General features: G+C 49.3%; 1 protein-coding gene and 1 long non-coding RNA gene across 2 annotated transcripts; one reads left to right on the top strand and one right to left on the bottom strand.

The window, feature by feature from the left end:
- Nucleotides 1–24106: 24106 nt before the first annotated feature.
- Nucleotides 24107–32643, bottom strand: LOC142917322 (uncharacterized). The gene is made up of 4 exons (XR_012936967.1): nt 32471–32643; nt 29653–29712; nt 24615–24712; nt 24107–24171 (listed from the first exon to the last, which is right to left on the bottom strand). It is a non-coding gene; the product is annotated as an uncharacterized LOC142917322 (long non-coding RNA).
- Nucleotides 32644–59985: 27342 nt separating this feature from the next.
- Nucleotides 59986–70350, top strand: LOC142917303 (neuronal cell adhesion molecule-like). The gene is made up of 10 exons (XM_076061934.1): nt 59986–59996; nt 60508–60740; nt 61207–61329; nt 62056–62223; nt 62924–63032; nt 63845–64047; nt 65715–65849; nt 66356–66499; nt 67856–67967; nt 70179–70350. Exons 1-10 carry the CDS (start codon nt 59986–59988, stop codon nt 70348–70350), a joined length of 1410 nt encoding a protein of 469 aa, XP_075918049.1.
- Nucleotides 70351–72089: the final 1739 nt, after the last annotated feature.

The raw sequence follows: 72089 nt of genomic DNA, 5'->3' as shown, positions 1-72089 counted from the left end.
CGCTAATAAACCGTACAGTGGAACCGGCATTGGCCGAACATCCAAACGTTGAAACATTTCCCGCAAATTAATATTGCACGCAGCAAACCCTGAGGCCCGCGTGACTGCAAACAAATTAATATTACACGCAGCAGACCCTGAGACCCGGGTGACTACAAACAAATTAATATTACACGCAGCAGACCCTGAGACCCGTGACTACAAACAAATTAATATTACACGCAGCAGACCCTGAGACCCACGTGACTACAAACAAATTAATATTACACGCAGCAGACCCTGAGACCCGTGACTACAAACAAATTAATATTACACGCAGCAAACCCTGAGACCCGTGACTACAAACAAATTAATATTACACGCAGCAGACCCTGAGACCCGTGACTACAAACAAATTAATATTACACGCAGCAGACCCTGAGACCCGTGACTACAAACAAATCAATATTACACGCAGCAAACCCTGAGACCCGTGACTACAAACAAATTAATATTACACGCAGCAGACCCTGAGACCCGCGTGACTACAAACAAATTAATATTACATGCAGCAGACCCTGAGACCCGCCACTACAAACAAATTAATATTACACGCAGCAAACCCTGAGACCCGCGTGAATACAAACAAATTAATATTACACGCAGCAGACCCTGAGACCCGCCACGACAAACAAATTAATATTACACGCAGCAAACCCTGAGACCCGCGTGACTACAAACAAATTAATATTACACGCAGCAGACCCTGAGACCCGCGTGACTACAAACAAATTAATATTACACACAGCAGACCCTGAGACCCGTAACTACAAACAAATTAATAATAGACGCAGCAGACCCTGAGACCCGCGTGACTATAAACAAATTAATATTACACGCAGCAAACCCTGAGACCCGCCACTACAAACAAATAAATATTACACGCAACAGACCCTCAGACCCGTGACTACAAACAAATTAATATTACACGCAGCAGACCCTGGGACCCGTGACTGCAAACAAATTAATATTACACGCAGCAGACCCTGAGACCCGCGTGACTACAAACAAATTAATATTACACGCAGCAGACCCTGAGACCCGCCAATACAAACAAATTAATATTACACGCAGCAGACCCTGAGACCCGTGACTACAAACAAATTAATATTACACGCAGCAGACCCTGAGACCCACGTGACTACAAACAAATTAATATTACACGCAGCAGACCCTGAGACCCGTGACTACAAACAAATTAATATTACACGCAGCAAACCCTGAGACCCGTGACTACAAACAAATTAATATTACACGCAGCAGACCCTGAGACCCGTGACTACAAACAAATTAATATTACACGCAGCAGACCCTGAGACCCGTGACTACAAACAAATCAATATTACACGCAGCAAACCCTGAGACCCGTGACTACAAACAAATTAATATTACACGCAGCAGACCCTGAGACCCGCGTGACTACAAACAAATTAATATTACATGCAGCAGGCCCTGAGACCCGCCACTACAAACAAATTAATATTACACGCAGCAAACCCTGAGACCCGCGTGAATACAAACAAATTAATATTACACGCAGCAGACCCTGAGACCCGCCACTACAAACAAATTGATATTACACGCAACAAACCCTGAGACCCGCGTGACTACAAACAAATTAATATTACACGCAGCAGACCCTGAGACCCGTGACTACAAACAAATTAATAATAGACGCAGCAGACCCTGAGACCCGCGTGACTACAAACAAATTAATATTACACGCAGCAAACCCTGAGACCCGCCACTACAAACAAATAAATATTACACGCAGCAGACCCTCAGACCCGTGACTACAAACAAATTAATATTACACGCAGCAGACCCTGGGACCCGTGACTGCAAACAAATTAATATTACACGCAGCAGACCCTGAGACCCACGTGACTACAAACAAATTAATATTACACGCAGCAGACCCTGAGACCCGCGTGACTACAAACAAATTAATATTACACGCAGCAGACCCTGAGACCCGCCAATACAAACAAATTAATATTACACGCAGCAAACCCTGAGACCCGTGACTACAAACAAATTAATATTACACGCAGCCAACCCTGAGACCCGTGTGACTACAAACAAATTAATATTACACGCAGCCAACCCTGAGACCCGTGTGACTACAAACAAATTAATATTACACGCAGCAAACTCTGAGACCTGTGACTACAAACAAATTAATATTACACGCAGCCAACCCTGAGACCCGCCACTACAAACAAATTAATATTACACGCAGCAGACCCTGAGACCCGTGACTACAAACAAATTAATATTACACACAGCAAACCCTGAGCCGGCGACTACAAACAAATTAATATTACACGCAGCAGACCCTGAGACCGTGACTACAAACAAATTAATATTACACGCAGCAAACCCTGAGACCCGTGACTACAAACAAATTAATATTACACGCAGCAAACCCTGAGACCCGCCACTACAAACAAATTAATATTACACGCAGCAGACCCTGAGACCCATGACTGCAAACAAATTAATATTACACGCAGCAGACCCTGAGACCCGCGTGACTACAAACAAATTAATATTACACGCAGCAAATCCTGAGACCCGCCACTACAAACAAATTAATATTACACGCAGCAAACTCTGAGACCCGTGACTACAAACAAATTAATATTACACGCAGCAGACCCTGAGACCGGTGACTACAAACAAATTAATATTACACACAGCAAACCCTGAGCCGGCGACTACAAACAAATTAATATTACACGCAGCAAACCCTGATACCCGTGACTACAAACAAATTAATATTACACGCAGCAGACCCTGAGACCCGCGTGACTACAAACAAATTAATATTACACGCAGCAGACCCTGAGACCCGCGTGACTACAAACAAATTAATATTACACGCAGCAGACCCTGAGACCCGCCAATACAAACAAATTAATATTACACGCAGCAGACCCTGAGACCCGTGACTACAAACAAATTAATATTACACGCAGCAGACCCTGAGACCCACGTGACTACAAACAAATTAATATTACACGCAGCAGACCCTGAGACCCGTGACTACAAACAAATTAATATTACACGCAGCAAACCCTGAGACCCGTGACTACAAACAAATTAATATTACACGCAGCAGACCCTGAGACCCGTGACTACAAACAAATTAATATTACACGCAGCAGACCCTGAGACCCGTGACTACAAACAAATCAATATTACACGCAGCAAACCCTGAGACCCGTGACTACAAACAAATTAATATTACACGCAGCAGACCCTGAGACCCGCGTGACTACAAACAAATTAATATTACATGCAGCAGACCCTGAGACCCGCCACTACAAACAAATTAATATTACACGCAGCAAACCCTGAGACCCGCGTGAATACAAACAAATTAATATTACACGCAGCAGACCCTGAGACCCGCCACTACAAACAAATTGATATTACACGCAACAAACCCTGAGACCCGCGTGACTACAAACAAATTAATATTACACGCAGCAGACCCTGAGACCCGTGACTACAAACAAATTAATAATAGGCGCAGCAGACCCTGAGACCCGCGTGACTACAAACAAATTAATATTACACGCAGCAAACCCTGAGACCCGCCACTACAAACAAATAAATATTACACGCAGCAGACCCTCAGACCCGTGACTACAAACAAATTAATATTACACGCAGCAGACCCTGGGACCCGTGACTGCAAACAAATTAATATTACACGCAGCAGACCCTGAGACCCACGTGACTACAAACAAATTAATATTACACGCAGCAGACCCTGAGACCCGCGTGACTAAAAACAAATTAATATTACACGCAGCAGACCCTGAGACCCGCCAATACAAACAAATTAATATTACACGCAGTAAACCCTGAGACCCGTGACTACAAACAAATTAATATTACACGCAGCCAACCCTGAGACCCGTGTGACTACAAACAAATTAATATTACACGCAGCCAACCCTGAGACCCGTGTGACTACAAACAAATTAATATTACACGCAGCAAACTCTGAGACCTGTGACTACAAACAAATTAATATTACACGCAGCCAACCCTGAGACCCGCCACTACAAACAAATTAATATTACACGCAGCAGACCCTGAGACCCGTGACTACAAACAAATTAATATTACACACAGCAAACCCTGAGCCGGCGACTACAAACAAATTAATATTACACGCAGCAGACCCTGAGACCGTGACTACAAACAAATTAATATTACACGCAGCAAACCCTGAGACCCGTGACTACAAACAAATTAATATTACACGCAGCAAACCCTGAGACCCGCCACTACAAACAAATTAATATTACACGCAGCAGACCCTGAGACCCATGACTGCAAACAAATTAATATTACACGCAGCAGACCCTGAGACCCGCGTGACTACAAACAAATTAATATTACACGCAACAAATCCTGAGACCCGCCACTACAAACAAATTAATATTACACGCAGCCAACCCTGAGACCCGTGACTACAAACAAATTAATATTACACGCAGCAAACTCTGAGACCCGTGACTACAAACAAATTAATATTACACGCAGCAGACCCTGAGACCGGTGACTACAAACAAATTAAAATTACACACAGCAAACCCTGAGCCGGCGACTACAAACAAATTAATATTACACGCAGCAAACCCTGATACCCGTGACTACAAACAAATTAATATTACACGCAGCAAACCCTGAGACCCGCCACTAAAAACAAATTAATATTACACGCAGCCAACCCTGAGACCCGTGACTACAAACAAATAAATATTACACGCAACAGACCCTGAGACCCACGTGACTACAAACAAATTAATATTACACGCAGCAGACCCTGAGACCCGTGACTACAAACAAATTAATATTACACGCAGCAAACCCTGAGACCCGTGACTACAAACAAATTAATATTACACGCAGCAGACCCTGAGACCCGTGACTACAAACAAATTAATATTACACGCAGCAGACCCTGAGACCCGTGACTACAAACAAATTAATATTACACGCAGCAGACCCTGAGACCCGCGTGACTACAAACAAATTAATATTACATGCAGCAGACCCTGAGACCCGCCACTACAAACAAATTAATATTACACGCAGCAAACCCTGAGACCTGCGTGAATACAAACAAATTAATATTACACGCAGCAGACCCTGAGACCCGCGTGACTACAAACAAATTAATATTACACACAGCAGACCCTGAGACCCGTGACTACAAACAAATCAATAATACACGCAGCAGACCCTGAGACCCGCGTGACTACAAACAAATTAATATTACACGCAGCAAACCCTGAGACCCGCCACTACAAACAAATAAATATTACACGCAGCAGACCCTCAGACCCGTGACTAAAACAAATTAATATTACACGCAGCAGACCCTGGGACCCGTAACTGCAAACAGATTAATATTACACGCAGCAGACCCTGAGACCCGCGTGACTACAAACAAATTAATATTACACGCAGCAGACCCTGAGACCCGCGTGACTACAAACAAATTCATATTACACGCAGCAGACCCTGAGACCCGCCACTACAAACAAATTAATATTACACGCAGCAAACCCTGAGACCCGCGTGAATACAAACAAATTAATATTACACGCAGCAGACCCTGAGACCTGCGTGACTACAAACAAATTAATATTACACACAGCAGACCCTGAGACCCGTGACTACAAACAAATCAATAATACACGCAGCAGACCCTGAGACCCGCGTGACTACAAACAAATTAATATTACACGCAGCAAACCCTGAGACCCGCCACTACAAACAAATAAATATTGCACGCAGCAGACCCTCAGACCTGTGACTACAAACAAATTAATATTACACGCAGCAGACCCTGGGACCCATGACTGCAAACAAATCAATATTACACGCAGCAGACCCTGAGACCCGCGTGACTACAAACAAATTAATATTACACGCAGCAGACCCTGAGACCCGCGTGACTACAAACAAATTAATATTACACGCAGCAGACCCTGAGACCCGCCAATACAAACAAATTAATATTACACGCAGCAAACCCTGAGACCCGTGACTACAAACAAATTAATATTACACGCAGCCAACCCTGAGACCCGTGTGACTACAAACAAATTAATATTACACGCAGCCAACCCTGAGACCCGTGTGACTACAAACAAATTAATATTACACGCAGCAAACTCTGAGACCCGTGACTACAAACAAATTAATATTACACGCAGCCAACCCTGAGACCCGCCACTACAAACAAATTAATATTACACGCAGCAGACCCTGAGACCCGTGACTACAAACAAATTAATATTACACACAGCAAACCCTGAGCCGGCGACTACAAACAAATTAATATTACACGCAACAGACCCTGAGACCGTGACTACAAACAAATTAATATTACACGCAGCAAACCCTGAGACCCGTGACTACAAACAAATTAATATTACACGTAGCAAACCCTGAGACCCGCCACTACAAACAAATTAATATTACACGCAGCAGACCCTGAGACCCATGACTGCAAACAAATTAATATTACACGCAGCAGACCCTGAGACCCGCGTGACTACAAACAAATTAATATTACACGCAGCCAACACTGAGACCCGCGTGACTACAAACAAATTAATATTACACGCAGCCAACCCTGAGACCCGCCACTACAAACAAATTAATATTACACGCAGCAGACCCTGAGACCCGTGACTACAAACAAATTAATATTACACGCAGCAAACCCTGAGACCCGTGACTACAAACAAATTAATATTACACGCAGCAAACCCTGAGACCCGCCACTACAAACAAATTAATATTACACGCAGCCAACCCTGAGACCCGTGACTACAAACAAATTAATATTACACGCAGCAGACCCTGGGACCCGTGACTACAAACAAATTAATATTACACGCAGCAGACCCTGAGACCCGCGTGACTACAAACAAATTAATATTACACGCAGCAGACCCTGAGACCCGCGTGACTACAAACAAATTAATATTACACGCAGCAGACCCTGAGACCCGCCACTACAAACAAATTAATATTACACGCAGCAAACCCTGAGACCCGCGTGAATACAAACAAATTAATATTACACGCAGCAGACCCTGAGACCCGCGTGACTACAAACAAATTAATATTACACACAGCAGACCCTGAGACCCGTGACTACAAACAAATCAATAATACACGCAGCAGACCCTGAGACCCGCATGACTACAAACAAATTAATATTACACGCAGCAAACCCTGAGACCCGCCACTACAAACAAATAAATATTACACGCAGCAGACCCTCAGACCTGTGACTACAAACAAATTAATATTACACGCAGCAGACCCTGGGACCCGTGACTGCAAACAAATTAATATTACACGCAGCAGACCCTGAGACCCGCGTGACTACAAACAAATTAATATTACACGCAGCAGACCCTGAGACCCGCGTGACTACAAACAAATTAATATTACACGCAGCAGACCCTGAGACCCGCCAATACAAACAAATTAATATTACACGCAGCAAACCCTGAGACCCGTGACTACAAACAAATTAATATTACACGCAGCCAACCCTGAGACCCGTGTGACTACAAACAAATTAATATTACACGCAGCCAACCCTGGGACCCGTAGGACTACAAACAAATTAATATAACACGCAGCAAACTCTGAGACCCGTGACTACAAACAATTTAATATTACACGCAGCCAACCCTGAGACCCGCCACTACAAACAAATTAATATTACACGCAGCAAACCCTGAGACCCGCGTGAATACAAACAAATTAATATTACACGCAGCAGACCCTGAGACCCGCGTGACTACAAACAAATTAATATTACACACAGCAGACCCTGAGACCCGTGACTACAAACAAATCAATAATACACGCAGCAGACCCTGAGACCCGCTTGACTACAAACAAATTAATATTACACGCAGCAAACCCTGAGACCCGCCACTACAAACAAATAAATATTGCACGCAGCAGACCCTCAGACCTGTGACTACAAACAAATTAATATTACACGCAGCAGACCCTGGGACCCATGACTGCAAACAAATCAATATTACACGCAGCAGACCCTGAGACCCGCGTGACTACAAACAAATTAATATTACACGCAGCAGACCCTGAGACCCGCGTGACTACAAACAAATTAATATTACACGCAGCAGACCCTGAGACCCGCCAATACAAACAAATTAATATTACACGCAGCAAACCCTGAGACCCGTGACTACAAACAAATTAATATTACACGCAGCCAACCCTGAGACCCGTGTGACTACAAACAAATTAATATTACACGCAGCCAACCCTGAGACCCGTGTGACTACAAACAAATTAATATTACACGCAGCAAACTCTGAGACCCGTGACTACAAACAAATTAATATTACACGCAGCCAACCCTGAGACCCGCCACTACAAACAAATTAATATAACACGCAGCAGACCCTGAGACCCGTGACTACAAACAAATTAATATTACACACAGCAAACCCTGAGCCGGCGACTACAAACAAATTAATATTACACGCAACAGACCCTGAGACCGTGACTACAAACAAATTAATATTACACGCAGCAAACCCTGAGACCCGTGACTACAAACAAATTAATATTACACGTAGCAAACCCTGAGACCCGCCACTACAAACAAATTAATATTACACGCAGCAGACCCTGAGACCCATGACTGCAAACAAATTAATATTACACGCAGCAGACCCTGAGACCCGCGTGACTACAAACAAATTAATATTACACACAGCCAACCCTGAGACCCGCGTGACTACAAACAAATTAATATTACACGCAGCCAACCCTGAGACCCGCCACTACAAACAAATTAATATTACACGCAGCAGACCCTGAGACCCGTGACTACAAACAAATTAATATTACACGCAGCAAACCCTGAGACCCGTGACTACAAACAAATTAATATTACACGCAGCAAACCCTGAGACCCGCCACTACAAACAAATTAATATTACACGCAGCCAACCCTGAGACCCGTGACTACAAACAAATTAATATTACACGCAGCAGACCCTGGGACCCGTGACTACAAACAAATTAATATTACACGCAGCAGACCCTGAGACCCGCGTGACTACAAACAAATTAATATTACACGCAGCAGACCCTGAGACCCGCGTGACTACAAACAAATTAATATTACACGCAGCAGACCCTGAGACCCGCCACTACAAACAAATTAATATTACACGCAGCAAACCCTGAGACCCGCGTGAATACAAACAAATTAATATTACACACAGCAGACCCTGAGACCCGTGACTACAAACAAATCAATAATACACGCAGCAGACCCTGAGACCCGCATGACTACAAACAAATTAATATTACACGCAGCAAACCCTGAGACCCGCCACTACAAACAAATAAATATTACACGCAGCAGACCCTCAGACCTGTGACTACAAACAAATTAATATTACACGCAGCAGACCCTGGGACCCGTGACTGCAAACAAATTAATATTACACGCAGCAGACCCTGAGACCCGCGTGACTACAAACAAATTAATATTACACGCAGCAGACCCTGAGACCCGCGTGACTACAAACAAATTAATATTACACGCAGCAGACCCTGAGACCCGCCAATACAAACAAATTAATATTACACGCAGCAAACCCTGAGACCCGTGACTACAAACAAATTAATATTACACGCAGCCAACCCTGAGACCCGTGTGACTACAAACAAATTAATATTACACGCAGCCAACCCTGGGACCCGTGTGACTACAAACAAATTAATATAACACGCAGCAAACTCTGAGACCCGTGACTACAAACAATTTAATATTACACGCAGCCAACCCTGAGACCCGCCACTACAAACAAATTAATATTACACGCAGCAGACCCTGAGACCCGTGACTACAAACAAATTAATATTACACACAGCAAACCCTCAGCCGGCGACTACAAACAAATAAATATTACACGCAGCAGACCCTCAGACCTGTGACTACAAACAAATTAATATTACACGCAGCAGACCCTGGGACCCGTGACTGCAAACAAATTAATATTACACGCAGCAGACCCTGAGACCCGCGTGACTACAAACAAATTAATATTACACGCAGCAGACCCTGAGACCCGCGTGACTACAAACAAATTAATATTACACGCAGCAGACCCTGAGACCCGCCAATACAAACAAATTAATATTACACGCAGCAAACCCTGAGACCCGTGACTACAAACAAATTAATATTACACGCAGCCAACCCTGAGACCCGTGTGACTACAAACAAATTAATATTACACGCAGCCAACCCTGGGACCCGTGTGACTACAAACAAATTAATATAACACGCAGCAAACTCTGAGACCCGTGACTACAAACAATTTAATATTACACGCAGCCAACCCTGAGACCCGCCACTACAAACAAATTAATATTACACGCAGCAGACCCTGAGACCCGTGACTACAAACAAATTAATATTACACACAGCAAACCCTCAGCCGGCGACTACAAACAAATTAATATTACACGCAACAGACCCTGAGACCGTGACTACAAACAAATTAATATTACACGCAGCAAACCCTGAGACCCGTGACTACAAACAAATTAATATTACACGTAGCAAACCCTGAGACCCGCCACTACAAACAAATTAATATTACACGCAGCAGACCCTGAGACCCATGACTGCAAACAAATTAATATTACACGCAGCAGACCCTGAGACCCGCGTGACTACAAACAAATTAATATTACACGCAGCCAACCCTGAGACCCGCGTGACTACAAACAAATTAATATTACACGCAGCCAACCCTGAGACCCGCCACTACAAACAAATTAATATTACACGCAGCAGACCCTGAGATCCGTGAATACAAACAAATTAATATTACACGCAGCAAACCCTGAGACCCGTGACTACAAACAAATTAATATTACACGCAGCAAACCCTGAGACCCGCCACTACAAACAAATTAATATTACACGCAGCCAACCCTGAGACCCGTGACTACAAACAAATTAATATTATACACAGCAGACCCTGAGGCACGTGCCTACAATCAAATTAATATTACACGCAGCAAACCCTGAGGCACGTGACTACAAACAAATTAATATTACACGCAGCCAACCCTGAGACCCGCCACTACAAACAAATGAATATTACACGCAGCAAACCATGAGACCCGTGACTACAAACAAATGAATATTACACGCAGCCAACCCTGAGACCCGTGACTACAAACAAATTAATATTACACGCAGCCAACCCTGAGACCCGCATGACTACAAACAAATTAATATTACACGCAGCCAACCCTGAGACCCGCCACTACAAATAAATTAATATTACACGCAGCAGACCCTGAGACCCGTGACTACAAACAAATTAATATTACACGCAGTAGACCCTGAGACCCGCGTGACTACAAACAAATTAATATTACACGCAGCAGACCCTGAGCCGGCGACTACAAACAAATTAATATTACACGCAGCAGACCCTGAGACCCGCATGACTACAAACAAATTAATATTACACGCAGCCAACCCTGAGACCCGCCACTACAAACAAATTAATATTACACGCAGCCAACCCTGAGACTCGCGTGACTACAAACAAATAAATATTACACGCAGCAGACCCTGAGGCACGTGACTACAAACAAATTAATATTACACGCAGCAGACCCTGAGGCACGTGACTACAAACAAATTAATATTACACGCAGCAAACCCTGAGGCACGTGACTACAAACAAATTAATATTACAAGCAGCAGACCCTGAGACCCGCCACTACAAACAAATTAATATTACACGCAGCAAACCCTGAGACCCGCCACTACAAACAAATAAATATTACACGCAGCAGACCCTCAGACCTGTGACTACAAACAAATTAATATTACACGCAGCAGACCCTGGGACCCATGACTGCAAACAAATCAATATTACACGCAGCAGACCCTGAGACCCGCGTGACTACAAACAAATTAATATTACACGCAGCAGACCCTGAGACCCGCGTGACTACAAACAAATTAATATTACACGCAGCCAACCCTGAGACCCGCGTGACTACAAATAAATTAATATTACACGCAGCCAACCCTGAGACCCGCCACTACAAACAAATTAATATTACACGCAGCAGACCCTGAGACCCGTGACTACAAACAAATTAATATTACACGCAGCCAACCCTGGGACCCGTGTGACTACAAACAAATTAATATAACACGCAGCAAACTCTGAGACCCGTGACTACAAACAATTTAATATTACACGCAGCCAACCCTGAGACCCGCCACTACAAACAAATTAATATTACACGCAGCAGACCCTGAGACCCGTGACTACAAACAAATTAATATTACACACAGCAAACCCTCAGCCGGCGACTACAAACAAATAAATATTACACGCAGCAGACCCTCAGACCTGTGACTACAAACAAATTAATATTACACGCAGCAGACCCTGGGACCCGTGACTGCAAACAAATTAATATTACACGCAGCAGACCCTGAGACCCGCGTGACTACAAACAAATTAATATTACACGCAGCAGACCCTGAGACCCGCGTGACTACAAACAAATTAATATTACACGCAGCAGACCCTGAGACCCGCCAATACAAACAAATTAATATTACACGCAGCAAACCCTGAGACCCGTGACTACAAACAAATTAATATTACACGCAGCCAACCCTGAGACCCGTGTGACTACAAACAAATTAATATTACACGCAGCCAACCCTGGGACCCGTGTGACTACAAACAAATTAATATAACACGCAGCAAACTCTGAGACCCGTGACTACAAACAATTTAATATTACACGCAGCCAACCCTGAGACCCGCCACTACAAACAAATTAATATTACACGCAGCAGACCCTGAGACCCGTGACTACAAACAAATTAATATTACACACAGCAAACCCTCAGCCGGCGACTACAAACAAATTAATATTACACGCAACAGACCCTGAGACCGTGACTACAAACAAATTAATATTACACGCAGCAAACCCTGAGACCCGTGACTACAAACAAATTAATATTACACGTAGCAAACCCTGAGACCCGCCACTACAAACAAATTAATATTACACGCAGCAGACCCTGAGACCCATGACTGCAAACAAATTAATATTACACGCAGCAGACCCTGAGACCCGCGTGACTACAAACAAATTAATATTACACGCAGCCAACCCTGAGACCCGCGTGACTACAAACAAATTAATATTACACGCAGCCAACCCTGAGACCCGCCACTACAAACAAATTAATATTACACGCAGCAGACCCTGAGATCCGTGAATACAAACAAATTAATATTACACGCAGCAAACCCTGAGACCCGTGACTACAAACAAATTAATATTACACGCAGCAAACCCTGAGACCCGCCACTACAAACAAATTAATATTACACGCAGCCAACCCTGAGACCCGTGACTACAAACAAATTAATATTATACACAGCAGACCCTGAGGCACGTGCCTACAATCAAATTAATATTACACGCAGCAAACCCTGAGGCACGTGACTACAAACAAATTAATATTACACGCAGCCAACCCTGAGACCCGCCACTACAAACAAATGAATATTACACGCAGCAAACCATGAGACCCGTGACTACAAACAAATGAATATTACACGCAGCCAACCCTGAGACCCGTGACTACAAACAAATTAATATTACACGCAGCCAACCCTGAGACCCGCATGACTACAAACAAATTAATATTACACGCAGCCAACCCTGAGACCCGCCACTACAAATAAATTAATATTACACGCAGCAGACCCTGAGACCCGTGACTACAAACAAATTAATATTACACGCAGTAGACCCTGAGACCCGCGTGACTACAAACAAATTAATATTACACGCAGCAGACCCTGAGCCGGCGACTACAAACAAATTAATATTACACGCAGCAGACCCTGAGACCCGCATGACTACAAACAAATTAATATTACACGCAGCCAACCCTGAGACCCGCCACTACAAACAAATTAATATTACACGCAGCCAACCCTGAGACTCGCGTGACTACAAACAAATAAATATTACACGCAGCAGACCCTGAGGCACGTGACTACAAACAAATTAATATTACACGCAGCAGACCCTGAGGCACGTGACTACAAACAAATTAATATTACACGCAGCAAACCCTGAGGCACGTGACTACAAACAAATTAATATTACAAGCAGCAGACCCTGAGACCCGCCACTACAAACAAATTAATATTACACGCAGCAAACCCTGAGACCCGCCACTACAAACAAATAAATATTACACACAGCAGACCCTCAGACCTGTGACTACAAACAAATTAATATTACACGCAGCAGACCCTGGGACCCATGACTGCAAACAAATCAATATTACACGCAGCAGACCCTGAGACCCGCGTGACTACAAACAAATTAATATTACACGCAGCAGACCCTGAGACCCGCGTGACTACAAACAAATTAATATTACACGCAGCAGACCCTGAGACCCGCCAATACAAACAAATTAATATTACACGCAGCAAACCCTGAGACCCGTGACTACAAACAAATTAATATTACACGCAGCCAACCCTGAGACCCGTGTGACTACAAACAAATTAATATTACACGCAGCCAACCCTGAGACCCGTGTGACTACAAACAAATTAATATTACACGCAGCAAACTCTGAGACCCGTGACTACAAACAAATTAATATTACACGCAGCCAACCCTGAGACCCGCCACTACAAACAAATTAATATTACACGCAGCAGACCCTGAGACCCGTGACTACAAACAAATTAATATTACACACAGCAAACCCTGAGCCGGCGACTACAAACAAATTAATATTACACGCAACAGACCCTGAGACCGTGACTACAAACAAATTAATATTACACGCAGCAAACCCTGAGACCCGTGACTACAAACAAATTAATATTACACGTAGCAAACCCTGAGACCCGCCACTACAAACAAATTAATATTACACGCAGCAGACCCTGAGACCCATGACTGCAAACAAATTAATATTACACGCAGCAGACCCTGAGACCCGCGTGACTACAAACAAATTAATATTACACGCAGCCAACCCTGAGACCCGCGTGACTACAAACAAATTAATATTACACGCAGCCAACCCTGAGACCCGCCACTACAAACAAATTAATATTACACGCAGCAGACCCTGAGACCCGTGACTACAAACAAATTAATATTACACGCAGCAGACCCTGGGACCCGTGACTACAAACAAATTAATATTACACGCAGCAGACCCTGAGACCCGCGTGACTACAAACAAATTAATATTACACGCAGGAGACCCTGAGACCCGCGTGACTACAAACAAATTAATATTACACGCAGCAGACCCTGAGACCCGCCACTACAAACAAATTAATATTACACGCAGCAAACCCTGAGACCCGCGTGAATACAAACAAATTAATATTACACGCAGCAGACCCTGAGACCCGCGTGACTACAAACAAATTAATATTACACACAGCAGACCCTGAGACCCGTGACTACAAACAAATCAATAATACACGCAGCAGACCCTGAGACCCGCATGACTACAAACAAATTAATATTACACGCAGCAAACCCTGAGACCCGCCACTACAAACAAATAAATATTACACGCAGCAGACCCTCAGACCTGTGACTACAAACAAATTAATATTACACGCAGCAGACCCTGGGACCCGTGACTGCAAACAAATTAATATTACACGCAGCAGACCCTGAGACCCGCGTGACTACAAACAAATTAATATTACACGCAGCAGACCCTGAGACCCGCGTGACTACAAACAAATTAATATTACACGCAGCAGACCCTGAGACCCGCCAATACAAACAAATTAATATTACACGCAGCAAACCCTGAGACCCGTGACTACAAACAAATTAATATTACACGCAGCCAACCCTGAGACCCGTGTGACTACAAACAAATTAATATTACACGCAGCCAACCCTGGGACCCGTGTGACTACTAACAAATTAATATAACACGCAGCAAACTCTGAGACCCGTGACTACAAACAAATTAATATTACACGCAGCCAACCCTGAGACCCGCCACTACAAACAAATTAATATTACACGCAGCAGACCCTGAGACCCGTGACTACAAACAAATTAATATTACACACAGCAAACCCTCAGCCGGCGACTACAAACAAATTAATATTACACGCAACAGACCCTGATACCGTGACTACAAACAAATTAATATTACACGCAGCAAACCCTGAGACCCGTGACTACAAACAAATTAATATTACACGTAGCAAACCCTGAGACCCGCCAATACAAACAAATTAATATTACACGCAGCAGACCCTGAGACCCATGACTGCAAACAAATTAATATTACACGCAGCAGACCCTGAGACCCGCGTGACTACAAACAAATTAATATTACACGCAGCCAACCCTGAGACCCGCGTGACTACAAACAAATTAATATTACACGCAGCCAACCCTGAGACCCGCCACTACAAACAAATTAATATTACACGCAGCAGACCCTGAGATCCGTGAATACAAACAAATTAATATTACACGCAGCAAACCCTGAGACCCGTGACTACAAACAAATTAATATTACACGCAGCAAACCCTGAGACCCGCCACTACAAACAAATTAATATTACACGCAGCCAACCCTGAGACCCGTGACTACAAACAAATTAATATTACACGCAGCAACCCCTGAGACCCGCCACTACAAACAAATTAATATTACACGCAGCAAACCCTGAGACCCGTGACTACAAACAAATTAATATTATACACAGCAGACCCTGAGGCACGTGCCTACAATCAAATTAATATTACACGCAGCAAACCCTGAGGCACGTGACTACAAACAAACCAATATTACACGCAGCCAACCCTGAGACCCGCCACTACAAACAAATGAATATTACACGCAGCAAACCATGAGACCCGTGACTACAAACAAATGAATATTACACGCAGCCAACCCTGAGACCCGTGACTACAAACAAATTAATATTACACGCAGCCAACCCTGAGACCCGCGTGACTACAAACAAATTAATATTACACGTAGCCAACCCTGAGACCCGCCACTACAAATAAATTAATATTACACGCAGCAGACCCTGAGACCCGTGACTACAAACAAATTAATATTACACGCAGTAGACCCTGAGACCCGCGTGACTACAAACAAATTAATATTACACGCAGCAGACCCTGAGCCGGCGACTACAAACAAATTAATATCACACGCAGCAGACCCTGAGACCCGCATGACTACAAACAAATTAATATTACACGCAGCCAACCCTGAGACCCGCCACTACAAACAAATTAATATTACACGCAGCCAACCCTGAGACTCGCGTGACTACAAACAAATAAATATTACACGCAGCAGACCCTGAGGCACGTGACTACAAACAAATTAATATTACACACAGCAGACCCTGAGGCACGTGACTACAAACAAATTAATATTACACGCAGCCAACCCTGAGACCCGCGTGACTACAAACAAATTAATATTACACGCAGCCAACCCTGAGACCCGCCACTACAAATAAATTAATATTACACGCAGCAGACCCTGAGACCCGTGACTACAAACAAATTAATATTACACGCAGTAGACCCTGAGACCCGCGTGACTACAAACAAATTAATATTACACGCAGCAGACCCTGAGCCGGCGACTACAAACAAATTAATATTACACGCAGCAGACCCTGAGACCCGCATGACTACAAACAAATTAATATTACACGCAGCCAACCCTGAGACCCGCCACTACAAACAAATTAATATTACACGCAGCCAACCCTGAGACTCGCGTGACTACAAACAAATAAATATTACAGGCAGCAGACCCTGAGGCACGTGACTACAAACAAATTAATATTACACACAGCAGACCCTGAGGCACGTGACTACAAACAAATTAATATTACACGCAGCAAACCCTGAGGCACGTGACCACAAACAAATTAATATTACAAGCAGCAGACCCTGAGACCCGCCACTACAAACAAATGAATATTACACGCAGCAAACCCTGAGACCCGTGACTACAAACAAATGAATATTACACGCAGCAAACCCTGAGACCCGTGACTACAAATAAATTAATATCACACGCAGCCAACCCTGAGACCCGTGACTACAAACAAATAAATATTACACGCAGCCAACCCTGAGACCCGCGTGACCACAAACAAATTAATATTACACGCAGCAGACCCTGAGACCCGCCACTACAAACAAATTAATTTTACACGCAGCAGACCCTGAGACCCGTGACTACAAACAAATTAATATTACACGCAGCAGACCCTGAGACCCACGTGACTACAAACAAATTAATATTACACGCAGCAGACCCTGAGACCCGCCACTACAAACAAATTAATATTACACGCAGCAAACCCTGAGACCCGTGACTACAAACAAATTAATATTACACGCAGCAAACCCTGAGACCCGCCACTACAAACAAATTAATATTACACGCAGCAAACCCTGAGACCCGTGACTACAAACAAATTTATATTACACACAGCAGACCCTGAGGCACGTGCCTACAAACAAATTAATATTACACGCAGCAAACCCTGAGGCACGTGACTACAAACAAATTAATATTACACGCAGCAGACCCTGAGACCCGCCACTACAAACAAATGAATATTACATGCAGCAAACCCTGAGACCCGTGACTACAAATAAATTAATATCACACGCAGCCAACCCTGAGACCCGTGACTACAAACAAATTAATATTACACGCAGCCAACCCTGAGACCCGCGTGACTACAAACAAATTAATATTACACGCAGCAGACCCTGAGACCCGTGACTACAAACAAATTAATATTACACGCAGCAAACCCTGAGACCCGTGACTACAAACAAATTAATATTACACGCAGCAAACCCTGAGACCCGCCACAACAAACAAATTAATATTACACGCAGCCAACCCTGAGACTCGCGTGACTACAAACAAATAAATATTACACGCAGCAGACCCTGAGGCACGTGACTACAAACAAATTAATATTACACGCAGCAGACCCTGAGACCCGCCACTACAAACAAATGAATATTACAAGCAGCAGACCCTGAGACCCGCCACTACAAACAAATGAATATTACACGCAGCAAACCCTGAGACCCGTGACTACAAACAAATGAATATTACACGCAGCAAACCCTGAGACCCGTGACTACAAATAAATTAATATCACACGCAGCCAACCCTGAGACCCGTGACTACAAACAAATAAATATTACACGCAGCAAACCCTGAGACCCGCGTGACCACAAACAAATTAATATTACACGCAGCAGACCCTGAGACCCGCCACTACAAACAAATTAATTTTACACGCAGCAGACCCTGAGACCCGTGACTACAAACAAATTAATATTACACGCAGCAGACCCTGAGACCCACGTGACTACAAACAAATTAATATTACACGCAGCAAACCCTGAGGCACGTGACCACAAACAAATTAATATTACAAGCAGCAGACCCTGAGACCCGCCACTACAAACAAATGAATATTACATGCAGCAAACCCTGAGACCCGTGACTACAAACAAATGAATATTACACGCAGCAAACCCTGAGACCCGTGACTACAAATAAATTAATATCACACGCAGCCAACCCTGAGACCCGTGACTACAAACAAATAAATATTACACGCAGTCAACCCTGAGACCCGCGTGACCACAAACAAATTAATATTACACGCAGCAGACCCTGAGACCCGCCACTACAAACAAATTAATTTTACACGCAGCAGACCCTGAGACCCGTGACTACAAACAAATTAATATTACACGCAGCAGACCCTGAGACCCACGTGACTACAAACAAATTAATATTACACGCAGCAGACCCTGAGACCCGCCACTACAAACAAATTAATATTACACGCAGCAAACCCTGAGACCCGTGACTACAAACAAATTAATATTACACGCAGCAAACCCTGAGACCCGCCACTACAAACAAATTAATATTACACGCAGCAAACCCTGAGACCCGTGACTACAAACAAATTTATATTACACACAGCAGACCCTGAGGCACGTGCCTACAAACAAATTAATATTACACGCAGCAAACCCTGAGGCACGTGACTACAAACAAATTAATATTACACGCAGCAGACCCTGAGACCCGCCACTACAAACAAATGAATATTACATGCAGCAAACCCTGAGACCCGTGACTACAAATAAATTAATATCACACGCAGCCAACCCTGAGACCCGTGACTACAAACAAATTAATATTACACGCAGCCAACCCTGAGACCCGCGTGACTACAAACAAATTAATATTACACGCAGCAGACCCTGAGACCCGTGACTACAAACAAATTAATATTACACGCAGCAAACCCTGAGACCCGTGACTACAAACAAATTAATATTACACGCAGCAAACCCTGAGACCCGCCACTACAAACAAATTAATATTACACGCAGCCAACCCTGAGACTCGCGTGACTACAAACAAATAAATATTACACGCAGCAGACCCTGAGGCACGTGACTACAAACAAATTAATATTACACGCAGCAGACCCTGAGACCCGCCACTACAAACAAATGAATATTACAAGCAGCAGACCCTGAGACCCGCCACTACAAACAAATGAATATTACACGCAGCAAACCCTGAGACCCGTGACTACAAACAAATGAATATTACACGCAGCAAACCCTGAGACCCGTGACTACAAATAAATTAATATCACACGCAGCCAACCCTGAGACCCGTGACTACAAACAAATTAATATTACACGCAGCCAACCCTGAGACCCGCGTGACTACAAACAAATTAATATTACACGCAGCCAACCCTGAGACCCGCCACTACAAACAAATTAATATTACACGCAGCAGACCCTAAGACCCGTGACTACAAACAAATTAATATTACACGCAGCAGACCCTGAGAACGGTGACTACAAACAAATTAATATTACACGCAGCCAACCCTGAGACTCGCGTGATTACAAACAAATGAATATTACACGCAGCAAACCCTGAGACCCGCGTGACTACAAACAAATTAATATTACACACAGCAAACCCTGAGACCCGCCACTACAAACCAATTAATATTACACACAGCCAACCCTGAAACCCGCCACTACAAACAAATTAATATTACACGCAGCAGACCCTGAGACCCGTGACTACAAACAAATTAATATTACACACAGCCAACCCTGAAACCCGCCACTGCAAACAAATTAATATTACACGCAGCAAACCCTGAGACCCGCCACTACAAACAAATTAATATTACACGCAGCAAACCCTGAGACCCGTGACTACAAACAAATTAATATTACACACAGCAGACCCTGAGGCACGTGACTACAAACAAATTCATATTACACGCAGCAAACCCTGAGGCACGTGACTACAAACAAATTAATATTACACGCAGCAAACCCTGAGACCCGTGACTACAAACAAATTAATATTACACGCAGCAGACCCTGAGACCCGCCACTACAAACAAATGAATATTACACGCAGCAAACCCTGAGACCCGTGACTACAAACAAATGAATATTACACGCAGCAAACCCTGAGACCCGTGACTACAAATAAATTAATATCACACGCAGCCAACCCTGAGACCCGTGACTACAAACAAATTAATATTACACGCAGCCAACCCTGAGACCCGCGTGACTACAAACAAATTAATATTACACGCAGCCAACCCTGAGACCCGCCACTACAAACAAATTAATATTACACGCAGCAGACCCTGAGACCCGTGACTACAAACAAATTAATATTACACGCAGCAAACCCTGAGACCCGCGTGACTACAAACAAATTAATATTACACGCAACAGACCCTGAGACCCGTGACTACAAACAAATTAATATTACACGCAGCCAACCCTGAGACCCGCGTGACCACAAACAAATTAATATTACACGCAGCAAACCCTGAGACCCGTGACTACAAACAAATTAATATTACACGCAGCAGACCCTGAGACCCGTGACTACAAACAAATTAATATTACACGCAGCCAACCCTGAGACCGGCGTGACCACAAACAAATTAATATTACACGCAGCAGACCCTGAGACCCGTGACTACAAACAAATTAATATTACACACAGCCAACCCTGAGACCCGCGTGATCACAAACAAATTAATATTACACGCAGCAAACCCTGAGACCCGTGACTACAAACAAATTAATATTACACGCAGCAAACCCTAAGACCCGTGACTACAAACAAATTAATATTACACGCAGCAAACCCTGAGACCCGCGTGACTACAAACAAATTAATATTACACGCAGCAGACCCTGAGACCCGTGACTACAAACAAATTAAAATTACACGCAGCAGACCCTGAGACCCGCGTGACTACAAACAAATTAATATTACACGCAGCAAACCCTGTGACCCGTGACTACAAACAAATTAATATTACACGCAGCAGACCCTGAGACCCGCGTGACTACAAACAAATTAATATTACACGCAGCCAACCCTGAGACCCGCGTGACTACAAATAAATTAATATTACACGCAGCCAACCCTGAGACCCGCCACTACAAACAAATTAATATTACACGCAGCAGACCCTGAGACCCGTGACTACAAACAAATTAATATTACACGCAGCCAACCCTGAAACCCGCCACTACAAACAAATTCATATTACACGCAGCAAACCCTGAGACCCGTGACTACAAACAAATTAATATTACACGCAGCAAACCCTGAGACCCGCCACTACAAACAAATTAATATTACACGCAGCAAACTCTGAGACCCGTGACTACAAACAAATTAATATTACACGTAGCAGACCCTGAGACCCGTGACTACAAACAAATTAATATTACACGCAGCAAACCCTGAGACCCGTGACTACAAACAAATTAATATTACACGCAGCAGACCCTGAGACCCGTGACTACAAACAAATTAATATTACACGCAGCCAACCCTGAGACCCGTGTGACTACAAACAAATTAATATTACACGCAGCCAACCCTGAGACCCGCCACTACAAACAAATTAATATTACACGCAGCAGACCCTGAGACCCGTGACTACAAACAAATTAATATTACACGCAGCAGACCCTGAGACCCGCCACTACAAACAAAAAGACTTGTTGGGACCCTCCTGGAAAAAAATGTGTGACTCGGTCAAGCTTTCACGGATAAGCAAGTTGCAATAATAATAATAAAATAACCGTCTAGGACAGGGGTCACCAAACTACGGCCCGCGGGCCGGATTCAGCCCGCGACATCAGTCCATCAGGCCCGCCGACGGTACTTGAATCTGGTTGAAAAAACGTACGGATACAATTTAAATATTATGTTTAGAATACTGGAAGATCTTCACGCGTGCGGAGACCTCCTTACTGCTATGTGCCATAAATGTACTATATTAAATTGTAAATTATTGCATCTAGATGTTCCTGTTTATTGTAACGTTTGCTTATTTCGCGCCATCCCAAGTGGTAGCTCCGCCTACGCTCTGACGTTACCGTGGTTTCCATGGCAACGTCATGGCAACACGTTACCATGGTTTCCATGGCAACACGTTACCATGGTTTCCATGGCAACACACACACAAACACGCATCTTTCCCGCCCCCCAAGTATTGAACGGAATGTTTATGCGGCCCGCGATCGTCATTCTATCAGTTATCCGGCCCGCTGTGAAAAAAGTTTGGTGACCCCTGGTCTAGGACAAAGGGCTGCACTTATTCCGTGAGAGTTCCGATCAGATTAGTTGTCCCAAGGACATCCTGCCCATTGCACAGAATAAAACTTGGGGATAATTTAATTTAAAGTTAATGCAACAAAATGTGCCGGTTATGTTTTTTCCCTGCACATCTCCGGCCAAGGCAAGACGTGCACGTGGGACACTTACCGGTTGTTCCATCTTAATTCTCTTCTCCTTAAGCCGCTGACGCTGCTTCAGGATCAGCTCATTCACTGCGGACAAAACGCGCGTGGAACAAAAAGCCGTTAAATATTCAATGATGCGAGCATCTTTCTTTCGGTAAAGTCACGTTGAAAGGAAACAATAAAATAATAAAATATATATAACAATAAAAATTCTCACGACGTTTCGACCATAACACAAACGGTTGTCATCAGGTGTGTCATGCAAACCGACACACCTGATGACGGCCGTTTGTGTTATGGTCGAAACGTCATGAGAATTTTTATTGTTTAATATATATTTTATTATTTTATTGTTTCCCTTCAACGTGACTTTACCGAAAGAGCTAAGAATATGAATAACTGCAGTCACGAAAGCTTTAAATCAAAATTTAATGCGAGCATCGTTAATTGAAGGCGTGTGTTGCATTGTGGTGAAACAAATATATGCAACAAAAATGCAGGTGGAAGGAAGATAAGTGAAAACAACTCACAGAGGAAGTTGGGAAATATGTGGGTTGGATGCTCAATGAGGTATCTGCAATTTGGGCAACGATTCGTCTCCTCCAGACTCCGACGGATGCATTTGCCACTGAAACAGACAAAATGCAACGGCGAGGAAATTGGCAATCATCGTTATTAGCATTTTCGGAAAGTTTACAAATCACCGAATATTGTCGTGCATTCATCAGACGGCGGAGCAAAAAATGGAACGCAATAACAAACTACTTCAGCATCCGCATTGCGTTAGCTCTAACCGGGCGAGACTCTGGCACAAAAGCCAAATTAAAGGGGCTGCAGTGCGTTCTATTCGGCTTGAACAAAAAAAACAAGTTTCCCGGCAATTATCGGACGTGCGAAACGCAAACCGTGCCGCGCCACTCGAAGCCAGCACAACCGCAATTGTTGGCAGGCAACACGGGGAAGGAGCGTGGGAAGCAGTGGTTAGGCAACTATGCGGTGAACCCGGCAGCCCGAGTTGGATTCTAGGCCAAGGCTAACATCAGTGGCACGTCATATCCAAACCGGTCCTGGGGACCTGAGAACTAACTTCAATAAGCACTCTGACCGGAGTGGCAACGTACAGTAAAACAAACCCCCCACGACCGACAACACATGGCGAGGCCTCCATCCAGCAGTGAATTGAAAAGGGCTGTGAATTCGTGAGTTTTAATAGGAGGTGGTTTTCCTGCAAACCCTATCTGCTTTCTCCCAACAAAACTGGAAAAAAATACGTCGGACATTGAGGTCACCGAATACTGGGGCTCTTTTAAAAATGGGAGTAAAAAAAAGCATCTGGCTTCGATGTGTATGGCTTACGTATTCAATTGCCTATGATGTAGCCTGCAAAAATGCCACAGCTGTCAATTCATTAACGTAAAAATTACAATTTTTAAAAGTGGACGTTACTACGATCACGCGAATGCTAAGTGTTTAAAGGTGCCTGCCTGCAAACCAAGCAAAGTTCAATATTAAATAACAATGCGCCGAGGAATCATGATACATCGCTATACATTCCTCTTGAAATGTAGAGAACTATGCACACATAACTACATTCTGTTTCCACACGTGTATATATTCTAAATGCCCACTGGCTTTCCAGACGCATGTTCAACCAACTATGGACCAGTTTACACGTTTGAGGTCTCATCAGCAGTTAGGGCTTGCAAGGCAAATGTTGCTGGGTTGTCATATGTGGCAAATGCACTCCATCTAAATAATGGGGTCCATTCCAAATAAAATGAGTGCGTGTGTGTGTGTGTGTACTACTGCTCAGCAAGAAGTAAACTTTGAAGTACTTTGAAAAGAAAGCTTATCAGTAAGAGTTAACGGGCACAATTTCACCAAAGGCATTTTAGGACTCAGACTTTTGCTATAAACATAGAAATAAAACACCCAGGGTAGTTCCTTATTAACAGAACGCTTGGCTTCATCTTATAATGCACTGATAACGCTGCATTTTCGTAAACAAACTCACAACGGTGTTCGCAAGGCTTGATTAATCATTAATTACACTGAAAATTGTGAGCCGCTCTATTTTGCAGTGGACACCAAAGCAACATCACTTTGCACATTTACGACATGTGCACTTAATCTTGTACACACCAGCTGTTGATAGCTTCGGTAAATACATCTTTTGTAGCAGAAATAAATTTCTGTATTTTATGTACCGTGCCAAATCTGACTCGGATGTTTTGTTTTTCCAAACATCTGGCTAGTTTATCAGTTACTCCCGCAATGTGCGGTATTTTAATCGTTTTCATTACTTGGTGCAGTTTCAATAGCAAGAGCATTGAAAAAGATGTATTACCGAAGCTATCCAAAGAAGGTGTGTACAGGATTAACTGCACGTGTGGTAAATGTTATGTTAGGCAAACAGGACGAATGATCAGCACAAGACTAAAAGAACATCAGAGGAATATTAAATTCTCCCAAATGCAACTGTCAGCAGTAGCAGAACACGCCTGCCAATAATATTGAAGTGTTGTGCAAAACGAGCGACTACTGGCCAAGACTAATTAGAGAATCTATCGAAATTGAAAGAAATCAAAATAACTTTAACCGTTGTGATAGCTACCGCCTGAGTGCTGCGTGGAAGCGAATCATCAAATAATACATTAGTTAAATGCATGCCTACAAAGGGCAGCGTACTCCAATAGGGATTACCGTTGGTAATAAACACAATGGACAGGAAGGACTGGTTCAAAGGGCCTGCATAATGCACATGCATCATGTACGTTGCCTCAGTGATCCCCCCTCCCCCATCATTGTGCAAGAGCGCAGAAGCGTGGTCACCACATCTACGCCTCTATATAAGGTAACGAGACAGTAAGACTTCTCCACAAATCTGTCTGTCGCCTGATGAAGCTAGTTGTGATTACTGGCGAAACGTCGTACTCAGATTGTTAATGTTGTGGCTTGGCTATCCAACACACCGGTGTGCTGTACTAGTATACTACATTATACACTACACTATACACTACACTATACACTACACTATACACTACACTATACACTACTACACACTACACTATACACTACACTATACACTACACTATACACTACACTACACTATACACTACACTACATGCTACACTACTACACACTACACTATACACTACACTATACACTACACTATACACTACACTATACACTACTATACACTACACTATACACTACACTATACACTACACTATACACTACACTACACACTACACTATACACTACTACACACTACACTATACACTACACTATACACTATACAATACACTACACTATACACTACACTATACACTACACTATACACTACACACTACACTATACACTACACTATACACTACACTATACACTACTATACACTACACTATACACTACACACTACACTATACACTACACTATACACTACACTACACACTACACTATACACTACACTACTATACACTACACTATACACTACACTACTATACACTACACTACTATACACTACACTATACACTACTATACACTACACTATACACTACACTATACACTACACTACACTATACACTACTACACACTATACTATACACTACACTATACACTATACAATACACTACACTATACACTACACTATACACTACACACTACACTATACACTACACTATACACTACACTATACACTACTATACACTACACTATACACTACACACTACACTATACACTACACTACTATACACTACACTATACACTACACTACACACTACACTATACACTACACTATACACTACACTATACACTACTATACACTACACTATACACTACACTATACACTACACTACACACTAAACTACCCACTACACTATACACTACACTATACACTACACTATACACTACACTATACACTACTATACACTACACTATACACTACTATACACTACACACTACACTACACTATACACTACACTATACACTACACTACACTATACACTACACACTACACTATACACTACACTATACACTACTATACACTACACACTACACTATACACTACACTATACACTACACTATACACTACACACTAGTGCTGTACTAGTGACGAATTGGCCACGTTCTGTTTAGGTGACAACCCTTACTAGTTGGCTGTGTCGGGTGGTGGCGGGTTTTAGCGACACAACATTTATATATTTATACGCGCTCTACCTCAAAAACCTCTATAATGGATCATATTGGTCGTGAAAGCCGACGTGTTAAGCAGAATTTGGTTAAAAAGCTAATTTAATATGAAGAATGTATATAGTGCTGTCACTGGCAATCAGGATTTGACCATTAACCAGCTAGATGGGAGACCAAGGTTAAAACATGGATGGATGCCCAGTTACAAACCCAGGATATCTCAGCAGTGCTGGCTTGGAACTCTGACCCGACCGTAGCAACCTGAGCCCTCCAGCCATTTCTATCCTCGAAACAGTCTTAAGAATACAAATTCAAAGACCGCCGATTAAGCCTTCAAGGGCTGTTGGGGTAAGCGTTGTTAGCAAGGACCTATGAAGGCCGGTACTGTTGTACACGATGGGGTGGGTGGCCCAGGTCTCGGTTCAGATATTCGTCACGGGTGTTAGCCACGAGCGCGAATCGAACTCTGGTCGCCAGGTCCGTAGCACAGTACGCTAACCACTACACTACCGCTAACCACCACACTGCCGCTAACCACCACACTGCCGCTAACCACTACACTGCCGCTAACCACTACACTGCCGCTAACCACTACGCTACTGCTAACCACCACACTACTGCTAACCACTACACTACCGCTAACCACTACACCACCGCTAACCACTACGCTACCGCTAACCACTACACTACCGCTAACCACTACACCCCCGCAAACCACTACACTACCGCTAACCACTACGCTGCCGCTAACCACTACACTACCGCCAACCACTACACCACCGCTAACCACTACACTACCGCTAACCACTACGCTGCCGCTAACCACTACACTACCGCTAACCACTACACCACCGCTAACCACTACACTACCGCTAACCACTACGCTACCGCTAACCACTACACTACCGCTAACCACTACGCTACCGCTAACCACTACACTACCGCTAACCACTACACTACCGCTAACCACCACACTACTGCTAACCACTACACTACCGCTAACCACTACACCACCGCTAACCACTACGCTAACCACTACACCACCGCTAACCACTACACCACCGCTAACCACTACACTACCGGTAACCACTACACTACCGCTAACCACTACACTACCGCATCCCACACGGACCATGCACAGCGTACCAAGTATGCATGAGGCGCCTAAATGTAATGTAACATTGCGCGATGCCGTGTCTTTCCTCGCAAGAACAACTATCCAGTGCCACGCGGTGCACCGCACGACATCCTTTATTCATCAACGTGCATGCACGGCCACTGAAGCGATCGTTGCCGCCTGCCGCGTACAATTCAACCTCGAGCGTGCGGCCCCCCCAACAAGTGAACGTAAGCAATTCTCCGCCAAGCAGAAGCACGTACCAGAAGCTGTGGCCACACTTGGTGATGTACGCCTCTTCCATTGTGTCGAAACAGATGGGGCTGAAAATGCAACGGCACAAGCAATCATCAGGTTAGCAACACAAGCAATCAGACTGCAACACAAGCGATCATCAGGTTGCTTGCGTTGCAGTCGAAACGTCGTGAGAATTGTGTCGTTTTATATTTTTATTATTTTATTGTTTCCCTTCTACGTGGCGGTGACGTTACCGAAAGAACCAAGAATATGAATCCCTGCAGTCACGGAAGCTTTAAATCAAAAAACATTCACATTTACGCGATCTAACCCAAAAAAAACCTACAGCATGGATTTGGTCAAACATCCTCATGCAAGATCCTTCTTTTATACGAAAAAAATATTTGATGTTTACACAGCATCATATATACTACGCAGTCTTGTCGCTCACTTAGGCTTTAACAGATGAAGAGCATTACGAACAGACTAAGACAGCTGACGCAGTCGGACAATTAAGGATTCTATAGCTACGATTTGCCAATAAAGTACTCCACACAGAAGATGCTCTAGGGCAGTGGTTCTTCTTAACCCGGGCACCTCCTGGGGGTGCGAGATTACCGTTCTGGGGGTGCGAGGCATGGCCACATTGTTTTTAAAGGTAAATCGTTGAAACGCGTACGTCAGCGCGGGCACGTAATTACAACTACTTTATAATAATAGGGTTTTTTCCCCTTTTTTCTGGCGACAAAATTGAAACCTTTTTTTACGAGGATTCATGTCTACTGCATTAACCACAATACCTGCAGTCAAAATGCAAACATAGTATGTGTCTGAATTAACCACAATACCTGCAGTCAAAATGCAAACATAGTATGTTTATTGTATTGCATTTTGACTGCAGGTATTGTGGTTAATGCAGTAACATGAATCCTTGTTAAAAAGGTTTCAATTTTGTTGTCAGAAAAAAGGGGAAAAACCCCTATTATTATATTTTGTTACTGGCAAAGGAGGTCTAATGATGTAGATGCTCACCCCGAGCCCTCATTACTTTTGACAGTGCATTGTCTTTGAGCTGCAAGCCTCGTGGTGTCATCTGGTCGAACACCAATTGGGTCGAGGCTCAAAAGAAAGCCGTCCCTTGGCGTGGACCAATCAGTTTCAAGGGCAATGCATCATATATTATCATAGTATGTGTTTTGTTTGCATTTTGACTGCAGGTATTGTGGTTAATGCAGTAACATGAATCCTTGTAAAAAGGTTTCAGTTTTGTTGCCAGAAAAAAGGGGAAAAAACCCTATTATTATATTTTGGTACTGGCAAAGGAGGTCTAATGATACAACTACTTTGCTTTATCAAGTCGATGTTTTATTCACGTCATAAAAATACAATTGAGAACCAATTTGGTGCAAGGTTGCAGTTAAGGTTAAGAACGACTTCTCGAGGACAGACAGATAGCTGTGGCAACTTCAGCACATCTTCTTTAGTTCTTTCGGTAAAGTCACCACCACGTAGAATGAGAATAAAATAATAAAATAACACAATAAAATTATCGCGACGTTTCGGCCACAACGCAAGCGGCCGTCTTCAGGTGCTTAAGGTTGTGTGAAATCCCTCCCCGTAGAGGCGGTTAAATTTCGATTTAAAGCTTTCGTGACTGCAACGAATTTTTTTTGGAGATCTTTTTTGTGATCCCCGCAATGTAGGGTAAAGTGATGGTTTTGAAAGGCTCCTCAAGAGGGTCCTTCTTCATGGTTTGAGTGATAGCTTTGCGGATTGTATAGTCTTTGTAAGCCATCTGGCTACCATGAGAGATTCGTTCATGAGGCTATCCACATATACAAGCACAGATACAATTTCAACCGATAAGATGGATTCTATTTTAGCAATCATTGGAAAGTTTTGATAAACCATTTCAGGTCCTAATTGATTGTTCACGCTTACAGTGGCTTTCAGGCAGCATACATAAAAAAAAAATTCGTCTCCCCCCTCCTCTTTTCAGAATATAGATGGACTAGTCCTAAATAAACTGCCAAATCGCTGCGCGTGGCGCTAACGTTTTTTATAAATAAATAAATGCACCGTTTAAAAATACATTTATGCAAACCAACACACCTGAAGACGACCGTTTGTGTTATGGTCGAAACGTCGTTATAATTTTTATTGTTTTATATTTTTTTTATTATTTTGTTGTTTCCCTTCAACTTGACTTTACCGAAAGAACTAAGAATATGAATTACTGCAGTCACGAAAGCTTTAAATCAAAAGGCGACGATGTTTGTTCGATCATCCTCCAGCGCACTGCTGCTGCTGCTACTTCATTTGCGGCTTTGTACAGAAGCCAAGTTCCAGAACCGGTTCGGGGCATCTCTCTCTCTCTCTCGGCACTGAGGTTTAGGCCGTTGCCTGGAATCAAACTCGGGGGGGGGGGGGGGAAAACGGGGTCACGGAGCGCCGTAACCACTCAATCCACGGGTAGCTACTCCCTGTACCTGGGATAGAATCCCGGCGACGGCTTACATCGGTGGCAAGCGATACTTGAACCAGTCCTGCCCAGCCACCCCCCCCCAAGTACTTCCCAAACACGCACTGACCAGCGTGGTGAAGTATGGACAAGCAATTCGCACGGAGCGACACTGCGTATTCTAGATTTAAAGCTTTCGTGACTGCAAGGATCCATACTCTTTGGTTCTATTGGGTAAAGTCACGTAGGTAAACAGAACCAAAGAGTATCGACACCGCGTAATTTGGAGGCCTTCATCCACGAGTAGATTGGGGTTCTGTCGCGTACGCGAATGAACAGTCGACAAACCGCCATGCCGCCCGCGCGCGTCAAACCCAACCCACCACAAGAAGTCTTTGACCTTGTCTTCGTACGAGTTCACGAGGCCATCACGGATGGCCGCTTGCGCCGGCCGCTTGCGCCGGCCGCCTCGAGGCGAGCCTCTCCCGGCCGCCCCGCTAGATGAGCCCGAGGCTCCGTCCGAAGAGCAGGACGACGAAGAGCCGGACGACGAAGAGCCGGACCCCATCACCGACGCCGTTGACATCACCGAGGTCTGACAGAGGCGGATGCGAGACGTTAATAACAATGACAGTAAGACATTATTATTTGTTATTGTAATTCAAACGTCGTGAAGGAGAAACGAGGCAAACGTCTCCACCGCCACCCCCCCCCCCCCCCCACCACGCTAGAGGCGACTCGGTAGAGGCCCTGGCGTGGATCCAATCCCACCCCCCCCGCGCCGAGAACAAAATGGACTAATCCGAGCGGGGGGACCACGTGACTGGCGCGTTTTTTGGGTTAGATCGCGTAAATGTAAATGTGTTTCGATTAAAGCTTTCGTGACTGCAGGGATTAATCTTCTTGGTACTTTCGGTAAAGTCACCACGTAGAAGGGAAACAATAAAGTAATAAAAATATAAAACAACAAGAACATTTTCTTGCTGTGGGTTTTACACCTGATGATGATTGTTTGTGTTGCGGTCGAAACGTCGTGAGAATTGTATTGTTTTATATTTTTATCACTTTATTGTTTCCCTTCTACGTGGTGGTGACTTTACCGAAAGAACCAAGAATACACACCAATACTCTTCGGCTCTTTTCGTAAAGTCACGTGGTAGGTATAAAATAAAATAAATCACGACGTTTCGGGCGCAACACAAGCGTCCGTCATCAGGTGAGAAAGCATTCTCTGAGAAAGCATTCTCACAAGCGTCCGCCATGAGGTGAGAAAGCTTTCTCTGAGAAAGCATTCTCACAAGAGTCTGTCATCAGGTGAGAAAGCATTCTCAGAGAAAGCATTCTCACAAGCGTCCGCGATGAGGTGAGAAAGCTTTCTCTGAGAAAGCATTCTCACAAGCGTCCGCCATGAGGTGAGAAAGCATTCTCACAGAAAGCATTCTCACCTGATGGCGGACGCTTGTGTCGCGCCTGAAACGTCGTCATTTATTTTATTTTGTACCCACTACGTGAAAGAACCAAAGAGTATGGATTCCTGCAGTCACGAAAGCTTCAAATCAAGATTAAATCACACCTATCCAAGACGATTTATCGTTGAACTCTGGGCGCATTCACCAAGTGGTTAAGTCACATTCGCCTATTGCTCTGCCACACAAATTCAATGAGACGAGCCCTTGCCTCCATGACAGTTAACTATATCTGCGCCTCGGTTTTCTCGGGTTTCTCTCGGTTCATATGGGGCTCTCTCTCTCTCAGGTTATTGGGCTTTCTACCAAAGGGGTTTTTTTCCCATTCGGGGACTCGCGGATTTGAACCCCTTTCAGGATGACACGGGTGAACTACATTAATACGCAAACGCTGCTTTAGAACGTTCGCCACAGCTACATGAGCTCGCAAGTAAGAGTGTACGGAAAATACAGCCTTTTCTCAATCCTGCCATGAAGTTTTAATCCCGAACGAAAACTAAACCATTTTAATTGTATCCACGATGACGATTGCGGATCTTATATCGCGCGATCTATCGTAGTATCGTCGCAAAGCGGTAATCCCACTTGGAACCCAACACTGGGCCACCGATGACCTCTAGATTGCAGGTCCGGTGTGCTAACCATGACACCATGGCAGGATTCCATATACTGTACTTTAGTATGACATTTTACTACAATTTTTATTTTACCAGGCAAGGCCCACTGAGCTGTATAGCTCTTTTTCAGAAGCGACCTGGCCAAAAAAATGATTGCTCAATGAAGTGGCTTATCATGTGGCGTTGTATAGCAGCCAAATACTCTAAACGCACGTTTCTCTAAATACTCTAAACGCATTCACAGGTGCAGGGGACCATGGTCCTTCCTATCTGCTCATCAGATTTTGTTTTCTTCCAGGGTTAGGAATGCGCGGATTTCTACGCGTGATGTGTTTTTGGCTCCCTCCACTCCCCCCGGGAACATGGGAGTCTGCCGAGTTGAAGCTCAAAGTAAAATACTGTGGAGATGCAAAGATGTTAATTGCTATACACCGCAGGAGGATCACGAGAAATGACGGCGGCTTAGGAGAGGCCTTCATCCAGCAGTGGATTGCATATTACAATTTAGAGCTGGGACGATGAGTCCATGAAGGTGATTAATCGCCAAAAAATTGTAATCGACTACATCTTTTTAAAGTCGATTACTCGGGCCTCAAGTCACCTCTCCGGCAGTGTGCGGCGACTGCGGTCACCACCCAGAACAGAATAACCACGGAACGTGGAACTGAGTGCCCCGATTCACAAACACGGAGAAGGAGGAGGAGGCATCGTTGTCATCACAGCGATGATTCACCACTCCGCTGCTCCCTGACCCAATTACCCGGCTCGACCACCTCGGTATAAAATTATAGTTTGTTGATCTACACCAGGGGTCACCAAACTTTTTTAACACTGGGCCGGATAACTGAAAGAATGACGAGCGTGGGCCGCATAATAAATAAATATTTCTGGAGCGTCGGAACCTTTGTTGACAGCCGGAAAATCTGGGGGCGGGAAAGATGCGTGTTTGTGTGTGTTGCAATGGAAACCATGGTAACGTGTTGCCATGACGTTGCCATGGAAACCACGGCAACGTCAGAGCGTAGGCGGAGCTACCACTTGGGATGGCGCGAAATAAGCAAACGTCACAATAAACAAGAACATCTAGATACAATAATTTACAATTTAAAACAGTACATTTGAGGAACATAGCAGTCAGGAGGTCTCCGCACGCGTGAAGATCTCCCAGTATTCTAAACATAATATTTAAATTGTATCACAACGTCTCGTGTTCCAATACGTTTTATCAACCAGATTCAAGTACCGTCGGCGGGCCTGACGGACTGACGTCGCTGGCTGAATTCGGCCCGCAGGCCGTAGTTTAGTGACCCCTGATGTACACCAACGTCGGCCCTACGAAGGAGAAGAAGCCTCTGGCCCCTTACATTATAGTGGCAACCCCCTCACGGTGCCTCGCCATCGTGAGAGACCCAGCAGGTTCATGACGGAACTGAGCTGAGACTTTTCTCCCCAACCTTCTTCAAGGCCGAATGGTCGGGGAACGGCACACACCAATGACACGAACACGTGCCATGGCCTGATACGTAGCTTATCATGTGTATATTTTATCTTCAGGGCAGTGTTATTGAGTCACGTGTTGAGCGTGTTTGTTGATTGTACGCTGAATCCTCGATCTACCATGCTATTCGGCCAGATATGTATATTTATACACACACTGCTGAAATTACACAACCGTAAGTTTGCTATTGATTTAAACGTAGTTTATTTATGTACTTATTTATTTATCTCTTTGGGAAGTCAGTGGCCAGCTGTTTGGCACAGATAAAGGGATTAAGAGCAGCTTAGCTGGAGGGGGGAGATGCTGCTGCACAAGGCAGGCAGCAGCGCTTCATTCATTAAAAAGCTGCTTTGAGGGCAGATGCAATTCATGCGAAACACCACCACCAACAACACCACCACCACCAACACCACCACCACCAACACCACCACCACCAACACCACCACCAACACCACCACCACCAACACCACCACCAACTCCACCACCAACACCACCACCCACACCACCACCACCAACACCACCACCAACACCACCAACACCGCGCACACCACCACCACCACCAACACCACCAACACCACCACCACCTCCACCACCACCACCACCACCTCCACCAACACCACCACCAACACCACCAACACCACCACCAACACCACCAACACCACCACCACCAACACCACCACCAACACCACCACCAACACCACCACCACCAACACCACCACCAACACCACCACCACCAACACCACCACCAACACCACCAACACCACCACCACCACCACCTCCCCACCGCGCACCCTTGCACGTTCAGCTTCTTTCGCACCGTGCGTTGCCAACCGTGCTCCTCGGAGGTGCTGGGAAGGACGACGGGACTACACACACACATCAGCTCCACGTGGGGCACTAATTGTCGTTTTGCTCAACGTCACTTCTACTTTACATTCGATGCTACGGTTCATTATCAGCACACCGCTCGTATCGAGGGGTAAACTGGTTCGTTTTCCCGACGCGGCAGTCGAAACAACGGAACTGCACGGGCACGTCTTAAACCGCCACGCGCCGCCTCTGCGCACCCGGCATCAGCACAACCGCGGTTAGCGGAGGAGTAGGCCAAAGTTCCCCGCGAGAAGGGATCTCTATAACCCCCCCCTCCCTCTACTGGAGACCCTTCCGCCAGCAGTGGCAGGAGCAGGTCGTTGCAGGGAAGCACCTTGACCGTTACATTTTTATTAGAAACTAGCGGTAAGTACCCGGCGTTGCCCCGGGTCAAAACATAGTTTAGAACTACTCTTAAAAACCTTCCAAATACACACACAGATACTAAGGTATTGTGAAAGCCCGGTGGGCCATTTGTCCATGTCACCACCAACAAAATTATAAGAGGCTTGCAAAAGTCCAAAAAGTCATAGAAAGTGTGGGGTAAAGTTGATCTAAAGGTTTCCGAAAATTGTGGATCACCCCCCCCCCCAAAAAAATATATATTTACCCCCGCGTATGTATAGTTAGTTCATAGTTCATTTATTTGGTATAGCCCTGTGAGCCATTCGGCTCTTGAATCGGGTGCAACCGCAACAAACAAAAAATATGAACAAGAAAACATCTTAAAGTGATTATGTGACTGTGCAAACAGAAAATACAGGAAAAAAATATCAAAATATTCCTGAAATAGCACCGTACACCAACGCTGTGTGCAAAAATCCCAGTGGGATGCAAGTCAAATAACAACAACAACCACAAGACAACTAAGATTTAGGCCATCAGTCTAACTCCGTACTACAATAAACAAAAACATGGCCAAAACAAAAACAACTTTTTGAAATCACCAAAATAAAAGCCATGAATGCAATGTAACAGTGATCATAGGGACTGTGTCCGAATTTTTAACAATAAACTACGTAAATAAATTATAACACCAAAATCTAGAGCCATATTTTAGGCCACTGAATAGCAGTGGCAGCTAGGGTTGTACAACTCCTCTAGAGCAGTTTTGAGTGAAGGTCTCATAGGTAGTGATTCAAGTTGCAGTTTATTGGCAATAGCATTCCAGACCCTGGGGGCATCAATAGCAAAGGCCCTTCCTCTAGGTATCTATACGTACACACCATACATACAACAGAGTAAGTAGTATCTATTGACTCTGTAGTTGTATCTACTGACTGTACAGTAGTATCTACTGAGCCAGTAGTAGCCACTGACTGTGTAGTAGTATTTGCTGATTGTAGCAGTAACTACTGACCGTAGTGATATTTACTGGGCCTACAGTAGTGTCTACCGACTCTATAGTAGTAACGACTAACTGTATAGTAGTATCTGCTGACTCTATAGTAGTATCCACTGACTATAGTAGTAACTATTAACTCTACAACAGTATCTACTCATCTTCTTTGGTTCTTTCGGTAAAGTCACGTGACTTTACCGAAAGAACCAAAGAAGATGAATCATTGCAGTCACGAAAGCTTTAAATTGAGTATCTACTCACTCTATAGTAGTATCTACTGACTCCAGTAGCTACTCACCGTAGTAGTATGTACTGACTGTAGCAGTATTGGCTGATTGTAGTGGTATATACTGACTGATTTAGTATCTTCTAACTCTATATAGTAGTATCTACCAACTCGATAGCAGTATCTACTATCACTACAGCAGTGCATACCGACTGAGGTGGTACCTGCTATCACTACAGCAGTGCATACTGACAGTGGTGGTACCTGCTATGATTACAGCAGTGTATACTGCTGTGGTGGTACTTGCTATGATTACAGCAGTGCATATTGTGGTGGTACCTGCTATGATTACAGCAGTACATACTGTGGTGGTGGTACCTGCTATGATGACAGCAGTACATACTGTGGTGGTGGTACCTGCTATGATGACAGAATTACATACCGAGTGTGGTGGTACCTGCTATGATGAGAGCAGTAAATACTGTGTGGTGGTACCTGCTATGATTACAGAATTACATACTGTGGTGGTGGTACCTGCTATGATGACAGCAGTACATACTGTGGTGGTGGTACCTGCTATGATGACAGAAGTACATACTGTGGTGGTGGTACCTGCTATGATGACAGCAGTACATGCTGTGGTGGTGGTACCTGCTATGATGACAGCTGTACATACTGTGGTGGTACCTGCTATGATTACAGAATTACATACTGTGGTGGTGGTACCTGCTATGATTACAGCAGTACATACTGTGGTGGTGGTACCTGCTATAATTACAGCAGTACACACTGTGGTGGCACCTGCTATGATGACAGCAGTACATACTGTGGTGGTACCTGCTATGAAGACAGCAGTACATACTGTGGTGGTACCTGCTATGATTACAGCAGTACATACTGTGGTGGTACCTGCTATGATGACAGCAGTACATACTGTGGTTGTGGTAACTGCTATGAAGACAGCAGTACATGCTGACGTGATGTATCTTAAATGTGAGAGGTAAATGTGTGAGTGTGTGTGTCTGTTCTAAATGTTTAAGCATACTTGGCGACATGCAAGCAAGTTTTGTGAACGGGAATAGGCCGATTCTAAAGGAATCTACAACCTTCGATTCCTTTGCGCGATTTAAAGAATCGATTCTTGGCGCGCTCTGGTTTTAATTTTATTCTAAATTAATTAGTTATCTTTTAATTTGTATGTTGTTGTTTTTTAAGTTTTCAGACGTTTTTTTATATATTTCCCCGCTAGTAGCAGTATATATGTATCGACTTTATTGCACAAGGTACTCCCTGGCAGATTTGCCGTGACGAGGCCTAGTCCCCGTGCAAAGCCTCCGGCCTCGCCTAGATTCCCCGGCCGGCCGAGGCTGGGGCCTGGGCCGCTACCCCCCCCCCCCCCCATGCCGCGCTACAATAATCCTATTTAATCGCTATAATTTTAGAATCTACCGAGCCTATAACAGTAAGTGCACAACATTGGGGTGGAGGGGGAGAGAAGAGGACGTGACACTTTGATGAATTTACCTCAGCGTCGCGTGTAAAAAAAAAAATTGCATTTCGAATGAGCAATGGCGTCCCCCACCTGCGGCTGCGGCGGTGACGGCGTCTGCGCGTTGCCAGGGGCAACAACTCGCGCCTGCGCGTTGCCAGGGGCAACGGCGTTTTCGCGCATGCGCAGCAGCGAGCCGGTAGGTTCAACACAACAACACAACACACCACGTGGAACGGTGCGCCCACGCCGACGAACGGCGCTGTTCACTCGTTGCGACGAAGCAACTCATTCCGGCAGGTTGGCGGCAACTCTGTCACTACTCGATTGATGCTCGCAAACATTGAGGATTGTTACCGCCGCCGCCGCCACCACCACCACGATCCTCATGTGTTAAATAACACAATCTATTTCGGTACCTTTCCTACGAATGGACGCGTTGATTCTCTCCATTAGACGTTCTTGCATAGACAGCATCGCGTTTGATGTCGCATTCCCCGGTGGCTTTCGCGGTCCTGCCGTGCCGCTCGCTGCTCTGCCTGGTTTGCCGATAGGTTTGAGCGTGAGATGTCCCCTTGATTGAGAGCGTGGCCGCCCCGAATGTAACCCCATCGTGTGCTAGGAGGCAGGGGGCACCCTGTTGTTGTTGGGATGGGTACAGCGACCGTGCGCCACGTGGTTTAAGTGCTGTAGTTGTTGAGGCTTGCTGTAAGACCGTGCACCACGTGGTTTAAGTGCTGTAGTTGTTGAGCTGTGTTGTAAGACCGTGCACCACGTGGTTTAAGTGCTGTAGTTGTTGAGCTGTGCTGTAAGACCGTGCGACACGTGGTTCAAGTGCTGTAGTTGTTGAGGCTTGCTGTAAGACCGTGTGCCACGTGGTTTAAGTGCTGTAGTTGTTGAGCTGTGCTGTAAGACCGTGCGACACGTGGTTCAAGTGCTGTAGTTGTTGAGGCTTGCTGTAAGACCGTGTGCCACGTGGTTTAAGTGCTGTAGTTGTTGAGGCTTGCTGTAAGACAGTGCACCACGTGGTTTAAGTGCTGTAGTTGTTGAGCTGTACTGTAAGACCGTGCACCACGTGGTTTAAGTGCTGTAGTTGTTGAGCTGTGCTGTAAGACCGTGCACCACGTGGTTTAAGTGCTGTAGTTGTTGAGGCTTGCTGTAAGACCGTGCACCACGTGGTTTAAATGCTGTAGTTGTTGAGCTGTGCTGTAAGACCGTGCGACACGTGGTTCAAGTGCTGTAGTTGTTGAGGCTTGCTGTAAGACCGTGTGCCACGTGGTTTAAGTGCTGTAGTTGTTGAGCTGTGCTGTAAGACCGTGCGACACGTGGTTCAAGTGCTGTAGTTGTTGAGGCTTGCTGTAAGACCGTGTGCCACGTGGTTTAAGTGCTGTAGTTGTTGAGGCTTGCTGTAAGACCGTGCACCACGTGGTTTAAGTGCTGTAGTTGTTGAGCTGTGTTGTAAGACCGTGCACCACGTGGTTTAAGTGCTGTAGTTGTTGAGCTGTGCTGTAAGACCGTGCACCACGTGGTTTAAGTGCTGTAGTTGTTGAGGCTTGCTGTAAGACCGTGCACCACGTGGTTTAAGTGCTGTAGTTGTTGAGGCTTGCTGTAAGACCGTGCGCCACGTGGTTTAAGTGCTGTAGTTGTTGAGCTGTGCTGTAAGACGGTGCACCACGTGGTTTAAGTGCTGTAGTTGTTGAGGCTTGCTGCGAGACCGTGCACCACGTGGTTCAAGTGCTGTAGTTGTTGAGGCTTGCTGTAAGACCGTGCACCACGTTGTTTAAGTGCTCTAGTTGTTGAGCTGTGCTGTAAGATCGTGCGCCACGTGGTTTAAGTGCTGTACTTGTTGAGGCTTGCTGTAAGACCGTGCACCACGTGGTTTAAGTGCTGTTGTTGTTGAGGCTTGCTGTAAGACCGTGCACCACGTGGTTCAAGTGCTGTAGTTGTTGAGGCTTGCTGTAAGACCGTGCACCACGTGGTTTAAGTGCTGTAGTTGTTGAGGCTTGCTGTAAGACCGTGTGCCACGTGGTTTAAGTGCTGTAGTTGTTGAGGCTTGCTGTAAGACCGTGCACCACGTGGTTTAAGTGCTGTAGTTGTTGAGGCTTCCTGTAAGACCGTGCACCACGTGGTTTAAGTGCTGTAGTTGTTGAGCTGTGTTGTAAGACCGTGCGCCACGTGGTTTAAGTGCTGTAGTTGTTGAGGCTTGCTGTAAGACCTTGCGCCACGTGGTTTAAGTGCTGTAGTTGTTGAGCTGTGCTGTAAGACCGTGCGCCACGTGGTTTAAGTGCTGTAGTTGTTGAGGCTTGCTGTAAGACCGTGCACCACGTGGTTTAAGTGCTGTAGTTGTTGAGCTGTGCTGTAAGACCGTGCGCCACGTGGTTTAAGTGCTGTAGTTGTTGAGCTGTGCTGTAAGACCGTGCACCACGTGGTTTAAGTGCTGTAGTTGTTGAGGCTTGCTGTAAGACCGTGCGCCACGTGGTTTAAGTGCTGTAGTTGTTAAGCTGTGCTGTAAGACCGTGCACCACGTGGTTTAAGTGCTGTAGTTGTTGAGGCTTGGTGTATGACCATGCACCACGTGGTTTAAGTGCTGTAGTTGTTGAGCTGTGCTGGAAGACCGTGCGACACGTGGTTTAAGTGCTGTAGTTGTTGAGGCTTGCTGTAAGACCATGCGCCACGTGGTTTAAGTGCTGTAGTTGTTGAGCTGTGTTGTAAGACCGTGCGACACGTGGTTTAAGTGCTGTAGTTGTTGAGCTGTGCTGTAAGACCGTGCGACACGTGGTTCAAGTGCTGTAGTTGTTGAGGCTGGCTGTAAGACCGTTCGGCACGTGGTTTAGTGCTGTAGTTGTTGAGCTGTGCTGTAAGACCGTGCACCACGTGGTTTAAGTGCTGTAGTTGTTGAGCTGTGCTGTAAGACCGTGCGCCACGTGGTTTAAGTGCTGTAGTTGTTGAGGTTTGCTGTAAGACCGTGCACCAAAAAGTTCAAGTGCTGTAGTTGTTGAGCTGTGCTGTAAGACCGTGCACCACGTGGTTTAAGTGCTGTAGTTGTTGAGGCTTGCTGTAAGACCGTGCACCACGTGGTTTAAGTGCTGTAGTTGTTGAGCTGTGCTGTAAGACCGTGCACCACGTGGTTCAAGTGCTGTAGTTGTTGAGGATTGCTGTAAGACCGTGCACCACGTCATTTAAGTGCTGTAGTTGTTGAGCTGTGCTGTAAGACCGTACACCACGTGGACGTCTCTCTCTCTCCCCGTGTCTCTCTCTCGCCGTGTCTCTCTCTCTCTCCCCGTGTCTCTCTCTCCCCGTGTCTCTCTCTCCCCGTGTCTCTCTCTCCCCGTGTCTCTCTCTCCCCGTGTCTCTCTCTCTGTGTTTCTCTCTCTCCCCATGTCTCTCTCTCCCCGTGTCTCTCTCTCCCCGTGTCTCACCACCCCGTGTCTCTCTCTCTCCGTGTCTCTCTCTCCCCGTGTCTCTCTCTCCGTGTGTCTCTCTCTCACCGTGTCTCTCTCTCCCCGTGTCTCTCTCTCTCCCCATGTCTCACCACCCCGTGTCTCTTCCAGATGGTGCCGCTGTCTCTCTCTCGCCGTGTCTCTCTCTCTCTCCCCGTGTCTCTCTCTCCCCGTGTCTCTCTCTCCCCGTGTCTCTCTCTCCCCGTGTCTCTCTCTCCCCGTGTCTCTCTCTCCCCCCATGTCTCTCTCTCTCCCCATGTCTCTCTCTCCCCCCGTGTCTCTCTCTCCCCGTGTCTCTCTCTCCCCATGTCTGTCTCTCCCCATGTCTCTCTCTCCCCGTGTCTCTCTCTCTCCCCGTGTCTCTCTCTCCCCATCTCTCTCTCCCCGTCTCTCTCTCCCCGTGTCTCTCTCTCCCCGTGTCTCTCTCTCCCCGTGTCTCTCTCTCCCCGTGTCTCTCTCTCTCCCCGTGTCTCTCTATCTCCCCGTGTCCCTCTCTCTCCCCGTGTCTCTCTCTACCCGTGTCTCTCTCTCCCAGTGTCTCTCTCTCGCCGTTTCTCTCTCTACCCCGTGTCTCTCTCTCCCCTTGTCTCTCTCTCCCCATATCTCCCCGTGTCTCTCTCTCCCCGTGTCTCTCTCTCCCCGTGTCTCTCTCTCCCCGTGTCCCTCTCTCTCCCCGTGTCTCTCTCTACCCGTGTCTCTCTCTCCCAGTGTCTCTCTCTCTCGCCGTGTCTCTCTCTACCCCGTGTCTCTCTCTCCCCTTGTCTCTCTCTCCCCGTATCTCCCCGTGTCTCTCACTCCCCATGTCTCTCTCTCCCCGTGTCTCTCTCTCTCCCCGTGTCTCACCACCCCGTGTCTCTCTCTCCCCGTGTCTCTCTCTCCCCGTGTCTCTCTCTCCCCGTGTCTCTCTCTCCGTGTGTCTCTCTCTCCCCGTGTCTCTCTCTCCCCGTGTCTCTCTCTCCCCGTGTCTCTCTCTCCCCGTGTCTCTCTCTCTGTGTTTCTCTCTCTCCCCGTGTCTCTCTCTCTCCGTGTCTCTCTCTCCCCGTGTCTCACCACCCCGTGTCTCTCTCTCCCCGTGTCTCTCTCTCCCCGTGTCTCTCTCTCCATGTGTCTCTCTCTCCCCGTGTCTCTCTCTCCCCGTGTCTCTCTCTCTCCCCGTGTCTCACCACCCCGTGTCTCCTCCAGATGGTGCCGCTGTCTCTCTCTCGCCGTGTCTCTCTCTCTCTCCCCGTGTCTCTCTCTCCCCGTGTCTCTCTCTCTCTCCGTGCCTCTCTTTCCCCGTGTCTCTCTCTCCCCCTGTCTCTCTCTCTCCCCATGTCTCTCTCTCTCCCCATGTCTCTCTCTCTCCCCCCGTGTCTCTCTCTCCCCGTGTCTCTCTCTCCCCATGTCTGTCTCTCCCCATGTCTCTCTCTCCCTGTGTCTCTCTCTCTCCCCGTGTCTCTCTCTCCCCGTCTCTCTCTCCCCGTCTCTCTCTCCCCGTGTCTCTCTCTACCCGTGTCTCTCTCTCCCCGTGTCTCTCTCTCCCCGTGTCTCTCTATCTCCCCGTGTCCCTCTCTCTCCCCGTGTCTCTCTCTACCCGTGTCTCTCTCTCCCAGTGTCTCTCTCTCGCCGTGTCTCTCTCTACCCCGTGTCTCTCTCTCCCCTTGTCTCTCTCTCCCCGTATCTCCCCGTGTCTCTCTCTCCCCGTGTCTCTCTCTCCCCGTGTCTCTCTCTCCGTGTGTCTCTCTCTCCCCGTGTCTCTCTCTCCCCGTGTCTCTCTCTCACCGTGTCTCTCTCTCCCCGTGTCTCTCTCTCCGTGTTTCTGGACCCGCCCCTCGGCACCAATCGGCACCGCCCCTGGACCCACCCCTCGGCACCCCTCGGCACCGCCCCTGGACCCACCCCTCGGCACCCTCGGCACCGCCCCTGGACCCACCCCTCGGCACTCCTCGGCACCCCTCGGCACCGCCCCTGGACCCACCGCTCGGCACCCCTCGGCACCGCCCCTGGAACCACGCCTCGGCACCCCTCGGCACCGCCCCTGGAACCACCCCTTGGCACCCCTCGGCACCGCTCCTGGACCCACCCCTCGGCACCCCTCAGCATCGCCCCTGGACCCACCCCTCGGCACCCCTCGGCACCGCCCCTGGACCCACCCCTCGGCACCCCTCTGCACCCTTCGGCACCGCCCCTGGAACCACCCCTCGGCACCCCTCGGCACCCCTCGGCAATGCCCCTGGACCCACCCCTCGGCACCGCCCCTGGACCCACCCCTCGGCACCCCTCGGCACCGCCCCTGGACCCACCCCTCGGCACCGCCCCTGGACCCACCCCTGGACCCACCCCTCGGCATCTCTTGGCACCGCCCCTGGACCCACCCCTCGGCACCCCTCGGCACCGCCCCTGGACCCACCCCTCGGCACCCTCGGCACCGCCCCTGGACCCACCCCTCGGCACTCCTCGGCACCCCTCGGCACCGCCCCTGGACCCACCGCTCGGCACCCCTCGGCACCTCCCCTGGAACCACGCCTCGGCACCCCTCGGCACCGCCCCTGGACCCACCCCTCGGCACCCCTCGGCATCGCCCCTGGACCCACCCCTCGGCACCGCCCCTGGACCCACCCCTCGGCACCCCTCGGCACCGCCCCTGGACCCACCCCTCGGCACCCCTCGGCACCGCCCCTGGACCCACCCCTCGGCACCCCTCGGCACCGCCCCTGGACCCACCCCTCGGCACCCCTCTGCACCGCCCCTGGACCCACCCCTCGGCACCCCTCGGAATCGCCCCTGGACCCACCCCTCGGCACCCCTCGGCACCGCCCCTGGACCCACCCCTCGGCACCCCTCTGCACCCTTCGGCACCGCCCCTGGAACCACCCCTCGGCACCCCTCGGCACCCCTCAGCACCCCTCGGCACCCCTCGGCACCGCCCCTGGACCCACCCCTCGGCACCGCCCCTGGACCCACCCCTCGGCACCGCCCCTGGACGCACCCCTCGGCACCGCCCGTGGACCCACCCCTCGGCATCCCTCGGCACCGCCCCTGGACCCACCTCTCGGCACCCCTCGGCACTGCCCCTGGACCCACCCCTCGGCACCCCTCGGGACCGCCCCTGGACCCACCCCTCGGCACCCCTCGGCACTGCCCCTGGACCCACCCCTCGGCACCCCTCGGCACCGCGCCTGGACCCACCCCTCGGCACCCCTCGGCACCGCCCTTGGACCCACCCCTCGGCACCCCTTGGCACCGCCCCTGGACCCACCCCTCGGCACCCCTCGGCACTGCCCCTGGACCCACCTCTCGGCACCGCCCCTGGACCCACCTTTCGGCACCGCCCCTGGACCCACCCCTCGGCAACGCCCCTGGACCCGCCCCTCGGCACCCCTCGGCACCGCCCCTGGACCCGCCCCTCGGCACCCCTCGGCACCGCCCCTGGACCCGCCCCTCGGCACCCCTCGGCACCCCTCGGCACTGCCCCTGGACCCGCCCCTCGGCACCCCTCTGCACCGCCCCTGGACCCGCCCCTTGGCACCCCTCGGCACCGCCCCTGGACCCGCCCCTCGGCACCCCTCGGCACCGCCCCTGGACCCACCCCTCGGCACCCTCGGCACCGCCCCTGGACCCACCCCTCGGCACTCCTCGGCACCCCTCGGCACCGCCCCTGGACCCACCGCTCGGCACCCCTCGGCACCGCCCCTGGAACCACGCCTCGGCACCCCTCGGCACCGCCCCTGGAACCACCCCTTGGCACCCCTCGGCACCGCTCCTGGACCCACCCCTCGGCACCCCTCAGCATCGACCCTGGACCCACCCCTCGGCACCCCTCGGCACCGCCCCTGGACCCACCCCTCGGCACCCCTCTGCACCCTTCGGCACCGCCCCTGGAACCACCCCTCGGCACCCCTCGGCACCCCTCGGCACCGCCCCTGGACCCACCCCTCGGCACCGCCCCTGGACCCTCCCCTCGGCACCCCTCGGCACCGCCCCTGGACCCACCCCTCGGCACCGCTCCTGGACCCACCCCTGGACCCACCCCTCGGCATCTCTTGGCACCGCCCCTGGACCCACCCCTCGGCACCCCTCGGCACCGCCCCTGGACCCACCCCTCGGCACCCCTCGGCACCGCCCCTGGACCCACCCCTCGGCACCCTCGGCACCGCCCCTGGACCCACCCCTCGGCACTCCTCGGCACCCCTCGGCACCGCCCCTGGACCCACCGCTCGGCACCCCTCGGCACCTCCCCTGGAACCACGCCTCGGCACCCCTCGGCACCGCCCCTGGACCCACCCCTCGGCACCCCTCGGCACCGCTCCTGGACCCACCCCTCGGCACCCCTCGGCATCGCCCCTGGACCCACCCCTCGGCACCGCCCCTGGACCCACCCCTCGGCACCCCTCGGCACCGCCCCTGGACCCACCCCTCGGCACCCCTCGGCACCGCCCCTGGACCCACCCCTCGGCACCCCTCGGCACCGCCCCTGGACCCACCCCTCGGCACCCCTCGGCATCGCCCCTGGACCCACCCCTCGGCACCCCTCGGCACCGCCCCTGGACCCACCCCTCGGCACCCCTCGGCACCGCCCCTGGACCCACTCCTCGGCACCCCTCGGCACCGCCCTTGGACCCACCCCTCGGCACCCCTTGGCACCGCCCCTGGACCCACCCCTCGGCACCCCTCGGCACTGCCCCTGGACCCACCTCTCGGCACCGCCCCTGGACCCACCTTTCGGCACCGCCCCTGGACCCACCCCTCGGCAACGCCCCTGGAACCACCCCTCGGCACCCCTCGGCACCCCTCAGCACCCCTCGGCACCCCTCGGCACCGCCCCTGGACCCACCCCTCGGCACCGCCCCTGGACCCACCCCTCGGCACCGCCCCTGGACGCACCCCTCGGCACCGCCCCTGGACCCACCCCTCGGCACCCCTCGGCACCGCCCCTGGACCCACCCCTCGGCACCCCTCGGCACCGCCCCTGGACCCACCCCTCGGCACCCCTCGGCATCGCCCCTGGACCCACCCCTCGGCACCCCTCGGCACCGCCCCTGGACCCACCCCTCGGCACCCCTCGGCACCGCCCCTGGACCCACCCCTCGGCACCCCTCGGCACCGCCCTTGGACCCACCCCTCGGCACCCCTTGGCACCGCCCCTGGACCCACCCCTCGGCACCCCTCGGCACTGCCCCTGGACCCACCTCTCGGCACCGCCCCTGGACCCACCTTTCGGCACCGCCCCTGGACCCACCCCTCGGCAACGCCCCTGGAACCACCCCTCGGCACCCCTCGGCACCCCTCAGCACCCCTCGGCACCCCTCGGCACCGCCCCTGCACCCACCCCTCGGCACCGCCCCTGGACCCACCCCTCGGCACCGCCCCTGGACGCACCCCTCGGCACCGCCCGTGGACCCACCCCTCGGCATCCCTCGGCACCGCCCCTGGACCCACCTCTCGGCACCCCTCGGCACAGCCCCTGGACCCACCCCTCGGCACCCCTCGGCACCGCCCCTGGACCCACCCCTCGGCACCCCTCGGCACTGCCCCTGGACCCACCCCTCGGCACCCCTCGGCACCGCCCCTGGACCCACCCCTCGGCACCCCTCGGCACCGCCCTTGGACCCACCCCTCGGCACCCCTTGGCACCGCCCCTGGACCCACCCCTCGGCACCCCTCGGCACTGCCCCTGGACCCACCTCTCGGCACCGCCCCTGGACCCACCTTTCGGCACCGCCCCTGGACCCACCCCTCGGCAACGCCCCTGGACCCGCCCCTCGGCACCCCTCGGCACCGCCCCTGGACCCGCCCCTCGGCACCCCTCGGCACCGCCCCTGGACCCGCCCCTCGGCACCCCTCGGCACCCCTCGGCACTGCCCCTGGACCCGCCCCTCGGCCCCCTCTGCACCGCCCCTGGACCCGCCCCTCGGCACCCCTCGGCACCGCCCCTGGACCCGCCCCTCGGCACCCCTCGGCACCGCCCCTGGACCCGCCCCTCGGCACCCTTCGGCACCGTCCCTTGACCCTCCCCTCGGCACCCCTCGGCACCGCCCCTGGACCCGCCCCTGGACCCACCCCTCGGCACCCCTCGGCACCGCCCCTGGACCCGCCCCTGGACCCACCCCTCGGCACCCCTCGGCACCGCCCCTGGACCCGCCCCTGGACCCACCCCTCGGCACCCCTCGGCACCGCCCCTGGACCCGCCCCTGGACCCACCCCTCGGCACCCCTCGGCACCGCCCCTGGACCCGCCCCTGGACCCACCCCTCGGCACCCCTCGGCACCGCCCCTGGACCCACCCCTGGCCCCACCCCTCGGCACCTCTCGGCACCGCCCCTGTACCCGCCCCTGGACCCACCCCTCGGCACCTCTCGGCACCGCCCCTGGACCCACCCCTCGGCACCCCTCGGCACCGCCCCTGGACCCACCCCTCAGCACCGCCCCTGGACCCACCCCTGGACCCACCCCTCGGCACCCCTCGGCACCGCCCCTGGACCCACCCCTCGGCACCCCTCGGCACTGCCCCTGGACCCACCCATCGGCACCCCTCCTCACCGCCCCTGGACCCACCCCTCGGCACCCCTCGGCACCGCTCCTGGACCCACCCATCGGCACCCCTCGGCACCGCCCCTGGACCCACCCCTCGGCACCCCTCGGCACCGCCCCTGGACCCCTTCATTTCATGTCCTCGCCTTCCATACTCCAGGTAACTTATTTCACGTGTGTGTATAAAGATATGTAGGCCCGCTGGTCTCTTCGTGAAACTGCAATGAAAAAGCACCAGGGGAGGCAGCTCTCACATCTGCCTCACTGAGGGGGACGTGTCTAACACGCCCCCTCAGTGAGGCCACGCCCACATCAGTGAGGCCACGCCCCCCTCAGTGTGTGAATCTGGCTCTGACACTAGCCAGTGCCTCCCCAGCCATTGACCTCACCTCACGTCACTGATAGAGACCCACGGAGAGCCACAGAAACTAGCACACTCACAGAGACCTACAGAGACCCACACAGAGGTGACGGTGTTGGAGGCGATGACGGCTGTGATGGTTGCTGTGACGGCACAGGAGGGGCCGAGCAAGAATCCGACCGGTGACAACCGCCGGCCATGGAGAGGGGCCGAGGTCGAGGAGGAGAAGTCAACCGCGGGAGGATCTCCGACATCTCGGACAGGCTAAGGCAGCTGATTGACGCCGACAGGGGGCAGCAGCGGCCTCCGGACAGGGAGGGCCGGGGGCGGGGGGTCAGCAGCAGGGCCGGAGGCGACAGGGAGTCGAGGAGGGCTCACGGGTGAGGCAGAGGGAGGCGGTGGAGCAGGCGAGGGTTGCGATGGAGCGCGAGGTGTTCTTGAGGGAGCAGTTCTCGCGGCATCAGAGTTCTGTCGAGAGGCGACGGGAGCTACAGGAGCTCGCCAGCCGGGGGCGGAACGTCCACTTCAACCCGACGGAGGAGGCGTGGAGACACGCCGGGGGGGGCACGGAGGAGCGCGGGGGGAGAGGTGGAGGGAACAGAGTTGGGGGAGGGGGGGTTATAGAGGAGGCGGAGGGAGAAGGGGTGGGTGGAGCGGGGGGAGGGGTGGAGAGAGGGGGAGGAGGAGGGAGGGCGGAGGGAGGGGGTGCAGGGCGGGGCGGGTAGAGGGGTCGGAGGGGGCGTGAGTGGATGGAGCGACTGCGACAGGCGATGACGCTGAGATGGAACCCGTATCATCAGTTCGGGAGGGGGGGGTCAGGAGGGACGAGCAGTGGGTGAGGGAGATAGGGAGGGGAGAGAGGGGTGGGAGGGAGGGGAGGGGTGGAAGGGAGGGGAGGAGGGAGGGGAGAGAGGGGTGGGAGGGAAGGGGAGAGGGTGGAAGGGGAGGATGGAGGGGGGGTGAGAGCGGCCTGCTCCAAGCGTCTCAGCATCGCACCGTGCGAGGGTGGTAGGTGGTGTCAAAATGCCTCCAAGTGTCCCCAGGTCTCCACGTGGAACCCTGGGGAGGTTTCCGCCTTTTTGCGTTCGGGCTTCGGACGTGGAGTTGTTGTAGACATGATGGGCTGAGTCGGCCCCAACCAGTGATTGAACTGGTGTCCTTCCTTGTTCGATGGTTATCGTTTGTTTGTTGACGTTAATTATTTTGACATTAGGTTTAAAGTTACCTTTGCTGAATGCCACAATTGACACTGGGCGTGCGTTCATTAAAAGCGGTTCAAAATGTGTGGAGGATCGAACTAAATTACCTTATACAGGCTGTGTTTATCTATAGTGGGTATTACATCTGGGTGAAAGGATCCACCAGGGAAGCCTCTGAAACGTTCCTGAAGGTTCCAAGAGGGGCGTGGCCAGAGGCGGGGCTTAGCCTCCGTGGAGCGTTTATAAGCCGGGGGCACAGCAACGTTAGGGGTCGGTGTTGAAGATCGAGAGGAGCTCCCCATAGCTGCTGCTGCCCCGCCATCTCCACCGGCCACGTGGCGTCGAGACCTCCAGCCGCTCAGCCGCTCCCCAGCGCGCCGTCAGCCGGCGGCGTGTTGGTGAGTGGGTTTATGGCCACATGGCGCTTACCCCGCTCACCCCACTCACCAACACGCCGCCATCAGCCGGCGGCGTGTTGGTGAGCGGGGTGAGCGCGGGTGGACATCCGCAGAGAGAGAGAGAGGAACAAGTCTGTGCGAATATTTATTAATAAACAAACTTCAAGTCTTTACCGTGTCGGAGCCACTCATTACATGGATATAAAAATTGTGTGCAGTGCAAGGGGCATGTCCCCGCAGCTGTATGAAATACACTACACTACACACTACTACACTATACACTACAATACACACTAGTGCTGTGCTAGCACACTACACTATACACTACACACTAGTGCTGTGCTAGTACACTACACTATACACTAAACTACTCTACACTATACTACACACTACACTACACACTAGTGCTGTGCTAGTACACTTCACTATACAATACACTACACACTACACACTAGTGCTGTGCTAGTACAATACACTACACACTAGTGCTGTGCTAGTACACTACACTATACACTAAACTACTCTACACTAAATTTCGATTTAAAGCTTTCGTGACTGCAATGATTCATCTTCTTTGGTTCTTTCGGTAAAGTCACAGCGCTCCAGCGCTGTCCTACCAGACAGTCTCGCCCCTTCACCTGATGAAGGCCGCTTGTGTTGTGGCCGAAACGTCGTGAGAATATTGTTGTGTTATTTTATTTTATCAATTTATTATTTTATTCTCATTCTACGTGACTTTACTCTACACTACACTATACACTACACTAGTGCTGTGCTAGTACACTACACTATACACTAAACTACTCTACACTACACTATACACTACACTAGCGCTGTGCTAGTATACTACACTATACACTACACACTAGTGCTGTGCTAGTACACTGCACTATACACTACACTACTCTACACTACACTATACACTATTATACACTACACTATACACTACACTACACACTCGTGCTGTGCTAGTACACTATACTATACACTACTCTACACTACACACATGCTGTGCTAGTACACTATACTCTACACTATACACTACACTATACACTACACTACTCTACACTACAGACTCGTGCTGTGCTAGTACACTACACTATACACTACACACTAGTGCTGTGTTAGTACACTACACTATACACTACACTATACATTGCACTATACACTACACTACACACTAGTGCAGTGCTAGTACACTACACTACACTATACACTACACTATACACTACACTACACACTAGTGCAGTGCTAGTACACTACACTATACACTACTCTACACACTACACTATACACTACACTACACCCTAGTGCTGTGCTAGTACACTACACTATACCCTACACAATACACTACACTACACAATAGTGTTGTGCTAGTACACTACACTATACACTACACTACACACTAGTGCTGTGCTAGTAAACTACACTATACACTACACTGCACATTAGTGCTGTGCTAGTACAATACACTATACACTAAACTACTCTACACTATGCACTACTATACACTACACTATACACTACACTATACACTACACTACACACTAGTGCTGTGCTAGTACACTACACTATACACTACACTACACTATACACTACACTATGCACTACACACTAGTGCTGTGTTAGTACACTACACTATACACTACACTATACACTACACACTAGTGCTGTGCTAGTACACTACACTATACACTACACTATACACTACACACTAGTGCTGTGCTAGTACCATACACTATACACTACACTACACACTACTATACACTACAATATACACTACACTACAGGCTAGTGCTGTGCTAGTACACTACTATATACACTACACTATACACTACTATATACACTACACTATACACTACTATATACACTACACTATACACTACTATATACACTGCACTATACACTACACACTACAATATACACTACACTATACACTACACGCTAATGCTGTGCTAGTACACTACTATATACACTACACTATACACTACTATATACACTACACTATACACTACTATATACACTACACTATACACTACTATATACACTACACTATACACTACTATATACACTACACTATACACTACTATATACACTACACTATACACTACTATATACACTAAACTATACACTACTATATACACTACACTATACACTTGTGCTGTGCTAGTGACGAATTGGCACGTTCTGTTTACGTGACAACCCTTACTAGTTGGCTGTGTCGGGTGGTGGCGGGTTTTAACGACACTATATTTATATATTTACGCGATGAAACCCAAAAAACTTCTATTATGGATTCACTACGTTATAAGCAACATATTTGCACTCATAAGTCGCTTGCCTACTCGGTGTTTCGTATCGAATCTCATCTCAAACAATCGAAGGGTGCCCCTAAGTGGCAGCTGCCCCTGTGTGGCACAAGGTGGCCCTACACCGGCCTGCACGTGGCATGAGTCTGTCGGTAAGGGGGCGATCATTGACGCGTCATCTCCCTTGTGGAGATTCTGGATAATGTCTGGAATTAACCACAATTTTGACCGTGACACCAACATGCAATGACCTGTGCGTTTTGAGTGACACAATACTGTTTTACATCCGCTGTTAAGCAGACTGCGCATATTGTGGTGAATGTTACTGGGGTAGCCAGGTGTGCCTGTCGGGTTTGAACCTTAAACCTCTGCAACAAATAGAGAATGCGCTGCCATATTCCTGGTTCTTTCAGTAAAGTCACGTAGATAGAAAACAAAAAATAAACAAAATGAAAGATAAAAATTCTAAATTAACATTTTAATAAAATTAGTAACAAATAAAAATAATAAATTGAAAATAATAAATTGATGAAAAGATGCCATGGGTCGACTGACTGAGATGACTGGCCAATGCACCACCTGTGCCCCCCACTACACACACAGTGTCCACACACACAGTGCACACACACACAGTGTACACACACACACAGTGTACACACACACACAGTACACACACACAGTGTACACACACAGTGTATACACAGTGTACACACAGAGTGGACACACACAGTGTACACACACACAGTGTACACACAGAGTGGACACACACACAGTGCACACACACACAGTGTACACACAGAGTGGACACACACACCGTGTACACACACACAGTGTACACACACAGTGTACACACACACAGTGTACACACATACAGTGTACACACAGAGTGGACACACACAGTGTACACACTCACAGTGTACACATACAGTGTACACACACAGTGTACACACACACAGACTGTTGGGGCAAGTGCTGTTAGCGAGCACCTAACACAAATACAAAGATCCCCAGTATAGCCTTAACAGACTGTTGGGGCAAGTGCTGTTAGCACCCAACACAAAGACAAAGATCCCCCGTATAACCTGAGCAGACTGTTAGGGCAAGTGCTGTTAGTGAGCACCTAACACAAAGACAATGATCCCCCATGTAGCCTGAACAGACTGTTGGGGCAAGTGTTGTTAGCACCCAACACAAAGACAAAGATCCCCCGTGTAGCCTTGAACAGACTGTGAATTAAAAAATATTAAAAATATCACGAAGTCGTGATTTTTGTATACATATCACGACGTCGTTATTTTTTTATTCACTTTATTTCACATATAAGCAAGGACAAAAGATCATGCAACTTCGTCTTGCAGAGGAGAGGGGTGAAGTGTTGCTGGGTGCTGACCGACAGCGTCGCTGAAAGTTTTATTCTACATTTACCCTGATATTTTGAGTTGCTTTCCAGAGTCAAGGATTTCGATGAGCGATAAGAGTTGCGAGAAGCTGAGGGCCGCGGCGCGAATACAATTGGTGAGTTCTGAGAGTGAGTGAGGAGCTGCGAGCAGAATCGTGCGCCGCCCGGAGAGAAAGACAAAGGCGGTCGGGCGTGGTGCTGGCCACCCACCCCCTCGTGTGCCGTGCCGGTCTTCATAGGTGCTGCTCGCTAACAGCACTTGCTCCTACAGTCTGTTAAGGCTATACGGGGGATCTTTGTCTTTTGTGTGTGTGACTGCCGTGGCCAAAGCACTATCTCGGATGATGCCAAAAACAAACACCCCACTCACCCACCCAACCAGCCCTGTATATATGTGTGTGTGTATATATGTGTGTGTATATATGTGTGTGTGTGTATACAGTGAGGGAAAAAACTATTTGATGCCCTGCTGATTTTGTAGGTTTGCCCACTGACAAAGAAATGATCAGTCTATAATTTTAATGGTAGGTTTATTTGAACAGTGAGAGACAGAATAACAACAACAAAATCCAGAAAAACGCATTTCAAAAATGTTATAAATTGATGTGCATTTTAATGAGGGAATTAAGTATTTGATCCCTCTGCAAAACATGATTTAGTACTTGGTGGCAAAACCCTTGTTGGCAATCACAGAGGTCAGACGTTTCTTGTAGTTGGCCACCAGGTTTGTACACATCTCAGGATCGATTTTGGATTTCAGTCCTTCACGTTGTAGTGTGTTACCAATTGTTTTTTTGGTGACTATGGTCCCAGCTGCCTTGAGATCATTGACAAGATCCTCCCGTGTAGTTCTGGGCTGATTCCTCACCGTTCTCATGATCATTGCAACTCCACGAGGTGAGATCTTGCATGGAGCCCCAGGCCGAGGGAGATTGACAGTTCTTTTGTGTTTCTTCCATTTGCGAATAATCGCACCAACTGTTGTCACCTTCTCACCAAGCTGCTTGGCAATGGTCTTGTAGCCCATTCCAGCCTTGTGTAGGTCTACAATCTTGTCCCTGACATCCTTGGAGAGCTCTTTGGTCTTAGCCATGGTGGAGAGTTTGGAATCTGATTGATTGATTGCTTCTGTGGACAGGTGTCTTTTATACAGGTAACAAGCTGAGATTCGGAGCACTCCCTTTAAGAGTGTGCTCCTAATCTCAGCTCGTTACCTGTATAAAAGACATCTGGGAGCCAGAAATCTTTCTGATTGAGAGGGGGTCAAATACTTATTTTCCTCATTAAAATGCAAATCAATTTATAACATTTTTGACATGCGTTTTTCTAGATTTTCTTGTTGTTATTCTGTCGCTCACTGTTCAAATAAACCTACCATTAAAATTATAGACTGATCATTTCTTTGTGAGTGGGCAAACGTACAAAATCAGCAGGGGATCAAATACTTTCTTCCCTCACTGTATTTGTGTGTGTGTATGTATATGTGTGTGTGGGGAGCGGTAGTGTAGCGGTTAGCGCTACGCTGCACTATGAACCTGGCGACGCGGGTTCGATTCCCGCTCACGGCCAACACCAGTGACGATTATCTGAACCGGTCCCGGGCTTCCCCTAGGTCGACTCAGCCTCAAATGAGTACCTTGTGTGGTGTGTAAACATTGCCACTCGGGAGACAAAGGCGGTCGGGCGTGGTGCTGGCCACCCACCCCCTCGTGTACCGTTCCGGCCTTCATAGGTGCTCGCTAACAGCACGTGACCCTACAGTCTGTTAAGGCTACACGGGGGATCTTTGTCTTTGTGTGTATACGCCGATGACTCTAGACGTGAGTACTGGGCAATGCATCCCAGGAATGTGAAACTTTAATCCACACAACTCGGTGGAAACCATCGCCTATTTGCCAGAGCTTAAGCCACCCCTTGCTAAGGGGCGTGTTGAGTCAACAGGGCTGAGTCAACAACTTCGCCTCCTGAGCCCTGAACAAAGACGCTGGCTGTAGTCAAGTCGCGTGCTGGCTGGCTTTTTACTGGACTGCTGCTGCTGCTGCTCCACCATTGCTGTGGCTGTGTTGCTGCCACTGACACCTCCTCAGCCAAGCCCTCTCATCCTCACCTCCTCCTCCGCCTGTGTGGGTGAGTGAGAGCAAGAATGAAATTGCAGTTCATATAGGTAGGCTAAGAATTTACCCTGGTGTTTACTTTACATTTTACCGAGCAATACAGTATTGTAATTAATCAATACATACAGTGTATAGTTTATACAGTACGCTACTGTAAATTACTGGGTTTTGCTAAATTATCAGCATTCTTTAAGACTCCTGGGTAGGCTAAAGCCATCTTCGACTTACGATATTTTTTGACCTACGATGGGGTTCGTCGTAACGCATCTCCGTCGTAAGTCGGGGACTACCATGTACATTTAATCGATGTACAGATAATTTATACATTTTTAAAAGTGTATTGTCTTCCTTTTCTTCACGTTGAACGTATCGTGTCTTTGTAGTGATTGTCCTCATGTTCTGACCCCGTGCCCTTCCTCGACGTTTGTGTAAGAGAGCTTCATAGCTCATCGGGGTGAAAACCTTCATCTGTATTTCTAAAACACCTCCAGGATACTTGCCGACGAGGCAGAAAGCTGAAATTGGCTTCCCAGACAGCTTTTAGTACACAAACAACAGGGAGAAAACCCGAACGCCGCGTGAGATTGTACTCAACACGCTTTTATTGAACTCACTCTGTTGTTGTTGTGTCCTCAAATCTTGTAACTCAATTTTAACCCACTTCCAAATGTGGTATCGACTGCAAACTTGGTATACTTGTGTCATACTGATGACAATACGATATTCAATCATTAAAATATATATTTTTAAACATTCATTTTTATACGTCATGTTTCGGCTTGGGTCTAATTGTCCACGCTCAACTGACGCTGGCTGTAATTGCCCACGGTCCCCTTTACATTGTGGCAAGCTTCGGGGCCACTTCCTGGAGTCGTGGAGTTCTTCCATTACTAGTACGGTACATTTGAATAAAGCGTTTTAAAAGTTTTTTTTCAATATTACTTATTCCATTGTAAGGCCTTCAAAGCTCCCTCCCATCCTTCCCCCTCCTGCCTCTCCATCTCCTCCGCCCCTTCCTCCTCCCCTCTTCCTCCCCCCTTTCCTCCTCTCCTAGCCAAGTGAAGGAAGCCCCCACCCCACCCCCCCGGTCCGACCATCCGCCCGGCCCCCACCCCGATGGAGGCTTTCTCCACCACCACCGCCTGTTTCGTGGCGTTGCTGGCATCTCTGCTTGGCGCTCTTTGTGACCACCCCCTCGTCCTGCCCCTTGGCGGTGAGTAGCAAACACCCCCCCTCTCCCAGCTGATACCCCCTCTACAACACTACACCCACAAATCACCCACCAAAGTCTATCAACTAAACGATGTCTTTATCTTACCAAGGAAGCCCCACTCAGCTGCTCTGTCGCTCTTTTTCAGAAGCCGCCTTTTCCTGTCACAAATGGGACACAACTGGACACAATGGGACACAATGGGACACTGGGACACACTGGGACACAATGGGACACAACAGGGCTCAATGGGACACAACTGGACACAATGGGACACTGGGACACAATGGGACACAACAGGGCTCAATGGGACACAACTGGACACAATGGGACACAATGGGACACAATGGGACACAGCAGGACACAATGGGACACAACAGGGCTCAATGGGACACAACTGGACACAATGGGACACAACAGGACACAATGGGACACAGCGGGACACAATGGGACACAATGGGACATAGCGGGACACAATGGGACACAACTGGACACAATGGGACACAACTGGACACAATGGGACCCAATGGGACACAATGGGACATTGGGACACAATGGGACATTGGGACACAATGGGACACTGGGACACAATGGGACACAACAGGGCTCAATGGGACACAACTGGACACAATGGGACATTGGGACACAATGGGACACTGGGACACAATGGGGTCTCTCTGAGTCTATGGATCTCTATAGGGCTCTCTGAGCCTGGGTCTACAAGAGTCTCTGGGTCTGAGTCTCCGTGGATCTCTTTGAGTCTCTGTGGGTGCCTATGAGTCTACGTGAGTCTCTATGGGTCTTTGAGTCTCTACAACTTTCTATGGGTCTCCGAGTGTCTGTGAGTCTCTGAGTCTGGATCTGTATGGATATCTATGAGCCATCTCCTTCTTCCCTATGGCTGATGTCAATTCCAGAGCAACAACTACAATTTCACATGCAGGTGGCCAAGCCCAGATAACCACGTCAGGAGCAGTCACAGAGTTGTGTATCATCATCGCTAATGTAACCGCTATGGGCTTGATTGTAACAAACCGCACGTATAATTATCCAACGGAGTTAATGATGACCTTAGATTGGACCCATAGACTCACGTGACTGCACAGTAGGCAATGCCCACCAGTGGAGTAATCAATTCAGGGTACAGGGCACCTATTCAGATTCAGATGGACGCTGTATGGGGATTGAGCAGTGAGGTGCTGTGGGACGTTGGGTCGATCGGTGTGCACCTGGTCACCATTGCAGAAGCACAAATGCTCCTCAGAACACTTAGAAATAACGAGTTGCCGTGCAACGACCCTCTGGTGTCCCTCGGTGGTGGAGTCACTCGATCCTCAGGAGGAGGGCAGAACACAACGCGGAGTATCCACTCGTCGCCTCCGATCTCGTCTGTTGTGGTTGTCTGTATTCAACGGCCTGTCCCCTCGTTATGGCCACGGCAGGAGAGGGATATGGCGAGCCGGTGACACTGTGATGTCTCCTACTTCGTATTTGTGGATCGGGCAGTGGGTCGTTATAGGTTATTACGGTGTCTGGGTGTCTGTTCTGGATGACCGCAGTTGCACCACTGACGGAGAGTTCTTATTATTTTACATTTGCTGCATTGTCAGGTATCCGCTTCTTCTTCTTCTTCTTCTGCTGCTGCTGCTGCTGCTGCCACGGTTTGTTAACCCGTTGATATCTTGCAGTTACTCAGCCTCCGTCCATCACCCGGCAATCGCGGGTGGATTACATCGTGGACCCACGGGACAACATTGTGGTGGAGTGTGAGGCACACGGCAACCCAACGCCCAAGTACGCTCCCCACCTCCCTCCATCCCTCCGTCCCAACCTCCATCCCCTCCCTCCGTCCCTCCCTCCCGACTTAGCCCTCCCTCCCCACCTCCCTCCCCCCCTTCCTCCCTCCATCTCTTATTAACTCTCTCCCTCCCTTCTCTCCCCTCCCCCTCCCTCCCTTCCCGTTTGTGCTGCAGGTTCTGGTGGAGCAAAGATGGCCGGAGCTTTGACCCGGACAGCGACCCCCACGTGAGGCGGCATGGGAAAAGTTCGGGCACCTTCACTGTAGACATGGCGGCGGTGGTGGCGGCGTCCGCGGATTACGGCGATGACAGCATCACCGTGGAGGCCTATGAGGGGGTCTACCGCTGCTCGGCGGAGAACCGGGCCGGCACGGCGCTCACCGCAAACATCACCGTGCGGCTGGCGCGTGAGTGAGGGGGGGGTATGATGCCACGCTTGGACCGTGAACTACCACTCACACACACAGAGTGCTAACCGTTGCACCACCACTCCCCACACACACACACAGTGTGCTAACCGCTGCACCACCGCTCCCCACACACACAGTGCGCTAACTGCTACACTACTGCTCCCCACACACAAAGTGCGCTGTCCCTCTGGCTGCACTTAGTCAGGTTTAATTAGACAACAACCAACGACTGTTACTGAACCCGTCCTGGGCCCTCCCCTAGGTCGACTCAGTCTCAAACGAGTATCTAATGCGAAATGTAAAAACATTACCATTGGGGAGACAAAGGCGGCCCGGGTGCAGTGCTGACCACCAACCCTGTCGTGTGCCACGTCGGCCTTCACAGGTGATGCTGCTCGCCGACAGCACTTGCCCCAATGGTCTGTTTGAGGCTACACGGGGAGTCTTTGCCTGTATCCTGCAGGTGCTCCCCTGTGGCCCCGTGAGCTGCTTCAACCCATCATGGCCGCCGAGGGCTCCCCGGCCGTGCTGCGCTGCCACCCTCCCCACGGCTTTCCTCCTCCCACCGTCTTCTGGTTGGACGGCTGTGAGTGGCACTGTGGCTATGAGATGTTGACTACCTCGCCTGATACGCAGGAGGGCGTGGGTTCGATCCCGACCCTGATGACGCGTGCTGCATACTTGCAGTTTGCGTGCGACTCTCTCTCCCATCGTGTTGTTTGCATTGTTGGTTGTTGTAACTCGCTGACCTCGTGCCCATACTGGACATCCGTGTTCTTCTGCTTCCGTACGGCTGCTGATGTGGATGCAGAGCAACAGCTACAATGTCACATTCGGGTGGTTATGCCAGACGACCCCGTCGACAGGGAGTAGCGGAGTGGTGAATCATCTCTGTGATGTCTCCATGGTCTATGTGTTTATACGGGTCTCTAGGGGTGTCTCTGGGTCTCCTGAGTCTCTGTGCATCTCTGTGAGTCTGGATATCTATGGGTATCCACGAGTCTGCTTATTTCGTGTGGCTGCTGGTGTCGATGCCAAAAAAGGAGACATCCGCGACGTCTCCTTCGTATTTGCGGATCGGGCGTTCGCGTCGTCCTACGTTGTTACGGTGTCTGTCGTGGATGACCGCAGTTGCACACCACTACTGGAGAGTTGTTCATCTTCCATCTGCGCATCATCAAGTATCCGCATCCGCTGCTTCCACGGTTTGTGCGGTGGACCCCTAATAAAGATTCCGATCTCCTTAATTCCCCCCCCCCCCCGCCCACCCCCCTGACTGCCCACCGCCCTTACCCCCGGGATGGCGCTGCAGCCATGGAGAAAGTGCCGCTGGATGCGCGAGTGTCGCAGGGCTTGGACGGGGACCTCTACTTCGCCAACGTGCTTCCGAGCGACCGGGGTGACTACGTGTGCTACGCTCGCTACCCGCACACGGGGACCATCCAGTACAAGCAGCCGCTCCGGCTGGTCGTCAAACCCGGTGAGTGGCGACGGCGTGGTGGCGGCGGTGGCGAACGCGGGGAAGTGCGTGTGTGTACGTGTGTGTGTGTGTACGTGTGTGTGTGTGTACGTGTGTGTGCGTATATGCATGTGTGTAAGTTTGTGTATGTGGGGTGCGGTGGCATAGCGGTTATCGCTACGCTGCGCCATGAACCCGGGCAACACCAGTGACGATTATCTGAAATGAGTACCTGGTCCGGTGCGTAAAAAGATCGCCACTGGGGAGACAAAGGCGGCCGGGCGTGGTGTTGGCCACCCACCCCCTCGTGTGCCATGCCGGCCTTCATAGATGCTCGCTAACAGCATTTGCCCCTACAGTCTGTGAAGGCTATATGGGGGATCTCTGTCTTTGTGTTAAAGTGGCAGGTTAGTGCCTGCAACAGACTGTCGGGGGCAAGTGCTGTTAGTGAGCACCTATGAAGGTCGGCATGGCAGACAAGAGGGTGGGTGGCCATCACCAGGCCCGACCGCCTTTGTCTCCCCAGTGGCGATGTTTACACATCATACCAGGTACTCATTTGAGGCTGAGTCGACCTAGGGAAGGCCCATGACCGGTTCAGATAATCATCACCGGTGTTGCCCTACAGCGGGAATCAAACTCAGGTCATGGCCAGGTTTGTAGCACAGTGTAGCGCTAACCACCGTGCCACCGCTCCCCACGCATGCGTGGATGCACGCAGAGCGTCCGTCAAAGAGCCGGCCAGTGTTCCTGGAGCCTGTGGGCGAGACGAGCACCAAGATGGTCCTCTCTGGGGAAACGCTGCTGCTGACGTGCATCACACAAGGGCTGTACGTATACACGCATGCACACATACACACACACATGTACACACGTACACGCACACCCACACAAGTGCAACAACAACAACCGCCATTTGCCACTAAGTGGCGGTGACATCACCACGGCGCTTGTGCCAGGCCGTGTGCACGTCGAGGCCACGTGAAGTGTCGAACGCCCGCTAGCAGGAGGTCTCGGGGCAGACCCAGGTGCCATGCGTCGACTGACTGAGATGACTGGCTGATGCACCGCCTGTGGCCCCTACTGTGAGCCCACAGTTGCCTAAATACCAGAGAGGTCCAGGTGGTACCGGTCCAGATCCCAACAGAGGAGTGGCGCTCTCTCCTCCGCATTGAGCGTTTGAACATTCCACGTGTCTCTTTGCTGTTTCTGGAGGAACCCCAAGGGTAAGGATGCAGCCTCGTGGCTCTGCAATTTGTTGTTTAGCCAGGAGACGTCATAGACGCCTGTCCCCCTGGGGCCTCCGGCACAATCTTCATTCTATATGTTGCACATGGTTCAGTGGTAGTTGAATTGAAGGTGGAGGGGTTACCAGCTCCTCGCGCTCGTCCAGAGCCTGCATTTGGCCGCTGTTTGGGCTATAAGCGCCGTGAGGGAATAGCCGATTTGCAATTGGCCTTCCCTCCATGGCGTTGCTCACATCCACCGCAGTGTTACCGTCCGGCACCGCTGAAGAGGCAGGGGTTTTTTTTCTTCCAGACTACACTATACACTACATACTACACTTTACACTACTGTACACTACCCTAGTTCCACACACGTGCGCGCGTTGCGTGTGCACTCCCCGTGTGTGTGCACGCAGCCCCACGCCGGAGGTGAGCTGGAGCAAGTGGGGTGGGGCGGTGTCGTCGGAGCAAGCCGCCGCCCTCGCCGCCGCCCTCGCCGCCGTCTCCGGCACAGCGCTGGCCATCCGCAACGCGTCGGAGTCCGATGGCGGCGACTACCGATGCCGCGCCGTCAACAGCGAGGGCGTGGCGCTGCACACCGTCACGGTCACCGTGGAATGTGTGTGCACGTGTGTGCCTGCGTGTGTGCGCATGGCGGAGTGGTGGTTTTGGTGTTAGCGCAACTCCGCTATGAACCCAGCAGCTCGAGTTTCCGATTCGCCTCCTCACTGTCGGCCACTACCGCCAGCGACGATTATCTAAACTGGTCCTGGGCCTCGCCTAGGTCAACTCGGCCTCAAATGAGTACCTGGTGCGGCATGTAAATATCGCCACTGGGGAGACAAAGGCGGCCGGGTACGGTGCTGGCCACCCACCCCCTTGTGTGCCATGTCGGCCTTCAGAGTTGCTCACAAACAGCACTTGCCTCAACAGTTTGTTAAAGTCTATGCAAGGGGGTCTTTGTTATTTGGGTGCCACGATGGCTATGAGATGTTAACTACCTTGCCTGGTATTCAGGAGGTCGTGGGTTAGATCCCAACCCTGACGATGCCTGCTGATGTATATTCAGAGTTTGCGTCTATCATCATCATCACAGTGGCTAGGAGATGTTAACTACCTCGACTGGTACACAGGAGGTCGTGGGTTTGATCCCGATCCTGACACCGGCTGCGTATTTGGAGTTTATGGTGTCTCTTTACCCGTGCTCGCTGTGGCGCATTCGGTTCTAGCCTACTTCAAGGCTCACCTTTATTGCTGCCACTGTTATACTTTTTGGTCAGCCAAGTCACAGTCATCTATAGCGTGGGTCGAGTCAACACCGAGGCGATTTCAGAGGGTCGCTCCGTCTTTAAGTTTTAGAAACGCTTCCCCTGCCTGCTTTCACACCACAGCATCTATCTGCACCACACGATGTGCTCACATTATACCCCAGGACGTCCCCTTTGTCCCGACGCTCACACCTGAGGCTACGGGTTCCCGAACACACGCACAAGCACAGCACCCTTAGGGCACGTTTAGCCTCAGCCGGCGTTCACCACCCGATGTCGGGCTGCGTTCACAAGAAAGGCAACTTGGAGGTGCCAACCCCGGCCTGCCACCGCAGTCCGAGGAGAAAGAGAGCCGCCGCCTGCTGGTTCCTCACCACGACAGGGGGGCGACGTCAGAGGCAACCTCTCTGCTGCTCCTCTGTACAGTCTGCCCCCCCCACCGGGTGACCACCGACAAATCACAGGGACCGTTACTTAGGGCCCTGGGTGCATTACCGACATCTGTATTGTTTTTATGTTACCAATAACCCACGGTCCACGCTGAGCTGCTGCTGACAGCTGGGGATGCTTGGAGGTTTTGGGGGGACTGCTCCTGTTCCCGCTGCTGGCTGGAGCCTTGTGAGCAGACACACAGCTGGGGTCTTCCTCCATTCTCCCTCCGCTGTCTGGTGCGGGTGAGGTGGTCCCTATTTATAGGAAGCTGGCCACACTAATGGTGATTGGCACCTTGCTTTGTTAATTTTCATCAGACGCCTTTCCCTATTACAGGTGGACCCCCACCCTCTTTCTTGTTCTGCCTTGACACTTATTGGTGCCATGTGACAGTCACGTGGATTTTTTCGTTCAAGAGCCAGGTCGCCTGTGAAAAAGAGCTACATAGCTCAGCGGACCTTACCTGGTAACTACAAATAGTTACACAAATGTGTCGTCTAGTTTACAAGCATGGGACATTGTCTAATCCCTCCTTCTCCCCCCCCCCCGCCTCCTCCTCCTCCTCGCGCTTTCCCGGCCACTGCAGCCAAGCCGTACTGGACCGCTCCAGTGCCAGAGAACCGTGACTACGCCCTATGGGACACCGTTGAGCTCACGTGCCGTGCAAGTGGAATCCCCACACCGACCATCCGATGGTTCATCAACGGCGTGCCCATCGATGGTGAGACACGAGGGGGCGTGTGAATAGGGGGGGGCGGCCAGCATCACCTGCTCAGCCACTTGCCCCACCTATGCACTTGCTCACCCACTCGAATTTTTCTCGTCCACACACTCACAGCCGATCACATGCTCACTCAACCGCTTGTCCACCGACTTACACGTGCACACGCCTCATCCACTCGCATGCTCACGCTCGCAGTCGATTGTCAACCGATCACTCGGTCAACCAATCACAACAAATCACACACTCGGTCAACCAATCACACGCTTACTCACCCGCTCACTCATCCGCTATGTGCACACACTCACCCAGCTAGTCGCGCACTCACTCAGCCAAATCACAGAACTTATCGAATTGAGCCAGATAATGCCATATTGTGCTAAATTCATCCTACCAAAAAATGACATATCATGCTAAGACCATTCCAAATCGTGGCAAATCGTGGCAAATCGTGCCAAGACCACGCCAAACTGTGCCGGGTGTCGTACCGCCGTGCGATGGAGCAGAAGCCCCCGAGGTGCTAGGACGGCGGGTGGACGGCGACTCCCTGACGCTGACCTGGCTGGAGGAGGAAGACACTGGTGTGTACCAGTGTGAGGCCTCAAACCGGCACGGCACCATCCTGGCTAATGCATATGTCAACGTGCTGGGTGAGCGGGGGGCGGGGGGTTGTGGGTAACGCACCGCCGCACGTAGCCAACTATGATAGTCGGAGATGCGGGGGAAAGACAACTGAGTCTCTGTGCGAGTCTATGGTCTCTGTGTAAGTTTATAGGTTGCTGTGTGAGTCTGTGCGTCTGTGTCAGTCTGTGGGTCTCTGTGTGAGTCTGAGTTTCTGTGTAAGTCTATGGGTCTCTGTGGGAATCTGTGTGGTCTATCGGTCTGTGTGATTCCGTAGGTCTCTGTGAGTCTGTGGGTCTCTGTGTGAGTCTGTAAGTCACTGTGTAAGTCTATCGGTTTCTGTGAAAGTCTATCGGTTTCTGTGTAAGTCTGCGTCTCCATGAGTCAATGAGTTTCTGTGTAAGTCTATGGGTCTCTGTGGGATTCTGTGTGGTCTATTGGTCTGTGTGATTATGTGGGTCTCTGTAAGTCTGTGGGTTTCTGTGTGAGTGTGAGTTTCTGTATAAGTCTATGGGCCTCTGTGAGTCTGTGGGATTCTGTGTGAGTCTATCGGTCTGTGTGATTCTGTGGGTCTCTCTGTGATTCTGTGAGTCTATAGGTATATGTATGAGTTTGTGGGTCTCTGTGTGAGTCAAGAGCCGAATGGCTCACAGGGCTATACCAAATAAATAAACTGAATGAGTTTCTGTGTGAGTCTATGGGTCTCTGTATGAGTCTATGCGTGTCTGTGTGAGTCTATGGGGCTGTATGATGATATCCTTTCATACCACCGTGCTACGTAGGGAGGATGAGGGGGGCTCCTCCCACAAGCGTCGCTCCTCCCCGGCTTCGTCTTCACCCTTCTCGCCATCACCACCATCCTCTCTCTTGCTAAACCCTGCATCTCCTCCTCCATGTCCTCCTTCTCTGCCACCTCTCTAGTCTCGGTTTGACTTTGTAACATCTCGCTCCTCAACTTCGCTCATCTTCGCTTTCCAACTCCGTCTTCTCGGTCCCCATATTTATTCCTCTCGTGTTGGTTCCCCCCCTTCAAACCCTCCCCCTCCCTCCCCCTCCACATTCCACTTCCTGTATTCTGGGCTTCTCCACCCTTCCTCCACACTCCCATTCAGTGTCTCCCTCTGCTCTTCCTCCCCTCCTTACATTTGCTAATTCGCTCTCCTCATTCTCCAATCTCTCTCTCACTTCCCTCCTGAATCTTCTGTCGTCAACTCCTGCCACCCCCCCCCCCCCCCCCCCCAAGATCTCCTCCTCCTTCACCTGTTAGCATCTCTGCTGCGGTTCCACAACATTTCTCTAACTCAGCAACCCCCCTCCCTCCCCCACCTCCCCCCTGCTCCCTATCTCTGCCACCCCCCATCCCGCCCTCCCCACCTCTCCCACAGCCGTGCCCCCACGGATGCTGTCGGAGCCAGACAGGCTGTACACGGCGACAGAGGGCCAGGTCATGTACATGGAATGTGCGGTATTTGGGTTACCGCGCCCCAACATCATCTGGTGAGACCGACGCTGGCCTGGCTACTTTACTCTCTCATTAACTAAACAGTCTTTTTTATTTTATCAGCTAAGACCCCACTGAGCTACCATTTATCTCTTTTCAGAAGTCATCTGTCTGTCACAAATGATAGCTCGATGAAGTGGCTTATCTTCACGTGGAAACTTATAGCAGCCAAATACTCTAAACCTCCACGTTGATTCTGAATGTGGACGGATAACCAGAGAACCCAGAGAAAAATCGACATAACTATGGGGAGAACATGCAAACTTCATATATACAGATCGCCCATAAAGACCCAGAGAGACCCATAATACTCTAAATGCATGATGTTGATGTAGAGGGGAAAACACCACATAACCTGGAGACTAATCCACGTAACCACCACGGGGAGAAAGAGAGAAACGCAGACTACACATAGACAACAGGAACCATCAGGGTCGGGATCCAACACACGACCTCCTGTATACCAGGCGAGGCTTTTTCAAGCAATACGACTCATGCCACCGAAATAAACCACTCGGACACTCAGTCCTCTATAACGCTGAGTATTTAATAGATAAGTGACTACAGAAAAATATGCAAGCTCAATGATATAGCCGTGGCCTTAAGAAAATATGGGAACACACTGGCATTAGAACAAAAAGGTTTACTCTCCAAGAACTTAACAGTATGTGGAAAACATCGGCAAAACCAGACGGCCATCTACCAGTCTGGAAAGACAAAGTCGCCGCAGACCAAACAACATATTAATAAACAATAATTCTACCAGTGATACATCAGAACAATTACCAGTGGGTGCTCTTCATGAGGTAGCCCCTGGGAGTCATGCCCCCGCATAGACTGACTTGAGAACTTTGAGTTTAACATCAAATGGCAATTTCCCCTCTTGAAATCACGCCCCTTCTCGTGAATATGAATTACGGTCAATGCAACCAGACCCTGGGTGGATGTAGAACCTAAGCTTTTGGACCAGAATGCCGGATGTTATATCCACGTAAGGTGTTTGCTACTTCTTGCAAGGACCCACATTTTAACTAACTTAGTTCGGACAAAGGGCCTATGTCCCGTGAAGGTCTCACGTGCGATGTCACTTATTTATACATTTATAGGCATGAGAATGATATGAGGCACATTATAAATAGACCACTCGTTAAATTATTTCCTCGTGCAATAATGGGGTAAAGTGTGCTTTTGTGATGGTCCTTATGTGCTGTGCAGTACATCAATGCACGTGTACACCAGCATGCGATACTGAGTCGGGCCTGTAGGTGGCTGGCAGGGTTATTGAGTAACCTGACCTCTATACCAGTCACGTGGTTAATGGCGACTCGGTTGAGAATTTCTGTGTGACCCACGTGCTGTTGCATTTTACAGGTAAAGGACCAAAATGTTGTTTTGAATTGGTAGTTTGTGATACATTCAATTGGAGGGGGTTTAGCACTATGCACTGTAAAGGATGACTTACTGTAGTTAATACTGGTAATTATCTAACCCTAATACTGTTTATTCCATAACCATGCCATTGCACCCAGAATATGGCTTCTTGTAATGATATTAAGAATAGAACACCTGTACAGAAGTAAGTTATACAATGGTGACAAGCACAATACATGCAGTACAGATAATGGGTGTAAGATATCAATATAAGTGGATGGTTTAGATGGACATACAGCTTAGGATTAAGGTAATATTCGAATAGTGAAATGTAAAGGTTATGAATGAATACAAAGATGGTTTATCAGCAGTGGAATTGGGTTGAAGGGAAACTGTTATTGAGTAACCTGACCTGTACACTAGTCACGTGGTTAATGGTGACTCGGTTGAAATCTGCTGTGTGTGCTACATGTGCTGTTGCATTTCACAGATTACCACAATAAATGTGTTGCCCTCGATTTGGAGCACCTGCCCACATCCTTCATTTCGAATGTGTAAAAGATGCCTCCCTTCCGAGACCCCAACTCTGCTGGAAGGAGTGAAGGCCCTGTCTTAATGAGCTCAACATAAATGTAGTATAATTATGAATCGAATATTAACTATGTATTGATTATCAAAAAGGGGTACACATCCAACAATAGCCAGGTTGCTTCTGAAAAAGAGCTATATAGCTCAGTGACGCCTTACCTGGTAAAATAAACATTGTTTTGTTTAGTTGCTTGGTAGTCAAGACTCCCCCCCCCCCCTCCCTCTCTGCTTACGCCGCGCACCGCCAGGTTTAAGGGTGAGGACAGCGGACCCCTGCTGAGCAAGCGTTACCAAACCTTTGCCAACGGCACGCTGCTCATCTCGAACCTGTTGCGTACCGACTCCGATACGTACACGTGCTTTGCGATGAACAAGCTGCACTACGACCAGCTCCAGGCACGCCTCTTCGTCGAAGGTTAGAAAAAGCAATCCAGCAGGGGTCTTCTCGACCACGTTCATGCCCTAACTTCTCTCGCTTGCGAAAACGTGGATCCCCTAAATGGAACATCTTTGCCGGTTATAAACATTTAGGCTGGCTTGCCTATCATTCGCCGCTCTCTTCCCCCCCCCCCATTGGTAAACTGCCCCCTACAGTCGCCAGCAACAGCTCGGAGCCGGGAGCGGTGCCACACGGTGACCTGGCGTGGCCCAGCGCCACGCCACGCATGCCGGACGGCGGTGGCAGCGGCCTCTGGAGCTCCATCACCACCGCCACTGCCACCACCACCGCTGCCACCACCACTGTAACAGTCGCCGCAACCGCTGCTACAACCACCGATAGCACCACCACAACCACTCGGCACCGCTACTACGGCGTGAGCACACCATCACCACGCACGCCAGCCAGCATCGGAAGTGCCAATGCTGATGATGGTGAGTCCCTCTCCTCCCTCTCGCCATAACCGCAGTGATGCCAAAATCTTAACTACCTTGCCTGGTATACAGGAGTTTGTGGATTCAATCCTGACCCTGACGATGCCTGTATGTTTATTGTTTGATTGTCTCTGTCCCTGTGGTTGCGTGCATTTCCTACGCAATTGGAAGAAAATTTGTGGATAAAGTCCACGATGTTTTTCATTTACCGAACAGCTTAAATAGAGCCAGATGGATCGTTGTGCAAAAGATGGTGATGGCTTGTAAAGTCTCCAGGAGGGTTCATTTATCAGGTAGATAGATGGTGGCTGCTGATTATGAAAGACAAAACAATCCCACGGGGTCAGCACTGCACTCTGCCAGGAGGGTTACCAAGGGCAGTAAAATATGTCTGGTCCAGTTTTTTTTTATGGAGATGAAAATTCATAGGTTGTGGCATGGGCAACTATAACGTTCGCTGTTGCTGGACTTTTCTCTGCTCTCGTGACTCCCCCCCCCCCCCCAGTCCGCTCCTCGTCAGAAGAGGAGACAGCCGCCATGACTAAGAGCCCCTTCATCAGTTCCATGATTGGCGTGGTGGCGTTGCTTACGTTGGTGACGTTCGTGGTGTCCGTTGCGTGGTGGGGCAGGAAGCGGCAGCAACAACTGCGCCTGCAAGCCCCCTTGGTGAGCGGGAGTGGCACTGTGACTGTAAATCAAGTCTCATGGCAATATAATACCAGAGATCAGCAACTGAAAAATCCCATACACCCAGACTTGTTTTGTATGTAGGAACATTCATTTATCCTTCACGTCTTTAGGTATCTCGTCTGTTTTAATCTCCCTGCCATGGTCGTCAGCCTTCGAGCCCCTCCGCACCCTAGCCCCGTGGTGACCGTTCTCTCCCCTTATACCTCATCCTCCAATGAATCCAAATCCTCCAACTTCACACACTCCGTGATCCTCTTGCCTTCAGAGAGCATGCCGGCGCTAGTCCTGGATGATTCACTGGTGGAAGCGGGCAAGTGGGACGGGGCTATACGTATGTATACTCGTGTACGTTGAAGTTATTTCGCACTCCTGTACGGTGCCAACGGCGCTAATCGGAGGAGTGGGGGAAGGACAACAAATCTGGCTGTTGCCTGATGAAACTGGTTGTAATTACTGGCGAAACATCATACTCAGATTGTAAATGTTGTGGCTTGGCTCTCCAACAAACCGGTGTGCTGTGTTGAGTTGGCTGTGTCGGGTGGTGACGGGGTTTTAACGACACATTTATATATTTACACGATCTAACCCAAAAAAAA

Source organism: Petromyzon marinus, unplaced genomic scaffold, assembly GCF_048934315.1.
Source record: "Petromyzon marinus isolate PM22_M1 ecotype Great Lakes invasive population unplaced genomic scaffold, UKy_Petmar_22M1.pri1.0 PM_G_Scaffold_45, whole genome shotgun sequence".
NCBI classification, from domain to species: Eukaryota; Metazoa; Chordata; class Hyperoartia; order Petromyzontiformes; family Petromyzontidae; genus Petromyzon; species Petromyzon marinus.
This window is presented reverse-complemented; position numbering and strand designations above follow the sequence as displayed.

Excerpts from the sequence above, each read along its gene's own strand:
- LOC142917303 (XM_076061934.1), top strand. Across the intron at positions 62,224-62,923 it reads CCGGCTGGTCGTCAAACCCG|AGCGTCCGTCAAAGAGCCGG; the intron begins GTGAGTGGCGAC and ends GGATGCACGCAG. Across the intron at positions 66,500-67,855 it reads TGCATATGTCAACGTGCTGG|CCGTGCCCCCACGGATGCTG; the intron begins GTGAGCGGGGGG and ends CCTCTCCCACAG.